Genomic DNA, 72,089 nt, shown 5'->3' with positions numbered 1-72,089 from the left:
GCCCCCTGATTTCTCATGAATGACTCGTGTTCCCAAAATTTCTCTTGAGTCTCTTTGTGACGGGAATCCTCTCGAGTCATAAGCTGCGACAACATCTGAGTCTGCTGTGCCATCATCTCCTCCAGCGTGGGCTTCTTCTCCCCACCACTTGCTCCTTCACCGGAATCCTGGAATAGACTATGACGCGGCTGGAAGCTGGAATGATTTCCGTTCCTCCAGTTAGGATTTTGGTTACCTCTCCAACCCGAATTATAAGAATTAAAAGAATTAGGGTTTCGGTTCGGATTGTTAACATAGTCTACAACCTCCTCCTGGAAACCTACGGGGCATTTAACGGTATCGTGTCCCCCTCTGAAGATCTCGCATAACTTACTTTTTACCTGCAGGTCCTTCACAATCTTCGCTAACGCCTCAACCTGTGCAGCGAGGGCGGTGTTCGTGTCGACTGAATGTATGCCGCATGATAACGCGTCGACGGTTTTGGTGCTCTTAGAAGGTGGTCGCTGATATCCACTCATGGCTAAACCGTTAAATAAGTCAATGCACTCATCGGTATCCTTTGTCTTCAATAAGTTGCCTCCTGCAGCAGTGTCAAGCGTATTCTGAGTCGCGTAAGTCACTCCGTTATAGAACTTTTCAACAACCGCCCAGTCCTGCAAGCCGTGGTTCGGACATAAAGCAAGTAGGTTTTTGAATCTCTCCCACGTCTCGTAGAAACTCTCAGTGTCCTCCATCTGGAAAGAATGAATCTGGTTACGCAAACGAGCGGCCTTAGCCGGAGGATCGTATTTTTCCAGGAACTGGGTCTGCATGGCGGCCCAAGTAGAAATGGATCCCTGTGGGAGGGACTCAAGCCACAGACTCGCCTGATCAACGAGTGAGAACGGAAAGATGCGGAGTTTGATGGCGTCTTCGGATACGTTGGCAAGATGAAACGTGTCGCAAATACGTGCGATGCGAGTGAGATGTGAATGCGGGTTTTCGTGGAGCAACCCGTGAAATTGAGCAGAATGGGAAATGGTGTTCAGAACGTTCGATGGAATCTGCCAGGTCGTTTGAACTCCTATAGCTGGTGGAGCAATGCTGGATCTCGCGCCAGCATCGACCGGACTGGCCCGGTCTGCGACTGTCCTCCTCAGTGGTGCGTCGGCCATAATCCTATCCCTAACGATGGGTTCAGATAAAGTAGGAGAAGAGAATGTATTACCGACGGATGTAGATGAACTAAAAGACGGTTTTGTACGACGTCTCTCAAGAAGCTCTCTCTCTGGTTCGGGAAATCCTTCAACTTCTGGTGGTCCTAGAGATCGAGTACGTCGCATACAACTATTAAAATAAATAAAAGAAATATTAATTAACTAAACTATTTTAAACTAACAAACAAAACAAATAGTAAATAAGGCAAGTCCTAACTCGAGTCGTTCTTAAAACGCTTCAAACTGTGTCCCCGGCAACGGCGCCAAAAACTTGATGTGCGAAAATATATATATAAATATTAAACACAAGTTGCAACTAAGCTTTAATAACGAAACAATCTATCCTAGTTCACACAAACGGCAAGTGTACCGATCGCGTATAGCACAGATAAGGAAAGTCCGGATATCGAACTCGAAGACACGTGAAAGCGTTTTTAATTACTAAACTCTAACTAAGACTCACCAAAATAATATTTAAATGATTTTTAATATTTAAAATTGATTAAACTACTTAACTTAATTAAACGAAAACTTTTAACAAAACTCTTTGAAAACTTTGGTTTAAATTCAATATAAAGAACGTCTACCTAGGAATGAATCATGTTGAAAGAAATAACAAGACAACGGATTGAAAATATTCAAGACACCGGTTATAAAAGATGACACAACCAAAACTTGTTTAAGAAAGTCAAATTACCTCTCAGTCTCTCTAACAAACTTTAACTTATTTTAGTTGATTTTAAAGAACAAACCGGAAAAACAATTATTAACGTGTTCAAATGACGACTCACCTCTCGGTCTCACCGACACACTATCCTAATGGAAACGAATACTACGCAACCAAGGATACAGGAACAATTTAACTTAACCCAAATTAAACCAACTAATTGCACATAAACACTCAAACTTGACAAAACAAAAATTCGCTCTCGCGCGGTCTTAATTCTAACAAGTAAAAGCAACGAGACAATATTACTTCTTATCACCTCTCGGTCTCAAAGAAGGTGTATTTTAACTGATTTTAGATGATTATATTACCCACTTATCCCTACGGTTGTACTTCCCGCAAATAAACCCAAAACACCAAGTAAAGAGCTTAACAAGCAATCAATTAATCAAAACCGATTCAATTAACTAATGCAAGAGGATTATAAGTAATAACAAATAAAACACAGCCATCATACACAATCTAATTTATGGTTTAGTTAAACTTTACATCAATAATTTAAGTCTTGAACATTAACAATCCATTAAACAAGTTAAAACCATTCAACAATCATCTATCCTAGGTAGAACAAACAAGTTTAGCTACTCATTAATTTTGGACAGCCATGTATACTCAAGAAAAACACCATAAACATCATCATAAACATTATAAAACTCATTCAAGATCCAAACAATATCAATAACAAGACAAACAATCATCAATTGCAAAACAATTCAAAACAAAATACCAAATCAATAGAGTTAGGGTTATTGAACAATAATTAAAGTTTAAAGATGTTTTACTAAGTATTATGGCTGAGATTTAAGATTGTTTGAAGCCCCTAGCTGCTGCCCCAAGCCTCCTTCTTCCTTTTCCAGCCGCCAACAGCTTCTTTTTTTTCTTTCTTCTTTGGCCGGCGGCAGAACTAGTTCCGATCAGAACTATGTGTAGAGGTTAGGGTTTTTAATTTCGGGTCTTGTTGATGAATAATAGCAGATTTTCCTTGTTATTATCATAATATAATATAATATAAGGCTTTTAAGATGTGGGCTTGGGTCGGGCCTTGATTAAACTTTGAAACTTTGACACTTAAACCCTCCAAGTTCTCTTTTTCTTGCCTTTTTTTCCACATATTTCCATAACCTACACAAAACATTTCAACTTTGTAAAACTTTGCACTTAACCCCCTAAACTTACATAAATTTGAAATTAAATCATTAAAACATTATAAAATTGTAAGGAAATATAAGTGTGTTATTCAACACATCATCGTGCCTCAGGAAGCACAGGGCCGTGGTCACCCTTTAGAAACGACAATAAGAATTTGCACATATCACTAAAAAGCACGGGGCCGTGTATCAGGAAGCACGGGGCCATGGTGAGTAATCATGTACGATCTGACAACATGCAACTGGGACACGTAGACATGAGGTCGTGCTTAATAAATCACGGGGTCGTGCTTCTATTTCCGGACAGCCTATAAATAGAGGCTCTTGTGTCATTTAAAAGGTGTGCATTGAAAAGAGTTCTATGCGGTTTTCTCTTATAAAAACACACACTAACACTCATATTGAAGATCTAGTGAAGAGATTGAAGGATTGGAAATCATCACCATCAACCATCATCATCATCATTAAGAAGGAAGATTCATCTACATTTGGTTAGATTGTTCTAGTTTAATCATGTTTTTGTTGTCATCATCCATCCTAATGTTAATCACCATGCTCAATATGAGCTAAACTCCATTTACCATCTAAAATATATGAAGAAGCTTTGTTTTACTTGATGATTATTTAAAACATGTGGTTTAGTCTAGTTAAGTACATGGTTATCTTGCAATTATCTTTTGATGAGAAATGATTCACCATCTTAAATCGACAATTCAAAGTTGGTGATTGTCAATTCTATTGGCAATCATTCATGATCAATTCATGTTCTTGAAAGATAGAAATACTTTGATAAATTATCGATACGTGGATCCTTATATTGTATTTAGCAATGATGAGATATGAGTTATGATCTATTTATCTAAGTCATGGTAATCCGAAAATGGCTTTGCTTAGGATATCATGCTAGTTAAAGAAATCATATGTTAATGGAATGTGTAAGTATAACCTACTTAAATCATCCAAGGGGAGGTTGTGTGAGTTAACTACAACCACCCGAAGTTGTTAGAATTGGTATTTGAGAAATCTAAGTCAATCCTAATCTTTCTACTTTACGAAACTACTTGCCAACTTAAATTGACATTCTTGAGGTAACATGACATTAGGAAAGGATGGACTTTAAAATGCGCATGTTACCTCCTTATTGCCAAAGATGCTCACTTAAGGCTTAAGGAGCTAGCTATCATATATTCTTACGACAAGTTTACCACATTTTTGAATATTAATTATCAATGCTAAAATGGAGTGGATTCTTGATCTTAGATGGTAACCTTCACGTAATTGAACTACTCGTTTAGAATCTCTCGTCTTGGTCACCTATATATTATATATAAGTATTTATATTTTATAAAAACTTCGAAAATTAAACCCAAAATGATTAAAACCTCCGATTAAAGTAAAACACCGATTTATCATTAGAAACATTTGTGTCCACTGATCAATACTTGGTTCTTACCAATACTATTCCACATATACGATAGGTACACTTGCCTATTTTGTGTGTGTTTGGTCTTTGTAGAAATCACTTTTATAAATTTAAAACACGATCTTGTGCAAAAGCTAAATCATTCTATTCGTTATAATATTACTACCACCCACAGCACACATCAAGTTTTTGGCGCCGTTGCCGGGGTCACGGTACGTTTCTAAGAACGATCCAAGTTTTAATTTAATCATTGTTTATAATTGCAAAAAAAATTTATTTTCATCTTATTTTGTTTTTATTAGTTACTAATTATATAATTTTACGGCTAACCTAATTATTACCTTTATTTACCTAACATTTACTGTAGATTAATCATTTAGACCTTAGTTTAGTTTAAAGTAGCCTAGCCTAACTCGTAGTTTAACTTAGACTAACCTTTAATTTACATTAGCTAACTTTTACTTTAGTTTTCATTTTGATTTAGTCCCATGTATGTCCTCTACTTTTGAGCCTGAGCTGGTTTCTCCAATTTCTGAACCGGAATGACTCTTTCGTCGACGAGCACGTAAACGAACTGCAGAAACTGCCGAAGTAATCAAAGACGAGTCAGTAGACACCGCCACATCAGGAGAAAATCAAACCGAAGAAATGATGGCGGCCCAGAACAATGAGCCGAACATGAGCCAATATGCCAAGCCAGCTCTCTAAGGCTACGGAAATGGAGTGGCTCCACCCGATATCACCGAACATTTCGAAATCAAATCAAGCACCATTCACATGGAGGAAATTCAGTTCAATTTCACGGTCTCCTCGATGAAGACCCTCTTTCTCATATATCTCGATTCTTACGAATCTGCGGAACCTTTAAAATTCAAAATTGTTCAGAAGATCAAATCAAACTCAAACTCTTTCCTTTCTCTATAAGGGGCCAAGCCTTAGAATGGATAGAATCTCTTTCCTATGGTTCCATCACTACCTGGGACCAGATGGTTGAACAGTTTCTCCTCAAATATTTTCCGCCTGATAAAACTGCCAAATACCGAGCCGGCTTTACCGGATTCCGGACCGATGATGATGAATCGCTACATGCAGCATGGGAGAGATACAAAAGTCTTCTGAGAAGATGCCCACATAATGAACTGAGCGTATGGTTGCAAGTACAAACTTTCTTTGACGCACAATCCAGTCAAAACAAACAGGCCATCGACCAAATCGCTGGTGGAGACTTGGGATCCGAATCACCTAACGAAGCATTTGAAGTCCTGGAGAAGGCTGCAAAGAAGAGTTTGCTTACAACCCACCAAGATCTACGCCAACCCATAAAGGAATACACCACGTTGATCCCAACACTCTTGTCACAGCGCAGCTTGAAGCCTTTTCTAAAAAATTCGAACAACTTCAAGCCGAGCTATAAAAAACCAGACTCACCTGTGACACTTGTGGAGGAAGTCATAGAACAAGTGATTGTATACAAGTCATCATGGCTATGGAAGAAGTCGATTTCATTGCCCGTCAAAACAACGCTTTAAGCAACAACTACAATCCAGGTTGGAGAAACTACCCGAATTTCAATTGGAAAGACGGGGGTAACACTCAAACTACCCGGATTCGAAAAGAGACCGATGAATCATTCATTCCATCCTGAACCACAATTCCAAGATCAAAGTTCCAGTAGCCATCAACATCCGAGCTACTAAAAAATCGAAGAAATGTTTATCCAAATCATGACCAAGACAAATGAAGCAGAAAAGAAGGCCGACTCAAGAGCCGTTGATATTAGCGGAGTATTGTTAAAACATGAAGCTGACCTACAAAGTCAACAAGCATAATTGCATTATCTAGAAACTCAGATCGAATAGATTGCCCGACAATTGTCAGAGAAACCACCCGACGCTCTTCCAAGCAACATTATAACAAACCCAAATGCAGCAGCCAACGCTGTTACATTAAGAGGTGGCACAACCACTGTTGCCTCACCAACTTCAGAACCAGTTATGGAGAAGGAATCCCCTGATAAAACGCAGAAAAGACTGATCCAAACAGGCACCGTACAACCTAAGGAACCAGTCCGAACTTATGTTCCACCTATTCCATAACCTGGACGGCTGAAACAGGAGATATTGGAAGCTCAGTACGGGAAGTTTATGAACTCTTCAAAAAACTCCACATCAACATCCCTCTCGTCGAAGCCATTGATCAAATGCTGAAATATGCAAAGTTTCTTAAAGAAGTGCTGACCAATAAAAGGAAGTTGGAGGAACTCTCGCACGTCACCTTGAGTAAAGAATGCTCAGCTGTCCTCCAAAGAAAGATGCCACCGAAAATGACCGATCCAGGGAGTTTTACTATCCGTTGTCTAATAGGAAATTTGTCTGTTAGCAATGCCCTGGCTGACCAAGGAGCTAGTATTAATTTAATGCCTTATGCGGTTTTTGCAAAACTAGGGATAGGAGAACCAAAGCCCACATGCATGAGCATTAAGTTAGCTGACCGATCCGTTAAATATCCTCGGGTTATTGTTGAAAACATGCTTGTCAAAATTGACAAGTTTGTTTTCCCAATAGATTTTGTTATTCTAGACATGGAGGAAGACAAAAGTGTACCTCTAATTTTAGGAAGACCCTTTTTAGCCACCGCAAAGGCTATTATTGATGTTTGCACCAGCAAACTCACTCTCAGGGTCAATGACGAGGCAATCACTTTTGACATAGGAAAATCTATGCAATATCCGCAACATCACGATGACACATTATACTGTGTTGACATCATTGATTCTATCGTGAGTTGCTATGTGCGAAAATCTTCCCTTAATACCTCATTAGAAACACAAATCTTAACTGACACTATTACCAAACCCATTTTAGAAAACGATAATCTCAATACTGTGAATAACTATTAGGAAGTATCATAAGTAGTATATGAGATCACTGAATGCAATGAAAAATCAAAACCATCAATCGAAGAACCACCAGCCTTAGAATTAAAAGAACTATCAAACCATCTCAATACGCCTTTCTGGAAAAAGACTCTCAACTCCCAGTAATTATTTCAACTCACCGTTCTAAAGAAGAGAAAGACGAACTTCTTAAGGTTCTCAAAAACCATAAGAAGGCCATAGAATGGAAGATCATGGATATCAAGGGCATCCATCCTTCCTTTTGTACTCACAAAATCCTCATGGAGGAAGAATACAAACCCGTGGTCCAACATCAAAGACGTCTCAATCCCAACATGCAAGATGTGGTGAAGAAAGAAGTAATCAAACTCCTTGATGCCAGATTAATCTACCCAATCTCATATTCATCTTGGGTTAGTCTCGTTCAAGTAGTACCCAAGAAGGGAGGAATGGCATTAGTAATGAACGAGAGGGACGAGCTAATACCAATGAGGACCATCACAGGCTATTGAGTTTGCATTGATTACCGGAAGCTTAATGGCGCCACAAGAAAAGATCATTTTCCACTTCCTTTTATCGATCAAATGCTTGAACGTCTATCTGGAAAAATGTTTTATTGTTTTCTTGATGGATTTTCCGGATACTTTCAAATTCCCATTGCTCCTGAGGATCAGGAGAAACAACCTTTACATGTCCGTATGGAACCTTCGCCTATCGAAGAATGCCATTTGGACTATGTAATGCTCCGGCCACCTTTCAACGTTGCATGGTGGCCATCTTTCATGAAATGATCGAACACTCTATGGAAGTTTTCATGGACGACTTCTCAGTCTTTGGAGACTCCTTCGATCATTGTCTGAAAAACCTAGACAAAATGTTAACTAGGTGTGAAGAAGTGAATTTAGTACTCAACTGGGAAAAATGTCACTTTATGGTCAAAGAGGGCATTGTTCTCGGTCATAAGGTATCCCGAGCAGGATTAGAAGTTGATAGGGAAAAAATAGAAACCATATCCAAACTTCCACCACCAACTTCAGTCAGAGCCATTAGAAGTTTTCTAGGTTACGCAGGCTTCTACCGTCGCTTCATAAAAGACTTCTCCAAAATTGCTAGACCTGTGACCAAACTTCTGGAGAAAGACGCACCATTCGTCTTCTCTGAACAATGTGTTGAATCATCCAACATATTAAAAGACAAACTTGTCAACACACCAATCATGACTACACTCTATTGGACCCTTCCATTCGAGATCATGTGCGATGCAAGTGACTTTGCAGTTGGAGCCATACTTGGACAACGCAAGGAAAAACACTTTCACCCAATTTACTATTCTAGTAAGACTCTTAACGATGCACAAAAAAATTACACCACAACAGAAAAAGAGTTACTAGCAGTAGTTTTTGCCTTTGAAAAATTTAGATCATACCTCGTTATTTCCAAAACCATAGTCTACACCGACCATGCCGCAATACGTTACCTCTTCAATAAGCAAGATGCCAAACCCAGACTTATCCAATGGATCCTACTACTCCAAGAGTTCGACATTGAAGTCAAGGACAAGAGAGGAGCAGAGAATATAGCCGCAGACCATCTCTCACGCTTAGAATGCCCAGCTTCAAAGGAACATCACGAGGAAATCATCAATGATAATTTTCCACATGAAGTTCTCATGCATATCCAAGCAGTCATACAGAAGAAAGACGAAAGTCCTTGGTTTGCCAACTTCGCAAACTATCTAGCTTGTAGAATCCTAAGAAAAGGACTTACTCATCAACAACGGAAGAAATTCTTTTCCGACCTTAAGTTCTACTTCTAGGAAGATCCATACTTGTTTAGGATAGGTGCTGATCAGGTTGTTCGTAGATGTGTAGCAGGAAAAGAAGCCTTAGATATTCTCAAACACTGTCATGAAGGACCTATTGGTGGACACCACAGTACCGCCACTACGGTTAGAAAAGTGTTTGATGCAGGATTTTTCTGACCCACCATCTATAAAGACACACATGCTTTGATCCAAGCATGCGATGCTTGTCAAAGAGCCGGGAACATATCATCCAAGAATGACATGGATCAAAAAGACATTCAATTTTGTGAGGTCTTTGATGTATGGGGAATAGATTTCATGGGCCCTTTTCCTAACTCATCCAGAAATAAGTACATCCTAGTAGCAGTCGACTACGTGTCTAAATGGGTAGAAGCTCAAGCTCTTCCCACTAATGATGCTCGGGTTGTAATAAAATTTCTGAAAAAGTAATTTTCACGATTCGGTACTCCGAAAGCCCTAATCAGCGACAGAGGTACCCACTTCTGTAACGCTCTGATGGAAAAAGTCTAAGCACGGTATGGGGTTCACCACTGACTGGCAACACCATATCACCCTTAGACTAGTGGGCAAGTAGAGGTCTCGAATCGAGGAATTAAAAGAATTTTAGAAAGAACCATAGGGATGAATCGCAAGAATTGGGCAGAAAAATTAGATGACGCTTTCTGGGCCCTCGGGACGGCTTACAAAACCCCCATAGGAACAACCCCATTCAAACTTGTTTATGGGAAGGCATGTCACCTACCAGTAGAACTAAAACACAAAGCGTATTGGGCTCTGAGAGCAGTGAATTTTGATCTAATGCCTGCCAGTAAAAACCGAGAAGATCAAATTCACGAGCTCGAAGAGCTAAGAGCACTGGCATATGAAAATTCCTGGTCTTACAAAGAAAAGACTAAATGTTTACACGACACCCATTTAAAAGAAAACAAGAAATTTCAAGTTGGCGACCGTGTACTGTTGTATAACACACGTTTACGTCTTTTCCCATGAAAGTTGAAATCTTGTTGGACAGGTTCACACATAGTTGAATCAGTTTTTTACTATGGGACAGTTGAGATTTCAAATTCTGACGGCCACAAGTTCAAAGTTAATGGACATCGATTAAAACCATACATCGATGGTCCATTCGAAGATGCCTCGGAGGTACTAATCATCCACCAAAACCAATGAACATATTGGAAGTAGGGTCTGGCCGAGATCCTGATTAAACTAGGCATTGTAAATAGAAATAAAATAAAAATAAATTATAATAATAATAATAATAATAATAATAATAATAATAATAATAATAATAATAATAATATTAATAAGTTTCAGTATTATTATGATTTGGATGTTTTTGGTTGTATGCAGTTTTTATTATTTAGGTACACTACAGAAAAACGGACGAAAAACAGGGGAAGCTCTGTCAAAATTTAGTTGGCCCACAGGGAAGTTCCTTTCCATTTTACCCTCCATACTTCATATGAATCTTATTATTAATATTTTTATGAATCTTTTCACATTGAGGACAATGTGAGATTCAAGTGTGGGGAGGGGAATTACTTGACCAATTGCTTACTCAACTAATTATAAGATTCTCTAAATAACAAATTTTTTGTAGCAAATAAAGACTATTTTTTATAACAAAAACTAAAAGAAAATCTAAGAAAATTTTTGCAAATAACCAACTAAAAATATACTATAACTAAAAAAGTGAAAAAGTAAAAAGAAGTTTTGTAATAGTGAGAATAAATGTATGCAAAATATGGCGCTTATACCCAATCCCTCCGTTACTGTGAGATAAACCTCATGCCATATAAATATTTTTTCTGAAGCTTTGAGTGAGTCATATGTTTCGTGTGATTTAGAACTTGTTGCAAATATTCATTTCAAGACCGCACGAAGCGTTGTATAAAGAAGAATGTAATATTGTCACCATTCCCTAAAACCATTCTCCATATAAAAAAAACCAAAAACCTTATCCAAAAACCTTACCATTTTATCCCTCTTACCGGTAAAATACAACGCTGGTCTTTTACCGGCAAACCTTAAAGAACTGGAAATGCATTATTTCGATTTCAATCCTTTGCTGCATACATTTCACAAAACCTAGGTTGCCTCCAGAACTTAGGGAGAGAATCTTTCCCTTTAGCAATGAGGTGAGAAAAAAGTGACGCCAAGACGAACAAAGGCCACCATTTTGTGGAATTTCCAAAAACGCAATGAAGAGAAGAGCAAAAAGATACGAACGATGCTTAGGTTGCGGAAACTGGTCTCACAAAGGAAGATGTAGAAAGAGTCAAACTCAGTCTCAGCATTAATATACCGAACTAATGAGGGTGGGGGCTATTAGGCTCAAAGTCGAACGATCCATTAGAGTTGGAAGTTATGTTCTAAACAGGAGTAAGGAAGAACTTATCCACATCCTCGACAAAACTGGTCTTGACGATCTGACCTTAAAAGAGTCACTAGGTTAAAAACAAATAAAAAAAATTAGCAATTGGGAGAAAGGAGCTAACCGTTGAAGACATCTTAAGACTCCCGACAATCAGCAGAAGTTGTATTTACCGTCCTCATCCTCATTAACCTAAACCCTTGAACCACCACAAAATACCAAATCCCTACTTACACAAAACCAACCCATATTACCTTCTGACCTATGCAACCCTTCACAAAGGTGGAGATTAGAACTTGTTACAAACTTATTTATCACAGGTCACATTTTGGCTAAGAGTGTTCACATACATACATCACATGTATGATCAGATATAAAACCGAGTGTGAGTGAACATTGTGAGAACGTGACGTTTTGCATAAACGGAAGCTCATAAAAACAAATCACCTTTTTATATATCACTACATATATTCCTATGATTTAAGGTTGGATATTTTGTTCCCATTTTCTTGGAACTCTTTTGGGGATGTTTAAGCTATGGTCCTAACTTGCAATATTTAGAGAATATCTATAAGTAGCTTTCTTGAGGACAAGCAAGGTTCAAGTGTGGGGATGTTTGATGTATATAAAAATATACATCTTTTTAGCATCAAATAATCTCTAAAAACTGCAACTTCTATCGTATAATATAGTTAAAATAACTACTTATCATGTTAAAATGTATTTTCAGGTGAATCCAAACCTCAAACGAATAAACGAATGAAAATCCGAAGAAAAACCAAAGAAAACCCAAGAAAACAGCAAAACATGGGGTTGTGCTTCTGGAAGCAAGGGGTTGGCTTCTGGAAGCACGGGTACGTGCTTCTGGAAGCACGGGGCCGTGGTCACCTTTCATAAACGACAAAAAGAATAGCACATGTCATTAAAAAGCACGGGGCCGTGCCTCTGGAAGCACGGGGTCATGGTCACCATTCAAAAACGACAAAAAGAATTAGCACATGTCACTAAAAAGTACAGGGCCGTGCCTCAGGAAGCACGGGGCCATGGTGAGTCATCATGTACAATCTGACAACATGCAACTGGGACATGTAGACACGAAGCCGTGCTTAATAAAGCACGGGGCCGTGCTTCTATCTCCAGACAGCCTATAAATAGAGGCTCTTGTGTCATTTGAGAGGTGTGCCTTGAAAAGTGTTCTATACGGTTTTCTCTTATAAAAACACACACTAACACTCATATTGAAGATCTAGTGAAAAGTTTGAAGGGTTGGAGGTTATCACCATCAACCATCATCATCAACCATCATCATCATCATCATTAAGAAGGAAGATTCATCTACATTTGGTTAGATTGTTCTAGTTTAATCATGTGTTTGTTGTCATCATCCATCCTAATGTTAATCACCATGCTCATTATGAGCTAAACTCCATTTACCATCAAAATCTATGAAGAAGCTTTGTTTTACTTGATGATTATTTAAAACATGTGGTTTAGTCTAGTTAAGTACATGGTTATTTTGCAATTATCTTTTGATGAGAAATGTTTCACCATCTTAAATCAACAATTCAAATTTGGTGATTGTCAGTTCTATTGGCAATCATTCATGATCGATTCATGTTCTTGAAAGATAGAAATACTTTGATAAATTATTGAAACATGGATCCTTATATTGTATTTAAAAATGATGAGATATAAGTTATGATCTATTTCTCTAAGTCTTGGTAATCCAAAAATGGCTTTGCTTAGGATATCATGCTAGTTAAAGAAATCATATGTTAATGGAATGTGTAAGTATAACCTACTTAAATCAACCAAGGGGGGGGGGGTGGTTGTGTGAGTGAACTACAACCACCCGAAGTTGTTAGAATTGGTATTTGAGAAATCGAAGTCAATCCTAATCTTTCTACTTTACGAAACTACTTGCCAAATTAAATTGACATTCTTGAGGTAACATGACATTAGGAAATGATGGACTTTAAAATGCGCACGTTACCTCCTTAGTTCCAAAGATGCTCACTTAAGGCTTAAGGAGCTTTCTATCATATATTGCTACGACAAGTTTACCACATGTTTGAATATTAATTATCAATGCTAAAATAGAGTGGATTTTTGATCTTAGATGGTAACCTTCACGTAATTGAACTACTCGTTTAGAATATCTCGTCTTGGTCACCTATATACTATATATAAGTATTTATATTTTATAAAAAGTTCGAAAATTAACCCCAAAATGATTAAAAACTCCGATTAAAGTAAAACAACGATTTATCATTAGAAACATTTGTGTCCACGGATCGATACTTGGTTCTTACCAATACTATTTTACATATACGATAGGTACACTTGCCTATTTTGTGTGTGTTTAGTCTTTGTAGAAATCACTTTTATAAATTTAAAACACGATCTTGTGCAAAAGCTAAATCATTCCATCCGTTATAATTTTACTACCACACGCAGCACACATCATCTAGATACGTAATTAGTTTTTCTCCTTTAACAACATGTGATCCATTAAAGTGGTTAGCTATTAATAACGAATCTATATACACCTTAAGATACCTGATCCTCATGTGTTTAGCTAGTTGCAAACCTGCAGTTAAAGCTTCGTATTCCACTTCATTATTTGTGGCTTGAAATTCACAAGTTATAGATTGGGGTATTATGTCCCCCTGTGGCGATTTTAGTAGAATGCCTAATCCCGTTATTCAAAGGTTGGATGCTCCTTCCGTGAAAAAGATCCAAGGATCCTTGGTTTCCTCTAATTGTTGGACCTCCAAGTCAGCTTCATTTTGAAATCACTACTGAAATCAACCACAAAGTCAACTAATGCTTGAGATTTGATAGTTGTCCTTGGCTCATATTGGATGTCATATGCACTTAGCTTCACAGCCCACTTAGCCATCTTACCTGACATATCTGGTTTTCTAAGAACATTCTTGATAGGATAGTTAGTCTTTACAATTATAGTATGAGTTTCAAAGTACTGTATTAACTTACTAGAAGCCATAATTAGAGCAAGAATTAATTTTTCTAAATGAGAGTACCTGGCTTCAGCATCTAGAAGGCTTTTACTTACATAATAAATAGGATGTTGTTTTCCTTCATGATCCTTTACCAGAACAGCACTTACCGCACTATCGGAGACATCTAGGTATAGAGATAGGGGTTCCCCATCTATTAGCTTCATCAGTGCTGGTGCTGAAGACAAGTAGTCTTTCAAGGGTTTAAGTGCAGCCTCATGTTTCTTCGTCCACTCGAACTTTTATTTTTTCTAAGGATATCGTAAAAGTCTTTACATTTTACCGAAGATCGGGAGATGAATCAATTCAAGGCTGCAATCCTTCCGGTCAACCTTTGCACATCTTTTGCATTCGCAGGTGACTTCAAGTTAATGATCGCCTTTATTTGTTCCGGGAAAGCCTCTATACCCCTCTTAGTGACCATATAACCAAGGAACTTCCCAACTTCAACACCAAAATGGCATTTGGATGGGTTGAGTTTCATGTTATACGGGTCTAGGATGTTGAAGCCTACTTCCAAATCTTTGAGGTGATCTTCAGCCTTCTTGGAGTTGACTACCATATCAACTATATAGACTTCCATGGTCTTCCCTAATTGATCTTTGAACATCATGTTGACTAAGCGTTGATAGGTCGCACCTGCATTTCTTAGTCCAAAAGGCATGGCAATATAGCAATATATTCCAGTAGGAGTCATGAATGTTGTATCTTCTTGATCAGATGGTTCCATCTGAATTTGTTGAAATCCAGATGAAGCATCCATAAAAGTAAGCATCTCATGTCTTGATGTTGCATCCACCATGGAGTCAATGTGTGGTAATGGGAAAGGATCCTTGGGACATGCCTTATTTAAATTTGTGAAATCAACACATACCCTCCACTTTCCATTCTTTTTAGAAACGACCACAACATTAGCCAACCATCGAGGATACTTAACCTCTGTGATCATACTGGCCTTAAAAAGTTTTTCAACTTCTTCTTGTATGATCGCATTCCTCTTAGGAGCGAACTTTCTTCGCTTCTGGTGAATAGGTTTGATAGAATTATCAAGGCCTAGTTTATGAGTAATTATCTCTTTTGATATACCTGTCATGTCAGAGTGCTTTAATGCAAATGTAGATTTTCGTTGTTTTAGGAAGGATACTAGATCCTCTTCAATATTAGTAGGGATACTGGATTCTAAGAAAACTTTTACATTTGGATCCTCGGGGTCCAAGGATACTTCTTTCAGGCCTTGTTCTCGAGCCTCCAGTGCGTTCCTAGGATGTTGTTGTAGTTGCTATGCTACTGTTTGCTTAGTTTCCAGTTTCAGGGATGAAGAATAGTAGTTCTTAGCTTCCACTTGGTCGCTATCTATTCTCACTACCCTCCCCCCATCCAAGGAGTTGGTAGTTTGATACACTGATGATAAGTAGATGCTACAGCTTTCATTTCGTGTATCCACGGCCAGCCAAGAATTACATTGCAACAAGACAAGTTATCTATAACATAAAATTTTTTAAAAGAGTTCACTACCTCGATGTATATAGGAAGTTTGATGTCCCCCAGTGTGTTCTTAGTTTCACCACTGAAACCAACGAGTACGGATGATCGGGGAACGATATCTGATTCTGGGATATTTGTTTTCTTGAGTACATCAGATTGAATGATGTTAACCGAACTTCCTCCATCAACTAGGATCATGCGCACATAATGATTAGCAATAAATGAAGTTATAACCAAACCATCGTGATGAAGATCCTGGATGCTCATTCTATCTTCTTCATCGAAGGAGATTATTTTCTCATTGGTTAGGGTTATGGTTCGGACAGGTAGCTCTCCATTCTCCAACTTAGTTTCTTTAGCATGTCTCTTGGCTGGAAAAGAAGGTTCCACATATATCCGAACAACCGGAGATGAAATTGATGACTTGTGCATCACGTGGGGGCGAGCTGCTTTCTGTGGAACATCTTTAGGATCCTGGATCATTGACTTCTTTCTACCTATGAGCTCCTTGAAGTGGCCCTTGCTTAGAAGATATCCAATTTCTCTCCTAAGGCCAATACAGTCATCGATCATATGGCCGAAATCTTCGTGGAATGCACACCATCTGGACTTATCCTTGAAGGATGTTGACTTCTCATTTTTCCGAGGCCACCTTGCTTTTTCTCCAAGATCTGTCATAGCACATATTAAGCCATGGGTATCAACAGAGAAGCAATACTCGAGAATTCTTGGATAATCCTCATCATCATCGTCTTCTTCTTCGACCACGCGGACTGATTGGTTGTTGTACTTTGAATAAGGCTTGGGATTGTTGTTTCTGATGAGGATCATTGTTTCTTGTCAGGTGACTCTTGTTTTGTTGGAGTTCCCAACCGTTCTTAGATCTACTTATCATCCTCCAGCATTATAAACCCGAGTGCCCTGTTTCTGACTTCATCTAATGTCCTGCATGGGGTTATAACAAGATCGCCATAAAATGGGGAGCCCTTATGTAACCCCATCTTGAATGCCTCAACAGTCTTAGCCATATCAAGATCCGGGATTTCTAGGGCTTCCCTTCCAAACTTTGTGACAAAATCCCTTAGGGATTCATCACAAAGTTGGATAGTTCTATATAAATCACTAGTTAATTTTTTGAATTTTCTACTTCAAAGAAAATTGACTATTGAATAAATTAACTAAGTGCGAAAAATAAGTAACAGAGTAGGGAGGAAGACTTAGCAGTCATTTGAGTGCGGATCCGGTTAAAGTGGATCCAAAGCCTTTGCACAGGCAGGCCTCCTTAAACCTTTCCGAAATGGGGTTAATTTCCATTCTCTTTCTGTACTGAGCCACATGTTCTTCTGGATCAGTTGAGCTATCGTACACCTTCATAATGGGGGTTTGGAAGCTCTTCGCGATTTCAGCATCACATATTGGTGGAGCAAACCTCGATAGCTTGTGGCTTCCTTCTAGAATTTCAGGAATGGGTCGAACCACTCTTGGAACGCTTGATATCATGTCCTTCAGCTTCTGGAGTTCCTTAGCCATGGCCTGATTGATACGTGTATCCTGCATGGAATCAAGGTTAGTATCTAAGGATATGTGATTGTAAGGGTTACCTCTTGGTTGATTGAACGTCGGCATCCTAGAAGAGTAGCCATGATAGGAAGCATCTACTAAGGTATTTGGTCCACCAGAGGCAATGGTCTGCATAGGGATAATGTCTCCCTCATGGACCTCCGACGACTTCTGATGTTGAAGTCTTGAGGATCCTTGATTCTGCATAAAGAATCCTTGATGGAATAATCCAGAAGATCTTGGCTGAAGAATGTATGATCCTTGCTGAAGGATCGAGGATCCTTGAGCTTGCTAACACATGGGCCGTGGTTGAAGGATAGATGATCCTTGCTGAAGGAACGAGGATCCTTGAGCTTGCTGACCCATGGACCCTGGTTGAAGGATTAATGATCTTTGATGAAGGAACGAGGATCCTTGAGCTTGCTGACCCATGGACCCTAGTTGAAGGATGGATGATCCCTGAGCAAGTTGAGCCATAATTCCTGGAGTGGTGAAATCCAGCTGTCTAGCCATTAAGGGAGTCTAATCCTCCGCTGGCCTCTTATGGGCTGTTTGTTTACATCTGAATGGAACCATTCAGATGTAAACATCTGATTCATTCAGACTTCAGACTGTTTGGTTTTAAACAGAAAAACATCTGAATGGTTAAAATTATGTCTGAATCATTCAGACTTGTTGTTGTTGCTGAATGGGACAGAGGCTCATTCAGATCTAACTCATTCAGATCTGAATGAACCAAACAGCCCCTTAGTCTTCTTGAGATCCTCTATCTCACGTAGGATCTTCCGGTTGGTCCTGTTCTGTTGCTCCATATACACCTTAACCTGCGAAAAACATAGCAGAAACATCATTGTTAGAATTTACCACATGAGTGGAAGCAGTGGTCTTTGAGCTATGGAAGACTGGAGTTTGTTTCTTGTTTCCAGCAGCGGTGGTCCTCTGTGCTCCCGCGAGTGGAGGAGGCATTGGTAGTGAAGTTCTTGATGAGGGAGAAACCGACGAATGCATGGTGGTTGAAACAAAGGTTTGTTGAGAGGCCATTGGTAGTAGTATAGGTAAAAAAAAGGTTGAAAATCGATAGGAAATATTCTGGATTAAAGCACCAATTGCCCCACGGTGGGCCCAAATTGTTTTGGTCAAAAATCGTTTAAAGATAATATAACCAAATTTGAAAAGTGAGGTATAGTGCTTGTATGACAATAATGATTATGTAACGAAGATAAACAATAACACAGAGATTTGTTGTGAGGAAAAGCCCTTGATCTTGGTCGGATCGTCGGCACAAAAATCCCGGGTGATGACAAATCGTCTATCACCACTTTATTAATAAAAAACAAGGTTACAATTATGGAAGCAATGATCAGTAGTTACAAAATATCTAAGTGTTTGTGTGTAGCAGTTGTTCTCTCTGGTCGTAGTGTGAGAGAGAGAACGAATGAATATGTCCTATACTGATCAAGATTCAATATTAATAACAAAAAGAAATAACTAATGTCCTATAAATCCGCAATTATCCCCACTAAACGTGTTACATCCATTTGACAATGTGTCATATCTTCTTGACTGCGAGTTAGTGGATAGACTGAGTATTCTAGCCGTTACACCTGCTAAATACAAGACTACACATGAGAAACAATCATTAGTAAATAATAAGTACTGAGGATCCTTGATCCTGACAGGATCTGACTAAGGATAACTGATCTAAGAATGTATATCAGGATAACGTATCCACAGTGTCAGATTTATGTGCCCTAACAATGCCTGGTGTCAAAGTTCTCAAACTTATGTAACAAAACTAAAAATAAAAGTCGTTAAATTACAATTCAAACATATTAACTAAAATTGCGTTGTTGCATGCATACAAAAAAACTTACTATTTCAATAAATAAAATAAAGAGATAAGCTAAAAATTAATCAATCTTGACCCAGCTCATTTACTCGTGTTTATGGGCACACCAATATTCTTCTTTGCAATAGCTTGTGTGCCATAGTTGGTACGCTAGTTTCACAAATGAATATTGTATGTATATAACTATTTAAATATAGGTGTGTAATATTATAATTAATATATGTAAACATCATACCATAAAGATCAACATCCATGTTCCCGGGCTAGATTTCACTAAGAGGTGATGCAATATCCGTTTAACAAGTTTGACAAAAAAAATCTATGCCAAAATATATTTAAAAAGTGAAAGAAAAATGCTAAAATTAATCTAAAAAAACAAACATTTAAAATAACCTCTTAGTGAATAAAATTGAAAATTCTGGCTTCAGTATCACTAATAACGTGTGCCTTTGCTCATTCTTTAATTTGCAGACAATCATTAAAATTTAAAAGGTCAAAATGTTCTTTGCATTATCACTTATAGCTAAGCTGGTAAAATAAAAACACGTACAATTAAATATATGTCACGAAAGCGATCACCAGTCGCATTTACAATGAGCTGAAACACTCTAAATCAATTTATGTACCTAGTTATTATAACTTATTTAAGCACAATGCAAATAATACATACAACTCTAATCAATACCAATGAAATATGAAGAAGAAATTGCACAAAATCAAGTTTGTTTAAATAGAACTACCTAGCTTTTCATTAACATATAAGGTTATGTTTCTATAAATCTATTCTTAACCACGTAAACTTCTAGATCATACTTCATGTTCAACTAATGTAATACGTCTTTCATGACCTTAGTTTCAAAGTTTAAAACACAGATTTATAGGATTGTATATACAAACGGAAATACATTAACTAATAATTAATTTTTGTTTATCTTAATAAAAACATGAAAATTATAGGAATATCAATAGAAACGGAAACACGTTAATTAATAATTAATTTCTGGTTACCTTAACTAAAACACAAATGGTAAGATCAATCAAGCCCTGTATATCCCACCGCATAGCACGCTATCGGTAGGGTCAGGGGAGGGTGGGATGTAGGCAAGTCTTTCCTCTATCCGAGAGGATAGAGAGGCTGCTTCCAGAGAGACCCCCGGCTCATAAAGCTACATACAGGTAATCATAGTAAACATACATCCTACAAGCAAAAGACACTTAGCAATACATAGATAATTAACTACCAAAAAAGCAAGGAATCTGTAACCTACTAAGAAAAGAGCATAGGAAACAAAAAGCAGCATCAAACAAAAAAATATTCATAAACAACAAGGAGCAAGGCTAGCCAACTAGACCCTAAATAGAAAGTTAAGCTAACTAGGTACCTTCCCCTAAAAGTCGTTAAATCTCTATAAAAACATAAATATATTTATTAGTTAATAACAATTATTTATCGGTTACCTTAATTAAAATGCGGTAATCTAAAAAATTATAATAAAGACAATGGCCATAAGGAAGCTCATATAGCTGTTGACACAGATCCCTACAGTTATATGTTACTTGTCTAAGTTATAGATGACAACACTCCTTAAATTTATATAATCTAGTTTGAAATATGATGTGATTAAATAATTGTTTGATATTGCAGTTCAAAAATTTAAGATTCTAGTTAAACTTTCTTTCAATAGATAACATATTTTTAGCTCTGCGTATAACAAACATTATTTGAGTCATTAATGATGTTAATGTAGGGAAATTAATTTATACACTTTTTTAGTTTGTTACAATATTATAGAAAGTATTCAAATTACTGAATATAATGGGTTTTAAAATATCTTTTGATTTTTTATGAATAAACTTTAAACATTTGAATTTTCTCGGAATGTTTTCCTTGTAAATTAAAATTTTGAAATTAAAATACACAAATATTTAATGAATTAGAGTTATTAAAATGTTTGAAACATAATTATTGATAGAATAGTAAATTTTAATAAATAGTTATTAAGTTTTATAATATTTTATAGTCTTAATTTTGAAAAGATAAACGTTTTAAGACCTTATATTTTAAAGCTTAAAAAAACATAAAATTTAAAAATAAAATTAGTATGACCTGCAAGATGATTAAATGAATTAACAATAACTAAGTGATAATAATGGTAACTAGGGTATAGCCCGTGTTACACACGGGTGGAAAAACATGTATACAAAGATAATAAATTTAAACAACAAATTCAAGCAACACAAAACTTCTTCAAACTTTCAGACCAAAACGTTAACCATTTATATTGTCTAGATATTAAAAGATAAAAATTACAATAAGTTAATGTGCATCGAACAACCAAAAAACATCAACAAAAGACATAAATATGTTCTTTTATATTAAACCATCATCAACTTCTTCAAAAATTATATCAAAAGAATTTCATTTTGCTTCACCACCTGAAAATATAATAAAATAATAGCATCCAAATTAAATATACCATAATAACATATTTAATAATGAGTAACATTTGAACATTAATAAAGTTGTTTTATTAAATTGTTGTTTTTATTAAAACAAAATAACATACAACAACAAACAAAGTAAAATGACAACATAAAACATCTTTCTAACTTTAACCATTAAACCAAAAAAAATATATCAATAAAAACCTTTTTTGCCGTCATTTTATACCTAACAAATTTGATACTCTTTTAAAACAACCCGTTTTGAAATATTTTCAAAATAGTTACAAAATATAAAAAAAAAATGGAATTAGTCAACTTCAAAAAATTATGATTTTCTTTTATTTTTGACCAATCTTGCAACAAACTTTTAAATCACTGACATTAATATTTTGTTAAACTTGCAAAACATAAAAACTTTTTATAATAAATGAATTTTCAAATAACTTTGGAAAGATTAAAAAAAATTTATGTTGACTTTGAAAATATTTAAAGGTGAAAAAATACAATACAAAAATATATATACCATATATACATGTATTTTAGTAAAAAAAATATATTAAAAATGATTAAATTAGTTGTTATATTTAAATAAGAATATTATTAAAGACATTACTAATGAACGTATATGAATATCCCGTACAAACAGAAAATGTAATAGATACGTATTTAAGATATTGACATTTTATGTTAAGTATATATCAGGAAAATGAATTAAATGGTTATTTAAGTTATAAATTTGTTTACCAAAATTTCTGAAACTATCAAAACTAATAGTCGGTCAACAATAATAAATGAAGTTATCAAATTTAAAATTTTAGAAAACACCGACCCACAGTATAGTCAATTCCAAAAATAAATAAATAAATTATAGTCAACTTATTTATTTTAAATTCGAATTAATAGTTTGAATACACGTAAAAAATAATAATTATAAATAATGACTTTCAACTTTATTATATGATTTGATTAAATTAGAATATAATAAATTTTATTTAAGTTATAAATCTTTTTACCAAAATTGTTAAACGAAATTTGTTATAGTCAAAGATCCTAAATACAAAAAATATTACAAAAATTATGGCATAATGTAATCTTGAAATTATTAATTTTTTTAGTTGATTCATAATTAATATTATTTTATTACCGTCAATGAAATATGCATTCAATTTTGTTACAAACACATTATCATTAATTGTGATATTTATGTCTAATTATAAATTGGTCAAACATATAAGATAGGAAGATTGTGAAGATTAGAAACTAATAAACATTATAATATTGACAGTGGAAACCAAAATTTTCCATAACCAACTGTAATATATCTTTTTTAGAATTCGAATTCAAATAATATATCGATTTTTATAGTGCATTAATTTTTACAGTTTCCGTAACCAAATGATAACACTCATTATCATTAATTGTGACATTTATGCCTCATTATACATTGGTCAAACAAAAAAGATGGAAAGTATGTGAAAATTATGAACTACTCAAAACTTAATCTTACTAATGGAGATTGACAAAATATTGACATTTGAGAAATATTTTTTAGAAGTCCAAAAAATATACACAAATACATAAATAATAACAAAAATATGCATCAATATTAAACAAAAATACATAAGCACATGAATAATAACAAAAATATACATCAAAATTAAACAAAAAATAAGAAATTTTATCAACAAATCCTCAATCCATGAAATTAACTATATCAAGTTGGAGACATAACCTGAAATGAGAAATTAAATATTGATATTAATATCACATAATAAATAAATTACCAATTATAGAAAATTTGAATTATGTAAACAAATATTCTAATTGATAACCGGGATATTTGAATCGTGTTACTGGAAAAACGAAATCGGAAAAATCTCTTTTGTATCTTCGATTTTGATATAGAAACTAAAGAGATTATAAGAAAGTCATATAATAATTAATATAAATACAAACAAAAACGGAAAACAAAAATCTTACCGGAAACTTTGCCGGAAAACCTTACTGGAAAACCGTAATAACTTCGAAATATCAATTCAATCTTGGATTTTGATATATAACCTAAAAAGATTATTACAAAATCATATAAAAATTAAAATAAATATAAAACCATATCGGAAAACCTTACCAGAAAAAGATATAACCTTGCCGGAAAATCATATAACATTGTTGGCCATTAGAGTATAATATATAACCTTACCGGAAAACGATTAATCCCGATCTACATTACCGGAATATAGAAGATGACGGATGGTGGAGTTAGTAAGACGAGAGAGAGAGAGAGAGAGAGATTAAAATGATTAGGGTGAAAAATCTTAAGGTTTAAATATAGTGTGTGAGATGATTTGGCAATAATAGGAAAAGAAATAGACGACTTGGCAATGTGTGGCATTGATGAGGAGATGCTAGTTGAATGACATGTGGACAATTGATGTGGAGTGCTAGTTAAATGACATGTGGACAATAGGTTTTGCTTTAATAGTATTGTTAGATTTATGATTTAAATTGATAAGATTATATAAGCAAATATTAGTTAATAAATCTGGTTTTTTATTTTGGTAAAACATTGTAATAATATAAAGTTAGTTAATTTGATCATAATGAGAGGAATAACAAAATTCTTGGGTTACAGAAATTAAGAGGTTTTTAAAGTATTTTTTTATTTTTTATAAATGAATTTTAAAATTTTGAATTTTCTCGGTATGTGTGACATTCGTCATTTTCGGTTTAATTCGTATTTGCTTTTGTACGGTAAATCCGACCCATTTTATCTTCGGATTCTTTGATGTTAATAAAAATAGTGGTTTTTATGCTACAAATTTTTTTCACACTTGTTGGATCGCGAAACGTCCTTTTCGGTACCTTAAAACACCCTTTTTATGGCTAAAAACGACTTAAAATGAACTTCAGGAACCAAACTAGACAAATAACCAAATCTAGAGACCAACCCCGCTCTGTATGGGTGCCGCACCGCGTGTACATGAGGTCTAGGGTGGTCGCGCGGCGTCTCTATAGACCTGCAGACCCACCAGCTCGTTTTTGTTTGCATTATACCTTGTTTGACCTTCTAAACCAATGAAAATGCATGAAATCTCTTGAAAGTAACATTATGGATAAACCCTTACTTTTTTTTCTATATAAACAAGACCAATGCATCCATTTTTGGTTACTCATTCACCTCAAGACTCTCCCAATCTAAGTTCTAAGTATTCATCTTTCAAACTCTTGATAGTTTGACTTCTCAAGGTAAAACTAATGCTAATATTTGTTTCTAACTAATTCTTGTTAATTAAAGGTCATTATTATAGTTTCTATAAAATATATTCCCCTTGTTTCCTTGGCTTTCCCTTCTCCGGCCATGGTCGGTTTAGGTGTATCACTATTATAAGGCAAGGCTACATGAAGGACTATTATAGTCCTTGTAAAACACTTTAATTTATGTAAGCTTATAAATGTTGTCTAGCTTCTAATTATTTTAGTTTCCAAATTATTTTAACGAGTTCTATGGTATTGGGTATGTGGCAACCATCCTCGGTTTCATTCCGACTCAAGGACCGAACCAAAACTGAACTTTCGTTTAAATGCTTTATTGTTAACATATTGTATGTAAGACTTGAGTATTATCATTTCTAAGTTTATTTTAATAGTTCAATAGTATTATGTATGTGGTAACCATCCTTGGTCTCATACCGAGTCAAGGACCGAACCGAAACCGAACTCTCGTTTACTCTTTATTTAATTGTTTTAAAACAAGTTGTATGTAAGATTTAAGTGTTTAAGTTCTTTTATTTACATTTTTGTATTTGTTATTATAATATGGATTTTTTGGACCCAAACTTGGTCACATACCAAGTCTTGAACCAACCAAACCAAACAAACCGAACTAAAATGAGTTCACTCGCTTAAAACACACTAGTTGTGTTTCGGGCCACTGAATCTCACATTTTCTTTTTAAGATCTTTTACAACATAATTATAAATGTTTTCTTAAAGTACTTGGTATGTCGGATCTAACTTGATCTTATAACAAGCTTGGAGCGATAAAACCGAACACTCAGTTAACATTGGTGTTTGGAGTTTCTTCTTAATAGAACTTCTAACATTAGTTAAGTTTCTGTTTTAAATACTTTATCTCATGATATTTATCACTTTGGAATGTCGGGTTCAGACTTGACAATTTATCAAGACCCGTTTTGGTATTTATCTAACAAGGGGTCGTGCACTATTGAATTAAACCATTCCCCACATATTTACTTAATAAAGGTTAAGTAAAACTTATGGAAAAAACACCAAGACTTGATTTCGGGATAACTTCCTTTCAAAACCGTCACTTTAATTACTTAAGTTTTACACTTTAAACCCCAAAACTTTGTTTATATCTTTTTACTTGCCTTTTACTTTAAGTTTTCTCAATACACCCTACTAACTTAAGAATATTTTTAACCTAGGACTCGTACGTTAACTCTTTGAGCTCGTTTTTCCCAAAGCCTTCTTTTTGAACAAATTTGTCACCAAAGTCTCATATCCCAAGTGAGTAATCACCCCCCCCCCCCCTTTTTACGCTTTTATACTTTTGGGGGTGGCATGTGTATACATATTTTATGACCTCATTACTAAACCCACAATTCAACATTTTGTGTTCATATGAATATTTGCTCGATCTTTGTTTATGCCTCAAATTGATTACGTGCACGAGTGTTTATTTTTATGTTGTTGTTGAGCCTCAATAAGTATGATCATACGCACCCCTAACTACTTTAGTCTTGTGCTAGTAGAATATGGCCTCATTCTCCGACTATTTTGGTTGTTACCAAATAGAAAGAAGCCACAGTTATTTACTTTACATTTACAATGGTTGTTGTATTATTCTATTTACACATGTGAATTGTGATTTTTGCCTCATTATATACATATATCAAAAACTAGTGTATTGCTCACCAACATTCGTGTTGACCAAATCTATTTTTATGCATACTACATGTTTACTTCTATGCTACTTGTGAATATTGAAGACTCATAACTTAGATTAAACCTTTAGGATACTTGAATAAATTTATTGTTGATGAAATCGATTGTGTTTTACCTTGAACAAGTTGTATTTGTGATCATTGAATGAAATAAACGTGTTGAGTAAATATTGTCATTTTAATAGTGTCATAGTGTAACAGCTCGGATTCTCCAAACTAATATTTATTAATTTAACCCGACCCGTTTTTATATTCGGAAAATTCTATTCGTAAAATATCGCGTTGATCGAGAAGATTAATTATTAATATAGTATTTCTTAATTATTTATGTAATAAATATTATTATTAACTTTCAAATTATAACAATTTCTACCCTAAGTTAAACTTATACCCAAAAATGTTTCCACCTTCTAACTACAAGGACTGAATTGCAATTAGTATCATCTTTATCACCCTAACCCATTTTACTTGACCCGACCCGTTAATCCAACCCCATATCATAAAACCGATTAACCAATTGATAGTTTGCACCCTAATTCACGACCTAAATTTGGAAATTGAATACTTTGGCATGATAGACATTCCAAAATCGGCCTGCCGACACTTTTATTATGTTAAGTCGTTCGCAAATTGATTCGTATTGCCTATCTTTTTCAGCCGACACCTCCTAATCATCGATCTATACCATAACGCGCTTGATAATCCAATTAAACTTGGCTGCACCTTCCCTCAACCAGCGCCTACATTAACCCTAAACTTAATTAGATTTCCGTTGTCGTTAGAATTGCGTTTTTGACCCTTGTTTGGCCGGCGGTTTGACGACTTGATTATGCTAAGTTTAAGCAGCAAAGAAGGTAACTAATTATACGGTTAAACTCGTCTCTGTGTGGTCTTGATTAGCCCTATGGTTAATCGGCCAAACGAATACGTATTGGCCGATTGAAATTTCTAGGGTTCAGTGAACAAAACGGTTTGTTCGGCGATCTGTTTATATTCTTTGTTTCCGCGTTATGAGTGTCTTGCTGGCTAAATCAGTTGGCTAGTGGGATGGATATTGAGTTTGTGGGCTGGAGGTCTCGGGTTCAAGTCCCTCCAACAGCGAGTTTTTTTTATCAGTTTTCCTTTTTGTATTATTATTTTTAATATACAAGATATCAATCAATTTAATCCCTTAATCATGTTAATAATATAGTAATTAAATATTAACTAATTCATATATTGTCTAAAATCGACCTATTAATCGAGCACCACGCCGAACCGAGGTTAAAACCATGTATATATGTATATGTATTTAAGTATTAAAATTGTTATTTAATTAATATATAATTACGAGCATTTTATAAAAACCATACCTTATACAAGTCTTATTATTTATTAACTATTATTTACAATATTTACTTAAAAAGAGATCTTTATTAACAATATAAACTTAAATACATTAAAAACATATTTTTAGTTAATATAATCATTTAAAAACAAATCTCTTCATAATCTATAGAGTTTTATAAATATTTGTTTAAGTATCTTTTAAGTATTTTACGTAATTAAATCATGTTTGTTACTATAAAACCTTGCTAATAAAATTGACTTTAAATTAATGAAATAAATGGATTTGTAAGATTTCACTCAATATCAAATCCCGAATCACTATCTAGTTTTAACTTTGTTATACTCTATATTTACTTGCCCAGTTATTGTAATTAGGATTCTCGTCGGTAATTCCCGAAGAGCGTAACTCTTAGCTTCTTGTCGTATTCTTTCCCGCTTTGCTTAATTGATAAGGTGAGTAATCACTCCCCTATTTTACTTGTTTTCAAATGTTTTGGGGACACTTGCGTACCATTTATCATATTATTTATCTTATTATTTCTCAAACGCAAACTGTGATCTTTGTGTTGTGTATCAATTGAATGACTGTTTGTTACTTGCTATTTGCTTACTTGATTACTTGAATCGCATTCGGAGAGGTCCAACATAATCTCATTATAGTATGATCATACGACCGTCGTAGTGGCCGGAGCCCGATCGCATTGGCAATGGTTTCACCGACACTCATTACTTGCTTAACACTTTCATTGTTTACACTCACAGATAACAGTTTTGCTTATTTTTACTCTATTATTTATATCATTATATATTATCATTTTGTTTGTGTCAAAACTGGTGAATCTACTCACTCAACATGTGTTGTTGACAAATATATATATTTTGTACGCATTTGCAGGTTATAGATTGGATTGTTTATCGAACTGAAGCTCATATAGAGATGATCATAGGATGTTAAACATAAACAAGAATAATTGGTTTTGTATTGTAATTTTCTCTATTTTTTTTGTACTTAAATGTTCGTTGACAATAAATAAATTAATTAGATATTGTCGCTTTACAATTTCATGATAGTACCTTGTTTGCTGTGGCAATCAACACACGCCCCTACATTTCCGCCATAGGTTGGGGTGTGACAGATTGGTATCAGAGCCGAAGGTTTAAGATAGGTCGTTAGAAAATTCCTAGAAATATGCTTAGGACCTCATACGTGTCTATTTGTTTACCTTATGTGTTATATTTAATTGTTTACAGCTTACGTAATTACCTGCTAGACTAAGTACTTATTTAACTGCTTAGTTTAATGCTTATTTTACTGTCCTGCACACACAACTCCGAGACTATATCTCACCCTCAAAATATTTTTATAGCTCCGAGGCAATGCCTCATTCCCATGATATATATTTACATTTAAATTTTTGTTGATTGCTTTCGTTGACGGGAATTTCTTTTAGGATTTCCTAAGTTTTGCTTTTACATTTTAAGTGTTTAACGTAATCAGTTAACGGCTACATTTTTCCATTGCGTTTTATTATTTTATTACTTTTTAAATGTCTAGTCGGGTGAAAAATCCATGGGACGCCATGGACACGCCAACTATTCATTTTCACAATTATTATATTTACGATATTTGGTTGAAGCATTATCACGCGTGGTAATATACGAGATACTTCAACTACTCATACTTACATTTGTCATTCGTTATTTAGTTTGGTCGGTTAAAACGGCACGTAACACTCATGGGCCAACAAAATATCATGGCCAAGCTCATGGGAAACCCAATATATCAAGAAACTTACGTTATTATTTATTTATTTTTATTTTTTTCGTTTATGTATTTTATTTTATTTGAAACAAGTTACGATTTGACTCAATTACTTAATTATTCAATTACATCGAACTAAGACTTACTGATTCAATTCATTCACATACTCACAAATATTTTTATTTCCATAATGGAGCACAAATCATTCACTCACTGGGACTCTGCTATCACAAGTCCATCTAAAAAATTTACTATTTAGTTATCTAATCGGTTATCTTGCACTCATATTATCACATTCACAAATTATCAAGAGCAATTAATGATTATTTTCTCATATTCATATTATAATATTATCCAACTATCAAATATAATAAAAATCATTATTAAATACCTTACTAATTAAGCAATATCCCTTATGTTCACGATTATCACGTTATCAATTAACGAACTTATCATAAGTAACTCAATACCCCCAATAACTATCAATTACACCTCAGTTATCACCCTCAAATTTTAAGTATTAACATTTTAAATTGTTATGCTCCGATAAAATCCCGTATCAAATCATCTCATTTGATTATATCACCTACTTAACGAATAATCGTATAGATTACCTCATTTAAATTTTGACTTATCCTTAAGTCATGATTAACGCTAGCACAACTTATGTTGAAATTCACTTTTTCTTTAATAACTAATAAGAAATTTACAAAATTATTATTTATACTCATTTAATCTCAATTTACATAATTATAGAATGATTTCTACATCAAATAATACAGGTTATATATTCTCTACACCCGCTTTATGACCACAAGTACTGTCAAAGAGATAGCCCCTACAAATCTTTAGGGTATAAATTCTAACTCAAAACACTAATGCAATCAATTTAATCTTGTTCACTAATTTCTTTTCAGAGTTCTATTCATTTACCCTTACTCACCCTCATAACAACGCATTGTTCTTTACTAATTCACGCCGAGTTCAAATTATACCGGCACCGTACCGTACTACCCATGCTCATTTAGCTTAAACCCATCAACTCTATGCCTTTCAGGCTTTCTTCATGTAACAAGGTCGTTCTCGCTTATTCGATTCTAGACCCACAAGACTTAATTTCATCAAGCTTACCTTAGTCAAACCTCGTTTTCACAAACCTATTCGAGGTGCCCCAAATCATTCGATCTCAATTATTTAAGTTTTCATAAGCTCAATTAACAAAGGTGTTTTGAATTAAACCAATCGCAGTTATGTTTTCATAAAGAAGATTTTTATCGTCTTCATCATTTTCGTCTAAACGTATTTTGTATTCAATTATACCTTAAACGATTATTTGTCTAAATTAGTTATTTTGGAACAAACCCAACTTGGAAAATCCATCATTTTAAGTATCTTTTTTTTTTCGCACACAATGAAAATTTTCTTATCTTCCCAAAGATCAATATCGTTGGTTGTCATACTTATCTGGTTTTTATTTAATCAAAAATCTTAGGAGTTGGCTCGTTAACATTATGTCAATTAATCAAAATATTTAGATTCTCATAAACTGAAACAATCCTTCAATTTTAAAAGACAAAATTTTAACAGTTAGTTATTAGTCGATCATATTATTTAAATTGTCTTTTCTCATTTATTTTGTTATTTCAAATTATTGAAAGCGTGTCAAGTTCTACCATCAACCTCGATTATTAATATCTTTGGTACATCATATAATATTAATCTCATGTTACACAATTTATCTTTAATCTTATAAATTTTCAGCGTTGAAATATAACTGTTGTAGTTTTGTTATTAATTGAATTATTCATCATTTAACCAAAATTATCTCCACCATGGAAATTTTCTCTCTCAATGTTTAATTTAATTTTCATTATTAAAAGGAATTTTTAATCAAATTTCCATGACCACTCGTTTAAGTTATTGACATTTTCACGATTTTTGTTGAAAACCTGCGGGGTTCGTGGATATTTCAGCTCTTTACTTAAATTTTAATACATTATGAGAATTTAAAATATGTTGATAATTTCTTTAGTTGTTATTGGAATAGTCATTGTGGTTCATGCATATCCAGCTCCACGTTTTTTTCTATTTAATTATATTATTCCTCAACTCATCTCTGTTTTCCATTATTACTTTAATATTCATTATTTATTTAATCTTTCATGATAAACTATGATTACAATTTCTTTATTTTAATTTAAACGATTCTATGGAGATAGGAAAATCCCTTGTAATATGGGGATATTATAATGACCCATTTTATACGATATCTATTTTTAAAGATTTAATTGGAATAAGACTATCTCGGTGATTCGTGAATATCTACTTCTCAATTTCATCAAAATACAGTTTGTTTGTATACATAAACTTTTGCATTAACATCTTTACATACTCAATTAATACTACCAGTACTTTAATATTATAATTTACCTCACCCTAAATACACAATTGCGATATTTCAATGTTGTATAAAGTTCTTTTTAAATTTCATGAGTTTTTCATTTAACTAAACTAAATCCCTCAAAGTCTTCATTTAATCTTGTTCAAATTTGTACTCACGGTCTTATGAATTCTACCTCGAATGTTGCAATATTTAAAAATTTCACATGTTATTATTCGTCTACAATTATCAATTAATTCCTTCATAAACTTTTGTTGATGTTATCCTCGCAATCATAGAATTTTTGGTAAGTTCACGTAAATTTGTTAGTTGGTTTGTATCCCCACCCTCTTTCTTCACAATCGATCTTGTCGACGCATCATCTATCCTAACTTCAACGTTTCTGTTTCTCTTAACTTTTAAGTTACTTTAAAATTTTCACTAATTTCATTAATCAAACTTGAAAGTTCACCTAGATTGCGTTATTAGAAATATTTTATAAAATCTTCTGATTTTACACTTATAATAAATCAACTCCTATTGATCTTACAATATGTTAACACTTTCCTCATATTTATAATAAATTAATAACTTTTCTCACCAGATCATGCATTTCAAATATTTTGTAAACCACACGAAGGGTCGAGTTATGTGGACCATCCGACGATCTAGGTAATTATGGAGGCCTACATAATTATCGAAGTCCTCGCATGGAAATCATAATGCGTGCAATTGTGTGTCAAAATATAGAATCGAAAGTAGTTGGGATAATGGTACAAATGTAGAGATGATAAGGACATAATGGATACGCCGATGGTACATCCTATATATAAGTGCCCTTATCGGATTTTCATTTGGAGTGTTATTTGAACTATTCAAAGTTCTGTGTTGTGATAAATTTTAGATTTTATTTTAAAATTTTCTTTTCCTCAAACTTTAATGGTGTTGTTATAGTATCCTTTAATTTCGGGACGAAATTCCCTAAAGTAGAGGAGACTGTAACAGCTCGGATTCTCCAAACTAATATTTATTAATTTAACCCGACCCGTTTTTATATTCGGAAAATTCTATTCGTAAAATATCGCGTTGATCGAGAAGATTAATTATTAATATATTATTTCTTAATTATTTATGTAATAAATATTATTATTAACTTTCAAATTATAAAAATTTCTACCCTAAGTTAAACTTATACCCAAAAATGTTTCCACCTTCTAACTACAAGGACTGAATTGCAATTAGTATCATCTTTATCACCCTAACCCTATTACCCGTTTTACTTGATCCGACCCGTTAATCCAAACCCATATCGTAAAACCGATTACCCAATTGATAGCTTGCACCCTAATTCACGGCCTAAATTTGGAAATTGAATACTTTGGCATGATAGACATTCCAAAATCGGCCTGCCGACACTTTTATTATGTTAAGTCGTTCGTAAATTGATTCGTATTGCCTATCTTTTTCAGCCGACACCTCCTAATCATCGATCTATACCATAACGCGCTTGATAATCCAATTAAACTTGGCTGCACCTTCCCTCAACTAGCGCCTACATTAACCCTAAACTTAATTAGATTTTCGTTGTCGTTAGAATTGCGTTTTTGACCCTTGTTTGGCCGGCTGTTTGACGACTTGATTATGATAAGTTTAAGCAGCAAAGAAGGTAACTAATTATACGTTTAAACTCGTCTCTGTGTGGTCTTGATTAGCCCTATGGTTAATCGGCCAAACGAATACGTATTGGCCGATTGAAATTTCTAGGGTTCAGTGAACAAAACGGTTTGTTCGGCGATTTGTTTATATTCTTTGTTTCCGCGTTATGAGTGTCTTGCTGGCTAAATCAGTTGGCTAGTGGGATGGATATTGAGTTTGTGGGCTGGAGGTCTCGGGTTCAAGTCCCTCCAACAGCGAGTTTTTTTTATTGGTTTTCCTTTTTGTATTATTATTTTTAATATACAAGATATCAATCAATTTAATCCCTTAATCATGTTAATAATATAGTAATTAAATATTAACTAATTCATATATTGTCTAAAATCGACCTATTAATCGAGCACCATGCCGAACCGAGGTTAAAACCATGTATATATGTATATGTATTTTAGTATTAAAATTGTTATTTAATTAATATATAATTACGAGCATTTTATAAAAATCATACCTTATACAAGTCTTATTATTTATTAACTATTATTTACAATATTTACTTAAAAAGAGATCTTTATTAAAAATATAAACTTAAATACATTAAAAACATATTTTTAGTTAATATAATCATTTAGAGACAAATCTCTTTATAATCTATAGAGTTTTATAAATATTTGTTTAAGTATCTTTTAAGTATTTTACGTAATTAAATCATGTTTGTTACTATAAAACCTTGCTAATAAAATTGACTTTAAATTAATGAAATAAATGGATTTGTAAGATTTCACTCAATATCAAATCCCGAATCACTATCTAGTTTTAACTTTGTTATACTCCATATTTACTTTCCCAATTATTGTAATTAGGATTCTCGTCGGTAATTCCCGAAGAGCGTAACTCATAGCTTCTTGTCGTATTCTTTCCCGCTTTGCTTAATTGCTAAGGTGAGTAATCACTCCCCTATTTTACTTGTTTTCAAATGTTTTGGGGACACTTGCGTACCATTTATCATATTATTTATTTTATTATTTCTCAAACGCAAACTGTGATCTTTGTGTTGTGTATCAATTGAATGACTGTTTGTTACTTGCTATTTGCTTACTTACTTACTTGAATCGCATTCGGAGAGGTCCAACATAATCTTATTATAGTATGATCATACGACCGTCGTAGTGGCCGGAGCCCGATCGCATTGGCAATGGTTTCACCGACACTCATTCCTTGCTTAACACTTTCATTGTTTATACTCACAGATAACAGTTTTGCTTATTTTTACTCTATTATTTATATCATTATATATTATCATTTTGTTTGTGTCAAAATTGATGAATCTACTCACTCAACATGTGTTGTTGACAAATATATATATTTTGTACGCATTTTCAGGTTATAGATTGGATTGCTTATCGAACTGAAGCTCACATAGAGATGACCTTAGGATGTTAAACATAAACAAGAATAGTTGGTTTTGTATTGTAATTTTCTCTATTTTTGTTGTACTTAAATGTTCGTTGACAATAAATAAATTAATTAGATATTGTCGCTTTATAATTGCATGATAGTACCTTGTGTGCTGTGGCAATCAACTCACGCCCCTACATTTTCGCCGTAGATTGGGGTGTGACACATCGTGTTCTTTAGCAATTTGTTGCACCCCAGTATGTTCAGCCGCTTTTGGTCGGGGTGTGACAGTATGTTTATCTTGTAAATTAAAATTTTGAAACTAAAATACAAAAAAAATTATGAATACGAGTTATTAAATTGTTTGAAACAAAATTATTGATTGAGTAATACAAAAATATTACAGTCATGTACTTAGATGTTTCCGTTTGTGAAACCGAAATAAGGATTTTACATATTCAAATTTTCAAATAAAATATAAACCACCAATTTTAATTTTTCTAAAATCAAAATCTTTTTCATAATTTTTGTAAGTTTTCTAATCAATCGATTTAATTTTAAATTTTGTAATTATCTCTATATTATTTATTATCTATATATATATATATATAGGATAAGAATCCTAAGAGAACGCTTTGCAAATTGAGAACTTTGAGAACCATTTTGGACCACTAAAAACACCTTTAAAAAAATATTTAAAAAGTCATAAAACAAAAAATAACAAAAATTTTTAAAAAGTAAAAAAACCAAAATTCTTATATTTCATTCCGGTTTCATTAAAAAAAATAAATAAAATAAAAAAAACGTCGTATTATACCCATATGTATAATTTTATTTAATCTTTAGTTACGTAATATACACATATGTACAGTGTCATTTATCTTAAATTATATACATGTATATAAAAAAATCATGTAAATGTACATATATGTATATATTATACATATGTGTATTTAATTTGGCTAAACCGAGTTTTTTTTTTTTATGAAACCGGGATGTTAAAATAAGAATTTTGGTTTTTTTACTTTTTTCATTTTTGTGTTTTTTTTATTTTATGATTTTTTTATTTTTGGGTTTTTTGTGGTCCAAAATGGTTCTCATGGTTCTCAATTTCAAAAATAAGAACCTGCTTTGGAACCTGTGGCGACTGCTTCCACGTCATCACAAAAGCCTGCTGGTGAGAAGAAAAAGATGGTGAAGCCGAAGTGGTTGAAAATGTGACATTTCAAGAGAAATTACAGATACGTTATCGGTTTCATGATGTCAATTTGTTTCTGTGTAGATATTGTAACGTCTTTGATCTTTGAATACTCATTTCATTAAATCACTTGTGATTTGCTCCTAAAATTGAACAATTCATTAAAGCATATCTTTTGGGTTGTGAATGCTTTCTCAAATTGATTTGCGAATGCTTAGATTTTCTCATGTTTTTATGAACTAGTTATATATTTCGTTGCTATAAAATTGTAGTTCCACCACTGGTGGATTAAACATGTCTCGTTTATCAAAGTGCGTTTTATATTCATGTAAAATCTTTCCCTTCAAGACCTATATGATATAAATTAAGTCGTGAAGACGTTTAATTCCTAAGGAGAAAACTTTATTTGTACAATCTAGTCTAGGACAGAATACAAGTCCTCTTCCAACAGAAACAGATTATGCAACACTTATCTTGAAAGCTAAAATTTAAACCTCACCAACCATGGATAATCCTGGGGTACCTAGGGCTGTAAACGAACAAACTTTACACCAAACAGTTCATGAACTATTCGCTATGCGTTTGGTTCTTTTACAACTCTAAGGGTACCCGATCGTGGCTAGTGGTTTTTCTAGTAATGCATTTGAAAATAACTTCCTTTTAGGTTCAAATCCAAAATTAATTCCAATTTAAACATAACCCTAAATCCCTAAATACAAGAAATCTTACTGGAAAAGAGAGGCCATAGGTGGAGTGGCCGTGTGAGGTCAGGAGGTGGCTGGAGTTGGCGGCAATCGTGGTGAACTAGTGGTGTTTGGTGAGCAGAGTCCAGAGAGGCAGAGAGCAGTCAACTGTGTACTCGTGTTCACAATATCCGGTCTTTTTTTTTAATTGTTAAACTTAAAAGGATTATTTGGGCTATTGGGTTTTTTTGGTTTGGGCTTTATAATTTAAGTTAGTTTTGGTTGGGTTTAAGTATTAAATTAGTTGGACTTAAAATACATAGGGGTAAAGAAACACAGAAACCGACCAAATTTTATTTTTTTTACACTACCGGCGAAATGTTGAGGGGTAGCGGAGGTCCTCCTCCTAAAGTTTATCTGCCCATGCTTTTATCAACCATAAAGTTTAGTATAATATATGTATAACATGATGGTTACATGGTTTGTTACAAACAGTGTGTTAAAACTCGGCCCGGCCGGTCCGACCGGGACCCAGTCCCTATACCGGGTCGGGTCAGTGTATTTGGGCCGTTTTCGAAAAACCCGGCCGGTTTTGCGGGTGAGCGGTCGGCCCAGACCCGTTGACCCGGCGGTTAAACCGGTAAAATCCATTTTTTCATTAAATCCAAAATGAAATGCGCATGCCGGGATTCGAACTTGAGTTATTTCGGAGATAGAAACTTTAATAATTACCTATGAGCCAACCAACCAAGCTTCATCGATGTCTCTATTGATCAAACATAAATCATACATATTTAAAAAACAATGTATAAAGCACAGATAAACATTAAAGTTTGTTATTATTATTATTTTTGGTTATCATTATTTTTATATGTATATGAATTATATATATATATACAGATATATATATATATACACAAATATATAGATATATATATATATATATACGACGTCATCCGCGTCAAAGGTCGGACACCGGTCCGCCCTCCCAGGTCGGTCCAACCTTTGACCCGGTAAGGCGCCGGGTCAATGTTCGGGCCGGGTCTGAAAACATTGGTTACAAACCAAACAAAAGAACTTAACCCAAAAGACTAGTCTAATAGGTAAGGAAACTCATTTGGCTTATAAACCCCACATCAATTGGCCATACAACCGATGTGGGACAAGTCTCATACATTGCGATAGTTTCAGTCCATAACAATTAAGTCCATAACACAATTTCCTTTACATCTTCCTTCAATGGCGTTTATGGTGCTACTGTTGCGTTATTATCATGAATATTTGGCCAATAGTGTCATTTATTGCATTTGGAAGTTACTGCTACTGTTTAATGGTAATAAATGTGCATTGGGATCTCATAATCTTAAGATTGTCATATTGGTAGTAGGTTGATTTAAATTGCGACTGTTATAGCAGTGTGATTTTCTGTCCACAAGAAGTAAAAGTGATTCAAGAATTATGAGAATTTACATATTATGGTATGGTTTAAGAACTTAGGATGTGTTAAAGTTGTACACGCTGCAGCCTCTAGAGATTGGGTAGATAGTATATAAAAAAAAGTTGCAATTCGAACATGTCAAGGAACAAGAATTCATATTTTTTTGTTCTTTTTGTGATTGTTGATTCTTGGGGTCAAGAATCCTTTTAAGGGTGAAGTATTGTTACGGCATAAAGTAGTTTAGGTGCTTTAGTGTAATAGTTGAATAGTTGAGGGTCTATTATGTTACTTTGGGTTAACTTGATTGTACTTAAACAATCAGATTAGCAAGAATGATAGCATCGATGAATTGAGTTTACTTCTTCTTCTCTTAGTTTCTTCTTCTCTTTATCGATCTTCGCTTGATTACCGATTTTTTTTTTTTAAATTAATGATAGGATTTTATATAATTTACTATAAAACGATTACCAATTGTATCGTAACATGGTTTGTTTGAGATGAAAAAAATGACCCATCATAAAACAGAGGTATTAATTAATTAACGAATTATATAGTTGAGGGTTTAAAATGACATTTGTCGTTAAAAGTAGTTATCTGTTAAGCGTGGAGGCTTGAGATCTCAAATCCGTTAAACCTATATATCTCTCCGATCAACATTATCATTGATCCAAATTCTCAACATCTTCATTTCACATCGTACGTGCATGTTGTTACTAGGTAATTATTATATAACAAAATAATGTTGATACACATGAGTTGTAACTAGCTAGTTCATCTTCTAAGATTTACCAATGGGTGATTATCAACCGGAAACCGGTTGCCTTTCGATTATTGTGCTCGGTGCTTCTGGTGATCTAGCCAAAAAGAAGACCTTTCCTGCACTCTTTCATCTCCATCGTCAAGGATTCATCGAGTCACATGATGTCCATATTCTTGGCTATGCCAGGACCAAAATGTCAGATGACGATTTGAGAGACCGTCTTCGTGGGTATGCATGCTCTTTCATTACTCGTCTACCATTATCTTATGGGCCGGCCTATAGAGCCCAAGTTATGCTTTTTTTATGTGTAAGGTATAACATTATTCACTTCTCAATGCAGATACTTGACACCATGTAAAGGCGGTGAAGAAACACATGATGAAGATGTATCCAAGTTCCTTCCGCTGGTAAGCACAGGACTTGCCTTTATATTGTTATTTCAAGGCTTTGAAACATCCACAATCTCTATCTTGTAGATCAAATATGTAAGTGGCCCGTATGATGCTGATGAGGGATTTCTGTCATTGGATGAGGCAATATCCGCGTATGAAAAGTCAAAAGGCGATAAAGGAGGATCATCCAGGAGACTCTTCTACTTTGCTCTTCCTCCGTCCGTGTATCCACCCGTTTGCAAAATGATTAACAAGTTTTGTATGAACAAATGTATGCACGCACGCACCCTACTCGCATTTTGTGTTTCTTAAATAAACGCATTAGTTGTGGTATCAATTACAAATAGAACTTTTAGGTAGACTCAAATTAGCTTAACATTAAACTTTCATTATGAGCTATAAAATTAATCAAATAGTTCGTTTGTCTGTTCCCTATACCAAACAATTATGCGTTTCTGATGATAATTTAAAACAAAAAGTGGACTACTTAAGAGTTCAAGTATCGATTTAACTGCCTTCTGAAAAACACCATATTATTTCTCCAGCTAAGGGTGGTTGGACACGAATTGTGGTTGAGAAGCCTTTCGGCAAGGACCTGGATTCATCTGAAGCATTGAGTCAACAGATAGGAGAGTTGTTTGATGAATCACAGATCTACCGAATCGATCACTACTTGGGAAAAGAGCTGGTGCAGAACTTGGTAATAATGATAACACAAACTATCTGATGTTTTATTTTTGTAACTTGGTTATAATTTCATAAAAAAATGTTTTAACAAAATTTGTTCAAATTTCAGGTAAACAAGTTTTCTTATTCTATAACAAAGCTTCGAATATTGATTTTTTATAAAAAGAAAACATGTTGCCTTTTTAATATGGACCAACATTGTTATCTTCACATAAGTAATCCTCTTAGCTTTCTACAAGTTAGTTTGAATTTTGTTTGGAAATGCAGCTGGTGCTTCGTTTTGCGAATCGATTATTCATGCCACTGTGGAACCATGACAACATTTCAAATGTACAGGTGAGGGCTCTTCTTGAACCATATACTTTATTTACAGTGTAGACAGTAACATACTAGAAAATCAATCTCAATATAACATATATATCTGTTTTACCTTCACAGATTTTAAATAAAATATGAACTTACTTAACTTCCTATGCTTATTTCTCTTATATATCGTCTTATTTATGTTGTTTCAGATTGTATTTAAAGAGGACTTTGGAACTGAAGGTCGTGGTGGCTATTTTGACGAATACGGGTAGTTTCTTTTACTTCATATGACTTTCATACTTAAATATCTTCAACTGTTTGGCACAACTGATTCAGAAAATAGTATCTGCAATAGCATTTACCACATATGGTTTTTACCCTTGCAGTTACTGATTTACATTTTGGTTTGTTTGTCAGAATTATTAGGGACATCCTTCAGAATCATTTACTGCAGGTAAAAGGAAAAAAACTTATTATTATGATTGAATGCAATTATATATTCATCTTTGCATTTTAATCAACAATAAAAACTTGGCATTTCAACATACTTTATGAAATAATAGTTACAAGTTTGTTTGGAGTGAAGGTGCTTTGCCTGGTTGCAATGGAGAAGCCTGTTTCGTTAAAGCCCGAGCATATTCGAGATGAGAAATTGAAGGTGTTTGATTTGAATTTCTTTAAACGGGCCGGATGGGTTATATGGGAAACTGAGGTTTGGGTCATAATAAATAAATAATATGCCTACATTGATTATACAAACCATGTTAATATATAATAATACTTCTTTTCAAAAATATAAGCTTAATTTTTGTGAACCTGATTTCAGGTTCTCCAGTCGATTCTCCCGATTAAGGATGATGAAGTGGTGATTGGACAATATGAAGGATATAGAGATGATCCCACCGTTCCTAATAATTCAAACACTCCCACTTTTGCAACCATGGTTATAAGAATTCACAATGAAAGATGGGAAGGTGTTATAATTTTTATTTGTGCTAAAGTTAGTGCCATCATAAAGTGGTACAATTAACATCTTATAATTCATTTTGAAGGTGTTCCATTTATACTGAAGGCTGGAAAATCAATGAAATCAAAAAAGGCTGAAATTAGAGTACAATTTAAGGATGTTCCTGCTGATATATTCAAGCGTATGTTAATCTTTGTTTGGATTTGGTCGAATGAAATCAACAACATCTAGTTTGTGAAACAGTTCACAGAATTTGATTCTAACATGTTAGTTGCACGCGTTTCTGAGTTAGAACTTGTTTATTTCAGCAAAGAGTAAAGGAAGGAACGAGTTTGTCATTCGACTGCAACCTTCAGAAGCCATTTACATGAAGCTAACAGTAAGCATTTGTGTTTGTTTTTTAGCTTTGGGGTATGCTTGTTTCGCATTTGCATAAATATTTCAAATATTTTGTTTTAAAAAATGGGTTCTTTTGAAAACACCAGTAAATTGGTGGTTTTTAGATTGAACTGTAAATCTGGGTTAGTGTCGTTATCTATGATAACGAAAACAAAGAAATTCACTTTGCAAGATTTGCCATTTTGCTGCTGAAGTCGCTATCTCAGATGAGACTGATTGACAATGATAACGATTTCACAGAATCCGTCTTTTTGTTGTTAAAGTTGCTATCTCAGATCGACTTCACTTTTGCAAAAGGACAAAAGGTTGTCATCCAATAGCCACTTTAGCAACAAAAAGATATTGGTCTAATCTACTTAGATCTGCATACTCCAAGAATCTAAAGTTATGAGTTTACTTCTCTCCTTTTGACATGGTTTAGAAATTAGCTAAATGTTTACTAAACACTTATGATATCAAATGAAGGTCAAAGAACCCGGGCTGGAGATGAAAACTGCTCAGAGCGAATTAGATTTATCATATCGACAAAGATATCAAGACGTCATCATTCCAGAGGCATATGAGCGCTTGATTCTTGACACGTATGTATAATTGTGCATGTCTAATATCTTATCGGTTATGAAAATATGCATGATTTTTTTGCAGAATACGAGGCGATCAACAACATTTTGTTCGTCGAGACGAGCTGAAGGTATATCGAATAATTACTTTCTCATAGCATATTGCTATTGCTGACTATTAATATTAAATGAGATCAGGCTGCTTGGGAAATCTTTACTCCACTGTTGCACAAAATAGACAAGAATGAAATTCATTCACTTCCATACAAGCCGGGGAGCAGAGGCCCGGACCAAGCAGATAAGTTATCTGAAAAGGTTGGATACATTCAAACCCATGGCTACATTTGGATCCCACCAACATTGAGTAAGTCTTAGATTAATTATGTCTCCTGCACCACCATGGGCCATCCATGTGGAATAAGATCATTGGCTTGATCGATCTAGTTAATAAATAAGATCAAAATCTTGTTACTTTCTACGCATCACGAGCTCTTGTTTCATATCCTGATGGAAGTGTTTGAATCATAATAAGATCGTGGTTTTAACTAATTTTTACATGTTTGAATCATTATTGTAGACTGATAATGTGGATTATTTTTTGAAAAAATAAGTTATTTGATACATTGATGAGGTTGAGATATTTGGTTTTCTCGCTTTAATTCAAATATGTATGAGGTAAGAAGAATTTGTTTAGTATGACATGCTATGATGCTAATGTGCCCTATATATACACTCTTATGTACTTTAAATGCATCTCACGATAGTCGAAAAAATGTAATATCCGCACACACTAAAGATCAATGAAAAATAAGCCCTAAACAAAAGCAAATGCAAAAAGTCTTCCGAATTCGAAAAAAAAATGTTTTTCAAGACTAAAAATATTTTAAACAAGACATACAAACATTTGATTCAGTAAATGTTCATCAAATGAGTTATAAAATCATGTAGTATTTACAATAATCATTATGAAGAAAACAAATCATTCATAGATTTTTAAGGATGATGAAGAAAACATCGCATCGACTGGTTAAATCAGTAAAATGTTTATTAGCGCAACTTCTTCTCACAATGTCCATGCTAAAACCCATTAACTGTTCAATCATTAACTTGACATCATTTTTAGCCAACTTGATTCTGCCACTTGCCCAAATTAATCTTGTCAAACGCCAAAAAAGGTTCTTTTTGGACATTTTAGGGAAAAAGCTGGTCGGCATAAGGTTAATGATTAAAAAATCAGTTGGTCGGCATGAATCATGATTTATTATGGACATTTTAGGAAAAAGTTGGTCAAATAAACATTCTCTTGGTATTGACTAGTCAAATGAACATTTTAATAATTATCCATGTTAAAACACATAAAAAAAAACTAATAAAGAAAAAACCATATTAATCAAAAACTTCATTTAAAGAAAAATCTATAACAACAAAAATACATCACCCGAAAATATTAAATGTTTTGCTTCTAATGAGTTATCCATTCAGAAAGTCACAGATGGTTTTATTATCACCCGACAAATAAATTATCCAAACAAAACACAACCCACCTTGCAAGGAAGATATCGATCTCCTAATCCTAATCCTAATCCTAATCCTAATCCTAATCCTAATCCTAATCCTAATCCTAATCCTAATCCTAATCCTAATCCTAATCCTAATCCTAATCCTAATCCTAATCCTAATCCTAATCCTAATCCTAATCAATCAACCGACAAAGAAGTGTTACAAAACTAGAGTAACCCAAAAGTCCATGTTAAACCTTCAAATATACTTTAAAAACAATAATACTTAAACACAGATTTCATCACTATATTATCAGTATTATTAATCCCGCGAAATCCATCTCCATGGACTCAGATCTCTTCCACCGCCACACCACCAATTCCCAAATAATAATAATAATAATAATGTATCTCTCCTCCTCCTCCTCCTCCTCCTCCGATAAATCAATCAATTTCTACAAACACACCAACACCGATCACAACAACTCGTAATCATGTCCGACAACAATAACACCACCACCAGCAGCGGCGACGATCACGAACTCAGGGACCCAAAGAAACGAGCTGAAACATGGGTCCAAGAAGAAACCCGGATCCTCATCAGCCTCCGCCGTGAAGTTGACCGACAGTTCAACACCTCAAAGTCAAACAAACACTTGTGGGAACAGATCTCCTCCAAGATGAGGGACAAGGGCTTCGATCGTTCGCCGATGATGTGTACCGACAAATGGAGGAACCTCTTGAAGGAGTTTAAGAAGCTCAAGCATAAAAATAATAATAATAATAATAAGATGTTGTATTATAAGGATCTCGAGGACTTGATTCGAGACCGTGGGTGTGCGTCTCCTGCTTCCTCCAAGCTCGATTCCTTTATTCACTTCTCCGATAAAGGTTCATATATATATATATATATATATATATATATATATCCTTGCTGTCTCATGTGTTTTTTACATGTTGGTTTTCTGTAGACACTGATTTTGATTTCTTATAGGGCTAGAGGACGCGGCTAATATTCCGTTTGGACCGATTGAAGGTACATTGTTGTTGGTTGGTATCTTTAGATTAATGATTATGAAACTGGAATTTAATGGTAATTTAGGTAATGCCCGATCAACGGTGAATCTTGAGACGCCTTTGGATAACGATGGTGATCCTCTTGCGATCGCTACCAGCCGAAGCAGTTGCTGCAAATGCAGTCCCACCGTGGAACTGGAGATAAGCCACAGGAAACGGTATTTAAAACATTGTGTTGTCGTTTTTATTATGTTAATGATATGGATTTTGAAAACATGTATTGTGTAAAACTATAGGTGGTGAAGGTCAGTCTTCTTATGGGAGGATAATAACAGTAAAGTGGGGAGAATACACTAGACGAATCGGTATCGATGGATCCACAAAAGCGATAAAAGAGGCGATAAAGTCCGGTTTTGGAATAAGATCTAAACGTGCGTTTTGGTTGGAAGATGAAGATGGGATTATACGCGCTCTTGATAGGAACATGCCTGTTGGTAGTTATAATCTTCACTTAGATGAAGGTACATGAACTTAGTATATGCGTCATGTCATTTCATCCTTCGGTTTCAATGTTTCGTCATTAATATTGGTTTGGTACATGTAGGAGTGTCGATAAAAATATGTCATGATGATGAATCTGAACGTGCACCTGTTCGTACTGAAGACAAGACTTTTTATACCGAAGAGGATTTACACGAGTTTTTGACTCATCGTAGGTTGTCGGGGTTAAGAGAGATAAACGGGTATAGAAATGTTAGCAATGTGGATGATTTACGTCTCGGTGCGGTCTACCAAGGGATGAGACTGCTTGACTAGAATTGGTTTGTTGTGGTGCATTAAAGGGGCAAGATGATCTTTGTTAACCTTGTTAAATGGTGTATGGTTTAGCTCTTGAGATGCTTGCTGTGTTGTACAGATTCAGGATCTGTGAATGAATGAACTTGTTGAAGTCGTAGTTTTGTAAACTGGAAAACCTTTTATTTAGACACGCTAACTATAACATAATGAAATTAGTCAAATTACCAAAACTCTTTTAAGTTTATTATTGTCTAGAGAGTTCATTATATATATATATTATAATTTGCAATGTTGGTAACACTCACAGAATCACTGTTTCTTCCCAAAATGTATATTCAATGTGCAACTTTGCTTCAACATTAACCCACTAAAACGTTAATTGACTAATTCTTTCTTGGGTCACAAAAACAAGTTGGTATAATCACCAGTAGCATGGACCCGTAGGAGTTGAAGGATTGCTTACCGGTTATATTATTGTTCATGTTCACGATACGCATTTGACAACACATTTAATGAACCGGTGTAATATGCTTTTTTGATTTCTGGATCATTGTGAAATGGCCAGGTTGTTGCTAATGACAAAGGGGTTTTACATACTCATCAATAATTGAATCACCAACCTTTAACGCTATTTGACACCACCCCCGCAACACGGGTGGTCTAAGTACTAGTTTTTATATAAACTTGGTGGATCACATTAAATTCAGTTCCAAGTCTGACACCAACCGACACGTTAGCTGTGTCATAAAAAAAAGGTTTGTAGCTAAAGTGTTATTGCTATTATTATTATTTTCCAAAATAAGTTGTATTCTAGACTTAATTAAGAACATAACTAACCATTTAAAATAAAATCTTAGTATTTGTTAATATGTAAACTGAAGTATAAAATTTCTTTCAAACAAGTGGGTTTTTATAACTTACAAAATAATAACTAACCATTATCTATTATCTATTTTAAGTATAAAAAAGAAGTTTAATGTCACAAATATTATTTTTTACTATTTTAATTGATTTTTTATTTGTTAAATAAATTAAAAATAGAAGTTGTTACATAGTTTAATTTGTTTTGGTGGTAAGAAGATCATGCTCCACATTTGCAATAAGATGAACCGAAGGGTTTTTGTGATTACGAATGATGATTAAAGAGATACAAGATAGCCCATTATATAGGAAACAAAGTTACATATTACTACCATCTAAAGATATAAGATACAATAAACGTTCTAACAGTCCCCCGCAAGCTAAGGGCGGGGAACGACTTGAAGCGTGGACCATAGAAGCAGAAAACGTTGTGATGGTAGAGGCTTTGTGAAGATGTCAGCTATTTGATCACCTGTGGATATAAACTGAACATTTAGTTTGCCTTGAGCCACCTTTTCTCTGACAAAGTGAAAGTCAACTTCAATGTGTTTTGTTCGTGCATGAAACACGCGATTGGCAGACAGATAGGTAGCACCCAGATTGTCGCACCATAGTGTGGGTGAGATTTTAGTTTTAATACCAAGCTCTTGTAGAAGAGCTTCTAACCAAATTATTTATGTTACCGTATCTGCAAGAGCTTTATATTCTGATTCAGCAGAGGAACGAGAGACCGTACGTTGTTTGCGGGCGGTCCACGAGATAAGATTGTGTCCCAAATATATAGAGAACCCCCCCCCCACCCCCACCCTCGTGGACCGAAGGTCATCCGGACAGCCGGCCCAGTTGGCATCAGTATAAGCTCGAAGAGAGGTTGGTAAGTGAGCATCTGTGAAAGCATGGAGAATAGAGCCCGAATCATGACGAATGAAGAGACCGTACACACATGTGCCTTTTAAGTAGCGCATAATTCGTTTTACTGCAGCCCAATGGTTTTCAGTTGGAGCATGCATAAATTGACAAACCTTATTAACAACAAAAGTGATGTCGGAACGCGAAAGAGTGACATACTGCAAAGCGCCAACAGTTTGGTGGTACTTGACTTCATCAGGAAGCAATGGGCTGTCATTGAGGGTCAAGATCTGGGAAGCACTCATCGGAGAAGAAACATATTTGCACTCTGAAATGCCTACTCGTTGAAGAAGATCCAAAATGTATTTCCTTAGAGATAGGAGAATATTGTTACCGTGAGGAACAATTTCAATGCCCAAAAAGTAGTTTAATGCGCCGAGATCTTTGATGGAAAAAGTGGAACCAAGCCGATGAATTATGTTGTTAATAGCCTGATCGTTGTTGCCTGTGATGCTGATATCATCAACATAAACAAGCGTGCCACCGTTCTTCAAAATAAAAAGATATGGATCAGTTTTAGACCCATGAAAACCGAGTTGGTGAAGAGGAGTAGACAAGCGATGAAATCAAGCTCTTGGTGCTTGTTTGAGACCATACAATGACTTGTGAAGAAGACACACATGATTAGGCCGCGTGGGATCAGGTTAGCCAGGTGGCTGGCGAATGTAAACTGTTTAAGTTAAATCACCATGTAGGAAGGCATTTTGTACATCTAACTGTCGAAGGGACCATTTGTTTGTGACAGCAAGAGACAACACTACACGAATGGTTGTTGACTTTATAACCGGGCTGAATGTCTCGTGAAAATCAACACCAGGTTGTTGCCTAAAACCTTTGGCGACGAGTCGGGCTTTATAACGGGTTACATTGCCAGCAACATCCTTCTTTGACCTGTATACCCATTTGCAATCAACAAGATTAGTGTTTTTGACAAAGGGTACATGTGACCATGTTCTGTTCTTAACAAGAGCATCCATCTCGTCAGTCATGGCTTGCCGCCACTCGGGAGATTTGTTAGCAACGGTAAACGATGTAGGATCAGTTAGGAGAATGGGAGCAACTGAGGTGTGATAGGATGAGGGATTATATGGTGTGGTCCATTTGGGATTAGTTCAAAGATTGGCGGGTCGAGAGTGGGTAGGTGGTGGTGGTGGTGGTGGGGTTGGTGATGGGCTTGGTGTAGTTGGAGATGGTGGAGTTATTGAAGCAGCATAAGTAGGATCGGATTGAGGTTCTGAGGCAGGTTCGGAGGAAGGTTTGGTTGAGGCAGGTTCGGAGGGAGGTTTAGTTGAGGCAGGTTCGGAGGGAGGTGAAGTGTTAGATACAGATTATGTGGTGGGAAAACTAGTAGGGAAAGAGGAGATATATGGATCAGTAGGTTTAGGAGGTGATGATGAAGTGGACAGTTGAAATGGTAAAATCTCCTCATTGAAACGGACATGTCTAGCAATATAAACACACTCGGTGGCCAAATCCAAACAACGATAACCATGGTGAAATGGACTATATCCAAGGAAGAAACACGGAGTGGATCGAAAGTTCATCTTGTGTCGATTATAAGGACGGAGGTATGGAAAACATTGGCATCCAAAGACACGGAGAAACGAGTAATCCAGGCGTCGTTTAAAATCATGTTCAAAGGGTGATTTGTTGGAAGAGACCCGAGATGGAAGACGGTTAATAAGATAAACCGCTATTTCAAAGGCGAAGTTCCAAAAACGTTGTGGGAGGTTAGAATTAGCAAGAAGGGTAAGTCCCGTTTCCACAACGTGACGGTGTCGACGCTCTACCACACCATTTTGTTCACTAATGTGTGGACGAGAACGTCGTTGAATTATCCCGAGGGAGGTAAAAAATGGGTTCAAGTTGCGAAACTCCCCACCCCAATCAGCTTGAACTATTTTTAATTTAGTGTTGAATTGACGTTCCACCATAGTAACAAAGGTTTTGAATGTAGAGAAAACATCTGATTTTAGGGCTAAGGGGTAAATCCACATATAGCTGAATGATGGTCAACACATAACATAAAAAAGCGTTGACCGTCAAAGGAGAGCGTTGGTGCAGGCCCCCAAACATCACAATATATCAAATCCAAAATATTATGGCCACGGAAATTAGATTCATATAAAGACAGTTTAGAAGATTTTCCCAACTGACACGACGCACATGATGAGGGAAATAGTTTTGTAGAAATAGGTAAAGAAAAATTAGAAACAACTGAATGAAAAACTCGTTCATGAGGATGCCCGAGACGTTTATGCCAGATAGTGGAAGATGCTCGAGTGGCCGTGAAGGAAATCTTTTGGATGGACTTGAGTTGAGGGATACAGATGGAGTAGAGACCATTTTTACTTGGGCCCATGAGTAGGGTAGTGCCTGTACGTTCTTCCTTAACAACAAAAAATAGTGAGTGAAACTCAAAGAAAACGTTATTGTCAAAACAAAATTGTTGAAAGGACAAGAGATTCTTTTGAATTTCTGGTATGTGAAGTATGTTTGAAAGATTAAAGGTTTTATGTGGGGTATAAATTTTAGATGAACCAATGTGAAAAATGGGCAGAGGTTTACCATCGCCAACATGGAGGGCATCATGACTATAATATGCTTCGGATTTGTCTAAACTTGATAAGTCCGATGCAACATGGCTGGTTAATCCTGTATCAAGAAGCCAAGTAGCACCAGATGATGAACCGGTTTCTGAACAACTTGTAAAATTGGTCTGAGGGACTGTTCGAGTCGTAGAATTGGACTGATTTGGGCATTCAGATGGGAGATGTCCTATACCACATCGATTGCAATGTCCATATACTGTATTTTGGGTTGATGCCCATGAAAACTGAGTTCGATTTGCCCCACTGTTACCACAACCCCTGTTGAAGTTGCCACGAGAATTTCCTCGTGTGTTCCACGTCTATTCCCTCGATTGCCGTTATAAGCAGTATGGAACGCCTGAGTTTGGGAGCTGCTATTGGTGTTGGAACCAATAGGGTTTAATTGCAGCCCTAGCTGTGAGGCAAACTGCTGCAGAGCTGACACCCGGGACTGGTGCAGTCCACTCGAAACACCTGTAAAATCCGTAAAGGCCTGAGGAACCATAGTTGGTGTTGGACTGTTTTTTGTGAAACAAGAAATCATGGTCACTTAGAAGCCCGTGTAATTAATTGAAAACAATTGGTGGAGAGCGAGCGAGGAGAGTGGATTTCAGGCCATTGTACTCTTCCTGAAGGCCTGAGATAACAAGCATGACAAAATCTTTATCTTTAAATGGTTCACCAATATTGGCTAGGGCAACTGATGTACATAAAATTTTACATCTTTTTAGCATCAAATAATATCTAAAAACTGCAATTTCTATCAAATAAACAGCACATAAGGCTACTTATCATAACAAAATGTAATTTCAGGTGAAACCAAGCCCCAAACGAAGAAACAAGCAAAAAGATGAAGAAAAGCGGAAGAAAACACAAGAAAAAAAAAGAAACACGCCCCCATGCCTAAAGAAACACGCCCCCATGCTTCTGAACACCAGAAAAGACAAAAATCTACAAGAAAAGACAAAACCTGGGAACAAAATCACGGGGCCGTGCCCCTTGCCCATGGGGCCGTGTTCATACATAAGAAACGACAAAACAAATATGGCATGTCATAATAAAACACGGGGGCGTGCCTACGTAAACACAGGGCCGTGCTTCTCACTCCAGATTGCCTATAAATAGTGGCTCATGTGCACTCATTTGGTGTGCCTTGAAGAGAGTTCTATCCGGTTTTCACTTATAAAAACACCCACTAACACTCACATTGAAGATCTAGTGAAGAGTTTGAAGGCTTGGAGGTCATCATCATCAATCATCATCATCAACCATTATCATCATCATTAAGAAAGAAAATTCATCCACATTTGGTTAGATTGTTCTAGTTTAATCATGTGTTTTTTATAATCATCCATTCTAATGTTCATAACTATGATCATTATGAGCTAAACTCCATTTACCATCTAAAATCTATGAAGAAGCTTTGTTTTACTTAATAATTATAAAAAACATGTGGTTTAGTCTAGTAAAGTACATGGTTATCTTGCATTTTGATGAGAAATGTTTCACCATCTTAAATCAACAATTCAAAGTTGGTGATTGTCAATTCTATTGGCAATCATTCATGTTCTTGAAAGATAGAAGTACTTTGATAAATTATCGAAACATGGATCCTTATATTGTATTTAGAAATGATGAGATATAAGTTATGATCTATTTCTCTAAGTTTTGGTAATCCGAAAATGGCATTGCTTAGGATATCATGCTAGTTAAAGAAATCATATGTTAATGGAATGTGTAATTATGACCTACTTAAATCAACCAAGGGGAGGTTGTGTGACTAAACTATAACCACCCGAAGTTGTTAGAATTGGTATTTGAGAAAACGAAGTCAATCATAATCTTTCTACTTTACGAAACTACTTGCCAACTTAAATTGACATTCTCGAGGTAGCATGACATTAGGAAAGGGTCGACTTTAAAATGAGCATGCTACTCCTTTTTTGTCATAGATGCTCGCTTAGAAATGAGGAGCTATATATCATATATTATTACGACAAGTTTTACCACATGTTTACATATTAATTATCAATGATAAAATGGAGTGGATTCTTGATCTTAGATGGTAACCTTCATATATTTGAACTACTAGTTTAGAATCTCTCGTTTTGGTCACCTATATATTATACATAAGTATTTACAATTTATAAAAAGTTCAAAAATCAACCCCAAATATGATTAAAACCTCCGATTAAAGTAAAACGACGATTCATTATTAGAAACATTTGTGTCCATAGATCGATACTTGGTTCTTACCAATACTATTCTACATATACGATAGGTACACTTGCCTATTTTGTGTGTCTTTAGTCTTTGTAGAAATCACTTTTATAAATTTAAAACACGATCTTGTGCTAAAGCTAAATATCCAACCCATTACATTTTACAAGCCACACTCGCACATGCATCAGCAACAACATACTCTTGGGCTTGATTAAGGTAGGCACCTGGAGTCTCATCTCCTTTCATCTCAATCCTCAACAATTGTGTTTTCAACGTGTATTATCTAGAGGAGTTGTTGGGTGCATATGCTTGTTCAAGTGTAAGACATAAATCTCTGGAGGTTGTTCCTTGAACTTGTTGAAACAAAGCTTCAGAGATAGTTGATGTGATAACCATCCTGACATGTGCATCGTTTGCAACCTATATAGGGAAGTTAGGGTTGTCAACAGATGAAGATTTCTCACATTGGATTGTCTGTGGTGGACATGGGATCATTCCATTCACATATCCAAATAGGTTATGTAACATCCCGTTTTCTTGTTTCGGTTAATAAAATAAAAATATGAGTTATTATGAGTCAGGCTAGTGTTGGGTTAAATAAATATGGGTTATGGACTTGGATTAGAAAGAAAGGAAGAAAAGACCATGGGCTTGAGCCTTTGACCCATAACCAAACTTATGCATTAATCCATTCACTTCCACTAACTCCATACACCATCAAAAACACACACTTAGCTCTCTTTCATCCTACCTTCTCTCTCTAGCCGAAATCATCAAGAAACCCGAGCATCAACCCGAGGTAATGATATTATGATATTGTATGGATCCAAACCCGCTAGATCTAGTCGCGAAATGACGAATTGAGACCCTAAACCGTTAAAGTCACGAGATCCGGATGAAATCGGGTATAAACCGATAAAAATATGAGCGTAGGGGTCACCCTAGCTCAGATCTGGATCGAACGGGACGAAGAACGGTGAAAAACGGTGGAAAACGAGTGAGATCTCGCTTTTCCGGCGAGATTGCGGTTTTACGGAGATGACGGCGCCGGAAAAGTGTGTACGAGGATGTCAGAAAACATTCTAACATTCTGACCTAACCCTAATTCGTTATGGGAACATAACAAATCAACCATAATTCGTTATGCCAATTCGTTAAAGAAAGAATGACGAACTAGCCCCATTCGTTAAGGTCCAATTCGTTATGATGACCGGTTCGTTATAAGGTCCAATTCTTTATGAGGACTGGTTCGTTATAATGTCCAATTCATTATTAGGACTGGTTCGTTATAAGGTCCAATTCGTTATAATAGCGAATTCGTCATGAAGGCAGATTCGTTATGAAGTAACGAATGGGTTCATTCGTTATGAATCCCATTCGTTAAGGGACTGGGACGAATTAGAAGTTTAAAAGAATGACAGAATAGTCCCTGGACTTAGGGAAGAATGATTTAATTACAAAATAGCCCTTGGACTTTATTAATTTATGGATGATACCTTAAAGAATTAAGAGGTTAACAATAAAATATTATCTCGCAGCTTAACCCCAGCCAGGGGCTCTACCCCTTGGACCCCGCTAGGGGCTACCGCCCCTAGAACCCTGCTACCAGGGGCGCTGCCCCCGGACCCCTGTTCGTTGAGGATAATAATTAAACTAGAAACACGATATGGGTAGTGATAGTTAAATTGATACGTGTAATTGTTATACAGTTAGTCGTACACAACTCAAGAAAGGAATAACCATAAATGGTGAATGTGTAACATTCGTCAAATTTAAAACCCGACCCTTGACCCATCGCATGACTCGTATTTCCCAATTAACAATCAAAACGCGTTTAAACTTCAAATTCGAAATGGAAATAAGCATATTCATAGTATATCCGACTCCATGACGCGGATAATTGATCAATTACAGCCAAATTGATCAAATCACCCAAAATTAACCTATCTAGAACCCTAATTCGATTTACTATATAAACGATGTTATAAATCCAATTAAACTCGTAGCCACAAACCCTGAGTCGTCGCCAATCATAACCCTAAACATAATTGCTTCTTAGTGTTCAATTGATTGCTCTTCTTGATCTTCTCATAGCCGTCCACTGTCGTTCGTCATTAACCCACCTCCGTTCATCATAAGAGGTAATTGAAGATATGGTTACAATCGCGTTTACATGTAGATCAAAAGCCCTAGGCTTGATTTGATTCATTGTAAACGGATTGATCAATTTAAATTTTTAGGGTTCATTAGCAATTGGGGATCCTTTCTGTTTTGTTTATATTAATTTGGTCCTAAGATCTAACGCATGTGCTGGTTAGCCCAGTTGGTTAAACACATGATTCACGGGGTGGAGGTCGCAGGTTCGACCCTCTACACCCCTGATTTTTAGTATATTTTTTTTATCTTCTATTTAATTACTTAATAACTATAATATTAATAATAATAAATGATTAAAAGCATTTTAATAAAAAAAACCGACTTTTCAATACTCGCTTTTCTCACATTTTCGTTCGTGTGTAGATACATATAAGCATATATGTATGTATATATATTTATAAATAATACCACGTATTTAATATCTTAGATTTATCGATTTAATAAAAACGCAAATTTTTATACTTATATGAATTTATTTTACTTAATTAAAATTATATATTATATTGTACTTTTAAGCGAATTAATAAACTAATAATATTGTTAAAGATGTATTTTACTTATATAATATCTTTATATATTATAATTTAAATATATATGTTTTAATCAAGTAAACTAATAAAAATTACAACTAATATTTATTGAGTTATGTTTTTCATAAGTTAAAATATTTGTTTTATATAATGAAAATCCTTAAAAATGTATTATTACATTGACATTATTTAACTAGTGAATCTTGACTTAAGCGTATCCGTTACTCTTGTTTCTCTTAGGCTTTAACGTTCGCGTGTGACTTTTCCCATCTTCTCATTATCTAAATCATTGTTGTCTGTCTATCGAGGTGAGTTTACATACCATTGTTTTCCCATTTTTTATATTTTGGGGGTGACATGTATACCATATTTAAATTACTCGTTTTTATTTATTTATATATTCATAACACAATTCAATATATGTTTATGTGTGATTATTACATGCTCTATGATAATGCTCTATGTGCTTAATTGTTTATTTTATGTTTGGTGGTTGGTATCTCATACTCATCTATCCTCACCTAGTATAATCATACACTTACCCAAGTACTTTGATTTCATATCAATAGGAATGAGTCCACATCTATTTAGTTGTTTACATTTTCATAGGAATTGTGATTCTCAACATTAACATATGAATTGTGGTTTTTTTATCTATATATGTATCTTGTAAGGCCCCGAACCCGGTGACCCTACTTTAACGTCGGATTTACTCATAAACACAGTTCTTCAAATCAGAGTTTATTAAAACTTTTCGCGGAATATAAAACATCAATCATTTGTTACAAAACATTAAATCTTTTCTTTGATACCATGACGCAAAACTTTATATTTAAAACATCTTTACTTCTTTCTTCAGATGCCAGCCGTTCAATCCATGCCGTGTGTCATCCTCATGCTAACTCTGTAATCAGCTCACCTGCGTGCATACTAAAAGTCAGCTACACTGGGTGAGTTCTAGTTAATCAAGCAACTTATCATACAACCACTACATGCATCATATACGTATCCGCAGACACGTAGTCCACTATCTAACCTGCTTACATTACCACTTAGCCTCTTATTTACGCCTACCACTTTGCCACCTTGCCACTTCAATAACGTATAACATTATGCCACTTTGCCACTTTAATAACGTATAACGTTATGCCACTTTGCCACTTTAATAACGAAGGCACGTATAGGCTTACCCTACCACGTACTATCGTTATGCCACTAACACTCTTACTAGACTCTTGCCACTTCTAACACGCTCTACTTCTACTTGTCTACAACACGCTTCATATCATTTACATAATAAGCAAGTCACATCAACAATCATACACACATAATAACGATGGCACGTACAGGCTTCCCCTATCACGCGCTCACGTTATGCCACTAACACCCTTACTAGACTCTTGCCACTTCTAACACACTCTACCTCTACCTGCCTATATCACACTTCATATCAGTTCGGTATTTACGTAATAAACAAGTTACATCATAACATTCATACACACTATCAACCACTTGGAATTTACTATCCTTGGCGATACGTGCAATATCCGAAGATCGTTCACGTACCGACAAGCATTATAAAATATATATACCTCGTATAACATCTATAGCATACACTTACCAGTTAAGGTAAGTGTATTCACACTTCACATCGAGTATGCACACAGCCCCGAAAACATAACAAGGAATGGGGCTAGAAACTCACCTGAACACGGTTACGTTCTCCGTTGATCGTAATCCCTTTCTTCAGTTGTGCACGGCTGACTGTATAACAAGTATACATATCAATTTAACTATCACTACTTATAACATCTTTCTAGTCTTAATTACTACCCACAACGAACGGGGGTCCGGGGCAGCGCCCCTGGCAGCGGGGTCGAGCTGCCAGGTCAGCTTGGAAAAATTTTATTTACATTAACTGTCTTAACACATTTTCCATTAGGTTTTTAATTTATTTTCTAAGCGAACTTAACTTTAGGCGAAGTTAAACCTCAGGCGAACTTGGCTTCAGGCGAAGTTAAACCTCAGGCGAACTTGGCTTCAGGCGAAGTTAAACCTCAGGCGAACTTGGCTTCAGGCGAAGTTATCCTTAGGCGAACTTGGCTTCAGGCGAAGTTAAACCTTAGGCGAACTTGGCTTCAGGCGAAGTTAAACCTTAGGCGAACTTGGCCGTAGGCGAAGTTATCCTTAGGCGAAGTTACACTTGAAGGCGAAGTTACGCTTGAAGGCGAAGTTCATCAGGCGAACTTATTCTTGCAAGCGAAGTTATCGCGCTGCAGATCTGTTTGCCCATAAATCCATCGTTTCTTAGCCAAATAACTCGATTTTGGTACCCACGGAATCGTATGATCGGCGCCTACAAATCCCATCCATCAAATCGGCCTAAAATCGACGTTTTAGAGGTCCGATTTGGGCAGTTTGGGTTTCGGGTCCGGTTAACCCATCCAATCCTAACCATTTTCAGTAATATTAGCTTTGTTGGATTTGTTCTTACCTTACCAACTCAGATCTATCAACAAAATCTCGGGTCTCGGCTTCGAATCTTGATCGGTTAGAATGTGTTTTGAGTGTGTGTATGGAATATGTGAGAAATGGTGGTTAAGGGTATTTATATTAGGGATCATGGGCTTAAGCCCATGGACTCTCCTTCCTTCGTTCATAACCCAAGTCCATAACCCATATCCATTACCCAACACTAGCCCGACCCATACCAACTCCTACTCTATTTATATCCCGATAACCCGAGTAAACTTTCCCTCTATTATTAAGTAATAAAATTAATATTATCTTGAAATTTCGGGATGTTACAAGTCTTCCCTCCTTAAAGAGGTTTCGTCCCCGAAACCTAACTTATTCCCTATAAAAGGAAAACTTCTTATATTTACACGCTTTATTGAATCGCCTTCGCTTTCTGAGTTATCCCTCTTACTCCTGACTTGTAGTTATCGAGCGGTGATCATGTGTTTTAGCCATTACGGTAGCTTGTCCATGAAGCCCTCGATGTACCAAGTCTCGTATCGCCTTCCCGAGGAACCTTGTTTATATAATAACGCTAATTCCTAAGGCGACGCTTTACCATCACACAACTATTTATTATAACCAACATGCATTCAAGTTAAATTCATAGATCGTTCATACAAAAGCACAAGAAGTCACAAGTACTTCATAACATAAAAGGAAATCATTCAAGCTTGCTAAACAAACATAGGTTCAACTGTAACATAAAACACTCTTTAACTACTAAACATAAAACAACTGTGACATGCCACTTATTCTCCTGCAACCTCCTCAGCAGCTAATAGACCATCCTTTCACGCGTTTCCTCTTCCTTCCCCCACTGCCACGGCTTCTCCACACTCCCTAGCTATGTGACCTGACTTACCACACTTGTAAAACTTCTGGTCCTCGGTGCATTCACGGGAGATGTGCCCCTTCCTCCCACATCGGTAGCACTGATTTGGACCAGCCTTGCATTCCCCCAAGTGCATCTTCCCGCACACCTTACATGCTTCCCTTCCTGCCATCTTCTGTGTCTTTCTCCCTGCACGCTCCACGACATCCCCAGCTCTTTTAGTTCCCTTCCCTTTTTCCTCATCTTCCACTTCCACATCATCCGCCGCCAGATCATCATAGACCATCTCCGCCAACTCGACCGCAGACTCAAAGGTAACAGGTTTGTTGGCCCTGACCAACATGCGGACCTTCTGGGGAAGTCCTCTAACGTAGCACTTGATCCGTTTCGCCTCGGTGTTCACCATGTCAGGTACCAACCTAGACATGCGGTTGAATTCAGTGGTGTACTCACGATGTGTCATCTTGTCCGCCTTTAGATTCAGAAATTTCATCTCGGCCCTCTCAACCTCAGCATCAGCACAGAACCTTTTCATCACTAACTCCTTAAGGTCATCCCACCTCATGGCCTTAATCTCCTCTCGGGTCTTCCTTTGTTCGACCGTTTCCCACCAGTACATGGCCTCATCTTCAAATGACTGAGTGGCATAACCCACTGCTTGGTCAGAACGGCACTCGCTAATGCGGATAACCTTGTCCATTGTGGCTATCCATTGGAGAGTAGCGATTGCGTCTCCCAAACCAGTCAGCTTTGGCGGGTCGCATCCTTTGAAGGACTTATAGTTGCACCCACCTTGGCCTCTTCTCCTGTCATCGACTTTCACAGACTTATCCTCACTCGAGGCCCCTCTTTCTCCTTCCCCATCCTTCCTACCATCACCACCCGCCCCTTCAGCAGTTCGTTCACGGCTTCCAGCAGATCCTTCGGGATTCAGGTTCTTCACAGCAGCAACTACAGCTTGAACAATGGCTGCTTGAACTGCAGGGCTAAGTTGAACTTCTTCGTTGTTGTTCTGGCCTCCTCCAGCTGCGCTTCCTTCATCTTCGGTGTGGGAAGCTTCTTCTACCGAGGGTTGCCGGACAAGACGAGGCCTGCCACGACGTCCAGTGCGACCCCCAGTTCCCACAAATTCTCCAGCTCCAGCCATCCGTATTCTTAAAGGGACAACACAAACATCATCACTCAAGGAACTATATAGTACAAGGATAGCAAGGCTAACAGGTAATAACAGTGGCCAGCTGTGACTAGCTGATCACGTTGCTTTCCGTGTCCTATACACTTCCCTTTTTGATTCTATTTGTGCTGGTTCTACTTAAGCAGTTAGTCAAATCAAACAATCAATTATTCCTATCCCTTTTGCTCACATATATTTTCTTTCTTATTAACATATATCATTTAATCATACAATTTACCTTTACTAATCTTGCTTGAGCGACACATGGCATTCTTGGACTGGCATCATCTTTCATTTCTTACTTATATCCCATACTCTGTTCGAGTCTAAGCATGTAGGATGCTTAAATCTCTCAAACTTTGCTCTGATACCAACTTGTAAGGCCCCGAACCCGGTGACCCTACTTTAACGTCGGATTTACTCATAAACACAGTTCTTCAAATCAGAGTTTATTAAAACTTTTCGCGGAATATAAAACATCAATCATTTGTTACAAAACATTAAATCTTTTCTTTGATACCATGACGCAAAACTTTATATTTAAAACATCTTTACTTCTTTCTTCAGATGCCAGCCGTTCAATCCATGCCGTGTGTCATCCTCATGCTAACTCTGTAATCAGCTCACCTGCGTGCATACTAAAAGTCAGCTACGCTGAGTGAGTTCTAGTTAATCAAGCAACTTATCATACAACCACTACATGCATCATATACGTATCCGCAGACACGTAGTCCACTATCTAACCTGCTTACATTACCACTTAGCCTCTTATTTACGCCTACCACTTTGCCACCTTGCCACTTCAATAACGTATAACGTTATGCCACTTTGCCACTTTAATAACGTATAACGTTATGCCACTTTGCCACTTTAATAACGAAGGCACGTATAGGCTTACCCTACCACGTACTATCGTTATGCCACTAACACTCTTACTAGACTCTTGCCACTTCTAACACGCTCTACTTCTACTTGTCTACAACACGCTTCATATCATTTACATAATAAGCAAGTCACATCAACAATCATACACACATAATAACGATGGCACGTACAGGCTTCCCCTATCACGCGCTCACGTTATGCCACTAACACCCTTACTAGACTCTTGCCACTTCTAACACACTCTACCTCTACCTGCCTATATCACACTTCATATCAGTTCGGTATTTACGTAATAAACAAGTTACATCATAACATTCATACACACTATCAACCACTTGGAATTTACTATCCTTGGCGATACGTGCAATATCCGAAGATCGTTCACGTACCGACAAGCATTATAAAATATATATACCTCGTATAACATCTATAGCATACACTTACCAGTTAAGGTAAGTGTATTCACACTTCACATCGAGTATGCACACAGCCCCGAAAACATAACAAGGAATGGGGCTAGAAACTCACCTGAACACGGTTACGTTCTCCGTTGATCGTAATCCCTTTCTTCAGTTGTGCACGGCTGACTGTATAACAAGTATACATATCAATTTAACTATCACTACTTATAACATCTTTCTAGTCTTAATTACTACCCACAACGAACGGGGGTCCGGGGGCAGCGCCCCTGGCAGCGGGGTCGAGCTGCCAGGTCAGCTTGGAAAAATTTTATTTACATTAACTGTCTTAACACATTTTCCATTAGGTTTTTAATTTATTTTCTAAGCGAACTTAACTTTAGGCGAAGTTAAACCTCAGGCGAACTTGGCTTCAGGCGAAGTTAAACCTCAGGCGAACTTGGCTTCAGGCGAAGTTAAACCTTAGGCGAACTTGGCTTCAGGCGAAGTTATCCTTAGGCGAACTTGGCTTCAGGCGAAGTTAAACCTTAGGCGAACTTGGCTTCAGGCGAAGTTAAACCTTAGGCGAACTTGGCCGTAGGCGAAGTTATCCTTAGGCGAAGTTACACTTGAAGGCGAAGTTACGCTTGAAGGCGAAGTTCATCAGGCGAACTTATTCTTGCAGGCGAAGTTATCGCGCTGCAGATCTGTTTCCCATAAATCCTTCGTTTCTTAGCCAAATAACTCGATTTTGGTACCCACGGAATCGTATGATCGGCGCCTACAAATCCCAACCATCAAATCGGCCTAAAATCGACGTTTTAGGGGTCCGATTTGGGCAGTTTGGGTTTCGGGTCCGGTTAACCCATCCAATCCTAACCATTTTCAGTAATATTAGCTTTGTTGGATTTGTTCTTACCTTACCAACTCAGATCTATCAACAAAATCTCGGGTCTCGGCTTCGAATCTTGATCGGTTAGAATGTGTTTTGAGTGTGTGTATGGAATATGTGAGAAATGGTGGTTAAGGGTATTTATATTAGGGATCATGGGCTTAAGCCCATGGACTCTCCTTCCTTCGTTCATAACCCAAGTCCATAACCCATATCCATTACCCAACACTAGCCCGACCCATACCAACTCCTACTCTATTTATATCCCGATAACCCGAGTAAACTTTTCCTCTATTATTAAGTAATATAATTAATATTATCTTGAAATTTCGGGATGTTACATATCTCAACTAAAACTTATGTATTCTCACCAACATTCGTGTTGACAAACTCTATTATTATACATGCTACAAGTACAAGTAATTTACATTGTTCAAGATTGAAGATACTAGTTTTTACCTTAGGTTATTTATTCAAACAATAAATATGATGTATTTGTTTTTATTATTATAATTGTATACTTGTTTTGATATTAATGAATTAAATAATTTTTGTCACTTTAAATTAGTGTCTTTTAAGCTACTGTCAAATCAATACGTTACGCCCCGGCATGTTCCGCCTTTGGTCGGGGTGTGACAGATTGGTATCAAATCCAAAAGCTATAACATAGGTGGTTAGATATAACAGCCTAGTAGCATGCTTAGGGTCCCTATACGTGATATGCATTTACGTGTTTGCACACTGAATTAAATTATTGATTGCAGTAGCTTAAATAATATTTAATGACTTAATATTATTATTGTACACAAAAGCACACACTTAATCCGAGGCTATGCCTCACTCTCAAAAATTGTTTTCAAACTTTAGAAAAAAAATGGGATATTCCTTAAGAAATCCCGCCTTTTCATTCCCCTCTCCTTGAGGAAGATTCGGGTGACGGATATGTAGTAAACTGTAAGAGTGACACACTTGTTTACCGAACACTTGACACCAAGGCTTGCGAGCCTAAGGAAGTGCAATGCGCATAAATCTCAATCAACCGCGAGACCCAGTTGCCTTCCTGGAGTATTTAGTAAGGGTGTGGAACTTGCTAAGCCAAACATATCACACAAAACGAAACCGAATCTACTACCCTCATTGTATCAAATGTGGTCATGTGACGATCACACTCTTAAATCAACGATGAGATTTTTGTTTAATATTTTTTTTATTTTGTTAAGAATGAATATTTTCTCAAATTATCAATTTCATCAATACTCTAAGTTAAGGTTATTAAAATTTATTTTATATTCTAAGTTAAGGTTATAAAAACAATTATCTTTTATACTCATGAATTCTCACAAAACTCGAAATTTCACATAGTTATATAATTTTTTTCTTTTTCCAAAACATAATAAACTTTTCACGTGTCGTAATTGTAGAATGTCTTCTTCCCGCCTTATCAACCGTAACCGCCTCACCGGCAACTCGGGCCATAGCATGTCATCCCGCATCGCTAAGGGAATCGTGGAAGCTCTCCCAACAATCATATCTCAACTCCAAACTATGAATGCTTCTTCATCATCCATAACTCTGAACCCAATTGCTTACCCCCTCAAACATTTCAAGAGTGCCAACCCGCCCGAATACTTCAGAATCGACGATGCTACCATTCCCCTCCAATGGTTCGAAGAAATGGAGAGTATATTCCTCCATTGTGAATGTCCCGAGGACAAGAAAACCACTTACGCCTCGAGCATGCTCAAGAAGAATGCCCTCAATTGGTGGAACGGTGAGAAGCGCAGGCTTGGCGCTGAGGTTGCCATGGCCTTGCCATGGGATGACCTCAAGAAACTCATGCTCAAGAAGTTTTGCCCGAAACATGAGCTTCAGAAGTTGGAAGAGCAGTTTTGGAATTTGAAACAAGAAAGTGGTAATGACACCATCTACAACGATCGTTTCCATGAACTGAGCCTTCTCATCCCTCATATGGTCACTCCCCTTGAACGTTCAATCGACAAGTACATCTCGGGTTTGCCTATGCAAATCCAAGATTCAGTCCTAAGTCGTGACCCTCAATCCCTCATTGATGCCATCACCTTAGCCGGTACCCTCATCGAAAATCACGTTAAGGCCGGGACCTTGACTGGGAAAATTCCAAGAAGCCCAATGATAAGTCTGCATCCGATCCCACCAAAGAACCCAAGCCCGAATCTCCCAAACCCGAGCCTTCTAAGCCCGAATGCTTCAAGCATAACAACAACGACTCTCCCCACTACTGCAACAATAAAAGAAAGTCCAATTCCCAAAACTATGTCTTGGCCCAATCGCAAACCCAACCCACCAAGAAGCCCTACACAGGACCCCACCCATTATGTGATACGTGTAACTTTCACCATTCGCCTAACCTCAAGTGTCGACAATGCACCCATTGCAATTGATTTGGTCACCTCTTTACCACATGTCATAAATGCAACCAACTCATGATGCAACCATTTACCTCACCTCTTACCTGTGACATCCGTCAATTTCAGGTTAACTCCGTTAACTCAACTCCGTCAATTCAAACTTAAGATCATTGAATCTATAACGCACACCTCATTACATTTAAACTAGGGTTTAAATGACGCTTGACACTTACTACATGTGTAGTCTTTCGGGAATTGCACCGAAACGCAAACGAGTTGACACAAACAATTGGTGAATAAACGAAAAACGTCAAAACAATAATTATGTGATAATTATGTGTTAGACATATGTGTTACTTGATTATATTATATATGATACTAAACAAGAAACAAGAGCTAGTTAAAATAAGCTAGAAAAGTGCAAATTAGAAGTTGAGGGACCTAGATGTAACATGTTATTATAAACAATAATATAAACCTAAACCCCAACACTCCCTGTCTCTCCCTCTAGACCGATCGGCCCCCCTCCCCCCTTGTTCTTGGCTGCCGTCAATCACACACACACATACACACAAGATCTTTCAAGTTTAATTGAAGATTAAGGTGCTAGGAAGGCATAAACAACTATCCTATGTATTTTACATGCTTAATTTTGAGTTTGAATGGGTTAATTATAAACCCTAGGTCCGATTTTTATATGTGTTGTGTTCATATGTCTTGTTTTGATTGAAAGATGTATTGATTGTTGAATTGATAACTAGTATTGATGTTATTGCATGTTAATCGTTTGTTTCTTTGATTTTAGTTCAAGCAAAACCCTAATCATGTATGTAATGTGTAATTGATGTGCATGGATAGTGATTATGGTGTCTAGAATGTCATATGAATGGATTGTGGTCTATATATGGTTAATATGTTGAGTTTGGATGCAAACAGTTTCTGGACAGATTATGTTGTTGATGTTCAATTGACAGTAACGGGGGGTAAATGTGAAAATTGGTTGAGATTATTGATATTACAGTAAACTAGGTTGAGTCTAGTTTCTAAAGAATATAAATTTGCAATTTTTGAACGTGTAAAAGTTAACTTTTATGATTTTACAAAAACGTTGTGCAAAGCTGAGTTGTGAGACCTGCTGTTAGGTTGTCTTGTAAATATTATATCTCATGAACTACAAGACCAAATGGGTTGGTTCCACATCTGGAAGTTAAATTGTTGAGTTAAGAACCTAACCCAATTGGTCTTGCATTTGTTGGATTTTTCATTTAATGGGAATTTCAAATAACATTCTGTTGCGCATGAATTTGACTGTTGTGAGTTTGCTGTAATGTTTTGATCATTGTGAGAAACCTATGTGGAATAAAAATAAAATAAAATATGTTCTAGAAACCTAATACATGTATGCTTTTGTGATGATTTTTGATGAATTAATTGAGATGCTATGATCGGTGGAATAGTATAATCTTTCAAGTAGAATTCTGTCTCGGTAAAGTTAACTGCCGAACTTTGTGAAAATGCATGAAAAGTGCAAGTTGCTAGTTAATTATTATGTTTTGACCAAATTGCCCCTGCGGGGAATACTTGCTAAATAAGTGTGGTATTTTGACCAAATTGCCCCTGCGAGGAATAGTTGCTAGTGATATACATTATTAATACATGACACATAAATAATTGTTCACACATGTATCGTATCACAAATGTACTTGTTAAGTCACACACGATTCACAAACGAAACACGAAACGTAATTTGTGCATAGGTGTTATGTGCCGAGTCTAGATACTCGATATTAGTTCCGACACTTAGAAAATCTCTTTGTTGTTTTAGAACGCTAGAGAGAGTTTTCTGTGACGCGCATCACTTGGTGATTTATTTTTGGGAATTCTTCGCAAACAGTGAGTTTCACTTACCCCTTTAAACTGTTTTAAACGCTTTTCACTTGGGGGAGATAACATACTCCGAAAAACGCATTTAAGATTTTGTTAGTAAATTATATATCACTTGTAAAGGCTAAGTGGCAAACGAAACAATTGAAGTCCTACACATCGAACCGGTTAATATTTGGATAATAGCGAGTCACTGTTGAGTAGTACTACTGGGTTTGACAAACCCCACCCAACGCTAAACTCGACTGGAGGTTGAGCGGGTGTAATTTTGGCTAACACATACCATGGTCTGGATGACCTGGTGGCAAGGCACTTGATAAACAGTCAGCTTCGGTGTCGAACACTTAGTAATACTTGTTGTATAGGCTAGCTACCTATCGATATATAATTGATTTAACACTATCTGGTAAACGCAAAACGCTGAACGCAAAACGCTAAACGCTTTATTTTACATAAACTTGTGAACTCACCAACCTTGTGTTGACACTTTTAGTATGTTATTCTCAGGTAGCCGAGGCGGGCGCGCGGTATAGGATCATGCATTGCTTGAAACGCTTTTGTTATGCAAACTATTTTTAAAACTGTTATCATTTGGTTTAAGTCGTCCTGCATGACGCAACATTTATTTCATGGTTTTTACGCTTCCGCATTTAATTACTCGTAAACGTTTTCGTGGTTTGAAAACTTTGTTTTATGGTTTGATTATAACTAATGAATCCGATCCTATTAGTTCACACCCTCTGACGGTAAAACTCCGTTAGTGGATTTTGAGGGTGTGACATTACCCAACCCCAAACTTTACCCTATGCTCAACCGTTTACTCAATCACCCTCAACTATTAGAACTTGCTACAATTGTGGAGACCCTAACCATTATCGCAATGCATGCCCACACATGAACCAAATTCAATCCTACCCAACTCAAAGCACTCAATATCAAGCTTACCAAGCCCAAGTAAATCAACTTCTACCAATACAGGCTCAGCCCATCCAAGCAATTCAAGCCCAACCCATTCAACCAATTCAAGTCAACCAAATCCCAATCAACCAACCTCAAATTAACCAAGCCACTCAAGGTGCTCAAGGACAAGTGTGTTACATCAACGGGGGTTCCCAAGTCTATGCCTAACCCTTTATGAAGACATGCTATGCAAAATACGTTTCTTTCATTTAGTTCTTTTCATTTAAATCTAATGTATTGAATTCCTTAAATCCCCAGTTTTGTTATGAATGAGAATTATGGATATTTTTTATGGTATTCAATCTCTTATTTATTCATATCTTGTTGATTATTGCACTATTTATTGTTACACAATTTATTATCATGATTTAAGTGGTCTATGACTGGTTGTTTACCGGGACTATGTGCATGGCTATGCGCATGGTTATCTAATAGCACCTTATTTGTATAATGAACTACCTATGACCGATTCCTACATACGTTTTGGAAATTGGGACTATGAACATGTGTTATACATAGTTATCTGATAGGAGTCACATGTATAAATTTTATTTTGATATTTTAATACATGACTACCCAAACCCTCCAAACTCACCACATTCTCATGGTACTCTTATCTCATCCAATCGATTTTATAATCTTGGTTTCAACCCTCAACTATTATTATATTAATAAGTCATGTGATTCGTTTGTTGTGTGAACTGATTATTGCGTGAATTTTGTCGTCGTCACAAGTATTTTCTCTACATCGTATGTGTAACTTATATAATTTTCCTCTATCTATTTATTTCATTTTGTTGTTATCAATTTCGATGGTTAACTTCAACAATTTCGTTTATATTTATTTTATTTTATTTATTTATTATTATTATTCTTAAGATTATTTACTAGTTATTTATGATCATTAAATTTCCCATATTTATATATATTGTTCATTGCTCTTGATCAAATGATTCTATTTAAATACCAAAAAAAAGGAGTTTTCTTTTACCCATGTTTTCAAACCCGCACAAAGGGACGAACCTTGTGCATCATGCGATGATCTAAATAATTATGAGTGCACGCATAATTATCGAAATCCTCATATGGAACTCATGGTGAATACGGTTGTGTGTCATAACTCGGAACCTAAGGTGATTTTGGGTAACAATACAAATATCGATGTGATAAGGGCATGGTGGATACGCCGCTGGTACATCCTATATATAAGTGTCCTTATCATGCCTTTCGTTTGTAGCGTTATTTGGGTCACCTGAATATCGGTGTTGTTTTTTTTATATATATAAATAAATAAATAAATGAATAAAATACTCTTGACAATTACCTTCTATCTTTATGTTATGTTTTTCTATAATTTCGGGATGAAATTTTCAAAAAGTTGTGAATACTGTAACATTCGTCAAATTTAAAATCTGAAAACCTGACCCATGACCCATCGCCCGACCCGTATTCCCTAATTAACAATCAAAACGCGTTTAAACTTCGAATTCAAAATGGAAATAAGCATATTCGTAGTATATCCGGCTCCATGACGCGGATAATTGATCAATTACAGCCAAATTGATCAAATCACCCACAATTAACCTATAGAGAACCCTAATTCGATTTACTATATAAACGATGTTATAAATCCAATTAAACTCGTAGCCACAAACCCCGAGCCGTCGCCAATCATAACCTAAACTTAATTGCTTCTTAGTGTTCAATTGATTGCTGTTCTTGATCTTCTCATAGCTGTCCACTGTCGTTCGTCAGTAACCCACCTCCGTTCATCATAAGAGGTAATTGAAGATATGGTTACAATCGTGTTTACATGTAGATCAAAAGCCCTAGACTTGATTTGATTCATTGTAAACGGATTGATCAATTTAAATTTTTAGGGTTCATTAGCAATTGGGGATCCTTTCTGTTTTGTTTATATTAATTTGGTCCTAAGATCTAACGCATGTGCTGGTTAGCCCAGTTGGTTAAACACATGATTCACGGGGTGGAGGTCGCAGGTTCGACCCTCTACACCCCGGGTTTTTAGTATATTTTTTTTTATCTTCTATTTAATTACTTAATAACTATAATATTAATAATAATAACTGATTAAAAGCATTTTAATAAAAAAACCCGACTTTTCAATACTCGCTTTTCTCACGTTTTCGTTCGTGTGTAGATACATATAAGCATATATGTATGTATATATATTTATAAATAATACCACGTACTTAATATCTTAGATTTATCGATTTAATAAAAACGTAAATTTTTATACTTATATGAATTTATTTTACTTAATTAAATTTATATATTATATTGTACTTTTAAGTGAATTAATAAACTAATAATATTGTTAAAGATGTATTTTACTTATATAATATCTTTATATATTATAATTTAAATATTTATGTTTTAATCAAGTAAACTAATAAAAATTACAACTAATATTTATTGAGTTATGTTTTTCATAAGTTAAAATATTTGTTTTATATAATTAAAATCCTTAAAAATGTATTATTACATTGACATTATTTAACTAGTGAATCTTGACTTAAGCGTATCCGTTACTCTTGTTTCTCTTAGGCTTTAACGTTCGCGTGTGACTTTTCCCATCTTCTCATTATTTAAATCATTGTTGTCCGTCTATCGAGGTGAGTTTACATACCATTGTTTTCCCATTTTTTATATTTTGGGGGTGACATGTATACCATATTTAAATTACTCGTTTTTATTTATTTATATATTCATAACACAATTCAATATATGTTTATGTGTGATTATTGCATGCTCTATGATAATGCTCTATGTGCTTAATTGTTTATTTTATGTTTGGTGGTTGGTATCTCATCCTCATCTATCCTCACCTAGTATAATCATACACTTACCCAAGTACTTTGATTTCGTATCAATAGGAACGGGTCCACATCTATTTAGTTGTTTACATTTTCATAGGAATTGTGATGCTCAACATTAACATATGAATTGTGGTTTTTTTATCTATATATGTATCTCAACTAAAACTTATGTATTCTCACCAACATTCGTGTTGACAAACTCTATTATTATACATGCTACAAGTACAAGTAATTTACATTGTTCAAGATTGAAGATACTAGTTTTTACCTTAGGTTATTTATTCAAACAATAAAAATATGATGTAATTGTTTTGATTATTATAATTGTATACTTGTTTTGATATTAATGAATTAAATAATTTTTGTCACTTTAAATTAGTGTCTTTTGAGTTACTGTCCAATCTATAAGTTACGCCCCGGCATGTTCTACCATTGGTTGGGGTGTGACAGAACGTAACCGAGTTCAGGTGAGTTTTAGCCCCATTCCTTGTTATGTTTTCGGGGCTGTGTGCATACTGGATGTGATTTGTTAATACACTTACCATTGGTGGTAAGTTTATGCCTTACATGATTATGTATAAATGAATGCTTGACGATGCGTGAACGATCTTCAGATATTGCAAGTACCGTCGGGTGATAGTTTGAAGATATGAACGATATGTATATAAAGTATGAATGATTTGTCGGTACGTGAACGATCTTCGGATATTGCACATACTGTCAAGTAATAGTGTTATGTATAATGTACGAATGGTATGTGCGTATGTTATGAATGAATATAAGAGATAGCTAGGTACAGAAGAAAGGGACTGAGCCCTAATAATACTCAAGGTAGAAAGGGATCGGATCCTAATAATATCCGAGGCAGAAAAGGGACCGAGCCCTTTATAAATCTCGAGGCAGAAAGGGACTGAGCCCTAATAATACTCAAGGCAGAAAAGGGACCGGACCCTAGTAATATCCGAGGCAGAAAAAGGGACCGGACCCTAATAATATCCGAGGCAGAATATAATAATGTAAAGTTGAGTTTAAAATAAAGTATGAAGGTAAGCATGTATATTATGAACGAATTATGAAAGTATGAAGTACGTATGGAAGTACGTAATTATAAATGTATTGTATGTTGTATGATTAACTAGAACTCACTTAGTGTAGCTGACTTTTAGTATGCACGCAGGTTAATCGACTGAGACAGCTGGATTGAGGAAGACACATGGCAGGATCCGAAGAGGCTGGCATCTGAATATTTGTCGTGATGTTTGAAATACTATGTTTTATGTTAAGTTTTTAAAAGACAAGTTATGGGCGTTTGTAATGAATGGTTGACTTTATATTATTCCGCGAAAGTTTTAATTAACTCTGATATTTAGAACTGTGTTTATGAGTAAATCCAACGTTCAATGTAGGGCACCGAGGTCGGGGCCTTCCAGGTTATTTGTTGTTAGGAATGGTTGGATCATTGCCTTCCAATACCTATAGTTTGTGGGGGATAAAGTGAACGGGAATTTATGAGAGTTGTGGGCATGTTTATCTGCAGTAGAGATAGTAGCAAGCAATGCCATTTGTTATTATTAACAGATGCTTGATCTGGGAAAAAATGGAGGAACTGGATAAGAATTCTAGTGGTTGCAGTGGCAGCCCCAAAGGTTGGAAGGCTGACTGATCGGTTTCTGGCTGTGATACCAAGATGAACCGAAGGTTTTTTGTTATTATGAATGATGATTAAAGAGATACAAGATAGCCCATTATATAGGGAACATAGTTACATATTACTACCATCTAAAGATATAAAATACAATAAACGTTCTTACACAATCCAAGTTCAAACTTTTCCACTAGCAAATCTTATACCTCTTATTTCATTTTTTTTTCTTTCAAGCCTTTCCACTAACAAGGCCAACTA

The 72,089-nt window shown here is 35.6% G+C and overlaps 1 protein-coding gene and 1 pseudogene across 2 annotated transcripts; both read left to right on the top strand.

Moving 5' to 3' along the window:
- The first annotated feature begins 39,549 nt into the window (after positions 1 to 39,549).
- On the top strand, positions 39,550 to 44,560 carry LOC143582074 (glucose-6-phosphate 1-dehydrogenase, cytoplasmic isoform-like). Its single transcript, XM_077064720.1, has 16 exons — positions 39,550 to 39,746; positions 39,859 to 39,925; positions 39,995 to 40,181; positions 40,456 to 40,610; positions 40,865 to 40,933; positions 41,113 to 41,171; positions 41,321 to 41,357; positions 41,490 to 41,561; positions 41,730 to 41,877; positions 41,956 to 42,051; positions 42,179 to 42,249; positions 42,735 to 42,850; positions 42,915 to 42,960; positions 43,028 to 43,193; positions 43,953 to 44,035; positions 44,312 to 44,560. Exons 1-16 carry the CDS (start codon positions 39,550 to 39,552, stop codon positions 44,558 to 44,560), a joined length of 1,818 nt encoding a protein of 605 aa, XP_076920835.1.
- A 235-nt stretch (positions 44,561 to 44,795) lies between these two features.
- Positions 44,796 to 46,369, top strand: LOC143582073 (trihelix transcription factor GT-1-like; annotated as a pseudogene). The gene is made up of 5 exons (XR_013143921.1): positions 44,796 to 45,219; positions 45,323 to 45,364; positions 45,431 to 45,563; positions 45,642 to 45,866; positions 45,950 to 46,369. The product of XR_013143921.1 is annotated as a trihelix transcription factor GT-1-like (transcript).
- Positions 46,370 to 72,089: the final 25,720 nt, after the last annotated feature.

Source organism: Bidens hawaiensis, unplaced genomic scaffold, assembly GCF_021521415.1.
Source record: "Bidens hawaiensis isolate Kalapana, Puna unplaced genomic scaffold, B.hawaiensis_p1.1 tig00031440_1, whole genome shotgun sequence".
In the NCBI taxonomy this organism is placed as follows: Eukaryota; Viridiplantae; Streptophyta; class Magnoliopsida; order Asterales; family Asteraceae; genus Bidens; species Bidens hawaiensis.
Note: the sequence above shows the minus strand (reverse complement) of the source record. Positions and strands in the feature narration are given on the sequence as shown.

Excerpts from the sequence above, each read along its gene's own strand:
- LOC143582074 (XM_077064720.1), top strand. The coding sequence starts at position 39,550 with ATGGGTGATTATCAACCGGAAACCGGTTGCCTTTCGATTATTGTGCTC. Across the intron at positions 39,747-39,858 it reads TTGAGAGACCGTCTTCGTGG|ATACTTGACACCATGTAAAG; the intron begins GTATGCATGCTC and ends TTCTCAATGCAG. Across the intron at positions 39,926-39,994 it reads TATCCAAGTTCCTTCCGCTG|ATCAAATATGTAAGTGGCCC; the intron begins GTAAGCACAGGA and ends TCTATCTTGTAG.